Source organism: Mustelus asterias, unplaced genomic scaffold (assembly GCF_964213995.1).
Source record: "Mustelus asterias unplaced genomic scaffold, sMusAst1.hap1.1 HAP1_SCAFFOLD_1544, whole genome shotgun sequence".
Taxonomy (NCBI): Eukaryota; Metazoa; Chordata; class Chondrichthyes; order Carcharhiniformes; family Triakidae; genus Mustelus; species Mustelus asterias.
Genome location: NW_027591489.1, coordinates 17,646 through 87,226, shown reverse-complemented (window position 1 = coordinate 87,226; position 69,581 = coordinate 17,646). Strand labels below are relative to the sequence as shown.

At 46.3% G+C, this 69,581-nt stretch overlaps 3 non-coding genes and 1 gene segment (V, D, J or C); 3 read left to right on the top strand and 1 right to left on the bottom strand.

Annotated features, from left to right (window-relative positions):
* Positions 1-11,853: 11,853 nt before the first annotated feature.
* On the top strand, positions 11,854-11,925 carry trnaq-cug (transfer RNA glutamine (anticodon CUG)). The gene has a single exon. It is a non-coding gene; the product is annotated as a tRNA-Gln (tRNA).
* A 4,623-nt stretch (positions 11,926-16,548) lies between these two features.
* On the top strand, positions 16,549-16,630 carry trnal-aag (transfer RNA leucine (anticodon AAG)). The gene has a single exon. It is a non-coding gene; the product is annotated as a tRNA-Leu (tRNA).
* A 1,527-nt stretch (positions 16,631-18,157) lies between these two features.
* Positions 18,158-18,229, top strand: trnae-uuc (transfer RNA glutamic acid (anticodon UUC)). Its single transcript has one exon. It is a non-coding gene; the product is annotated as a tRNA-Glu (tRNA).
* A 12,348-nt stretch (positions 18,230-30,577) lies between these two features.
* Positions 30,578-39,374, bottom strand: LOC144488412 (Ig heavy chain C region, membrane-bound form-like). The segment is given in 6 exon segments: positions 30,578-31,114; positions 31,257-31,381; positions 35,691-36,020; positions 36,497-36,805; positions 37,698-38,003; positions 38,984-39,374. Coding segments are annotated over 6 exon segments (1,290 nt in total).
* Positions 39,375-69,581: the final 30,207 nt, after the last annotated feature.

The window sequence follows — 69,581 nt, the reverse complement described above, 5'->3', positions numbered from 1 at the left end:
CTCTTGCTCCTCCGACCTCCTCTCTCCCCTCTCTAGCTCCGGGGAGAGAGGCACCTGGACCCCCCACCCCACCTACCCCCACCCTCCCTTATTTTCCCCTTCTCATATACACCTTGCCGTGCATCTGGGCGGTCTCGGTGTAGCACTCCCGTGATCACTATGGCCACCTTGCCAGCATCGCCGGTGGCAGGGCCTTCTCGGCCAACCTATGCGGCTGTGTTGGCAACCAGAGCCTCCGCTGCTCCCAAGGCCCTGCCACCGTTCTCCTTGATTACAAGGCAGCTCGGGTTAAGTGCTACGCCCACCCCGACATGTCTATCGAGGCCTGCGTGAAGGCAATGGCTGGGGTTGTCGGCCCCTCAGCCATTGTCGCGGCCTCAAAGATGTACGGCCGGGCCGTATTCTTTTTGAAGGCCGAGCGGGCGGTCCACCTCGCCCTGGAGAGGGGGCTCACGATGGGCGGGACGTTCCTGGGCGGTGGACCCATTGGAGGCCACCGCCCATAAGATCGTAATATCGAACGTCCCGCCCTTCCTACCGAGTGAGCTCCTCCTCCCCCACCTCCATCTACTGGGGAGGTCAGGTCCGGGGTGGTGCCGATCCCGCTCGGTCTTCGGGACCCCTCCCTCCGCCATATTTACTCCTTCCGGCGCCAGGTTTTTGTCTGCCTGGCCCGGGAAGAGGTCCTGGAGGAAGGGTTTAATATCCCTTTCGAGGGAACCACGTACCGGGTCTTTTGGTCCGCGGACGGTGTGCGGTGCCATGCCTGTAAGGAGGGGGGGGCACCGCAGCCCCCTCTCCCCCCAAACGAGTACCATCTGCCCCCCCGCGAGGGGAGGCCACGCCGGCAGCAGCTGTCACCTCAGCTGCCGGCGGGAGGAGAGCGGAGCCTCCACGTCGCCAGAAGGCCCCGAGCAAACAAGGGCAGAAAAAGAAAAAGGGGGGTACCGGAACCCGGCCCCCACTACCCCAGTCACCCCAGCAGCCAGCTCGGGGATTGATTCCATTTCCACCTGCGCCCCCCCGCCCCCCCAACACCATCTGCCATCTGCTGGGCCCGTGGGCTCTCCAGGGCCTAGTGCTGGGCCCGGCGTCGTGGATGCGTGGGATCCCGGGTCCGGGCATGGGGAGGGTGGGCGACCCCGAGCCAGCACAGCCGGCAAAACTGACACCTCCAAGGGACATGACGGGGAGGCGAAAGGGGCGTTACAAGGCGAAGAGGGGCGGAGTGCGAGGGGCATCTCCTGCCCGTGGGCAGGGCACCAAAAGGAGGCGCGGTGCCTCGGAAGTCATAGGATTTGAGACCTGTGGGCCCCTCTCCCCATTCACACCATCTCCTGCCACGCGCCCAGCCGACTTTACGCCTTGTCCCCAGAGTGGGGGCAAGGAACAGGACAAAATGAAACAAGTGCTGCCTCAGTCCTCCGGGCAGGACTCCCCGGGGCCGGGTGGGAGCGGGGCCCCCGTGGGTTCGTTCCACCCGGTCGATTTCAACCCACAGTTCTTTTACAGCCTGTCGGGGGACTGGAGCAGCAACCCGATGTTCATGTCCCTGAGCGGCGGTGGCGAGGAAGTGATCCCCTCCTCTCCGTCCCAACCTTTGATGCTGGGCATCCCCGACTTGGATCCAGAGGATTCTCCGGACTTGGGGAGTGTTCAGGCGTCTGGGGCGGAGCGGGGGACTGGGCCGCCGCTGCCCTCGGACCCACAAACCAGGGAAGAGGAGCCCAGGGGGGACCCCTCCTCCGCCGATCCTGGGGGTGGGATCGGGGGGGAGTTGGGGCTCGTTGGCAGCTCCGTGCCGCCCGCCGTACGTCCTGCGGCGGGGGACTCGGAGCCGAGGGGCAACCGCCCTGAGGAGGTCAGCGGCTCGGTGGAGGGCACGGGGGCACTTTTAGAGTCTTCCCAGAGCGAGGCGGGGGACTCCCTCGTGCCCCCCACCGAGTCGTCCCTCATCCCCTCTGGGGAACTCAGGGCCTTTCTCCAACAACCTTCTGGTCGCCCTGACAGCGTCCAGCAAGCCCTCGACCGTTGGTCGGAGCTGGCGCTGCTCGTCCGGTCCATGCAGGCCGGCTCACAGGCTGCGTCGGGCCTGGCTGAAACAGAGCAGTGCCGGGTACTGGAGTTCCTCCGCGGGCTCGAGGGGGAATGGACTGGCGCGTCTTGTGCCAGCGCTGCCCCACACGTTTAGATAAGTGGTGATGGTGGCACAAAGCTGCTGACATGAGGTGACCATAGCCAGCCTCAACATCAACGGCAGCAGCGAGCCACACCGCAGGTTCCAGAACTTCTCGGTCCCGCGCGATGGGAAGTATGCGGTGTGTTTCCTGCAGGAAACCTATACCATTCCGGGAGACGAAGCCCAATGGCTCCTGGAATGGCGAGGGCGGGTCTACATGAGCCACCTCACGCTCGCTTCTAGCGGGGTGGCTATCTTGTTGGCCCCGCGTTATCAGCTGGAGATCATGGGGGGTCAAGGAGCTGGTGCCAGGCAGGTTGCTGCACTTGACGGTCCATGAAGGGGGCGTGGTCATTCACTTGCTGAACGTCTGTGCCCCGGGCGGCGGACCGCAGCAAACGCTTTTCTACAAGAAAGTGTCCGCTCATCTCAACACCATCGTGGGGGGCGAATGCATTATCCTCGGGGTCCCTGACAGTGCCCCTTCGCTTTGGGAGAGGAGTACAGTAGGGCTGCCCTTTGTCCGGTCTATATGCGTGGAGCCATTCCTGCGCCTCTTGCGGAGGAGGTTGTCAGGTTTGGCCCTGCGCGGACCGGACGTAGGGGTGGTCCTGTCAGCTTACGCCGACGACGTGCTCCTCATGTTCACGGACCCGGCTGACCTGCGGAGGATGCGAGAATGCCAGGCGGTGTACTCCGCTGCGTCCTCCGCCAGGATCAACTGGGCCAAGTGCTCCGGACTCCTTGTCGGTCCTTGGGAGACGGACCATCTTCCGGAGGAGCTCAGGCCTTTCACCTGGAGCAGGACCAACCTCCTCTACCTGGGGGCCCATCTCTGCCCAGCCGAGGAATCCTGGCCGGTGAACTGGCGGGAGCTGGAGGCCAAAGTCTCCGCCCACCTGAATCGCTGGACAGGACTGCTCCGACTGCTGTCCTACGGGGCGCGAGTTCGCATCATAAACCAGCTGGTCGCCTCCATGCTGTGGTACCGGCTGGTCCCTTTGACCCCTCCCCCTGGCTTTGTCGCCGATATCCAGAGAACCCTCCTGCAGTTCTTCTGGGAAAATCGACTGCACTGGGTCCCTGCTGTGGTTCTGCATCTCCCGCTTGAGGAGGACGGACAAGGTCTGGTGTGCCTCCGCACTCAGATAGCGACCTTCCGCCTCCAGGCCCTGCAGAGGTACCTTTACGTTGAGCCCCCTCCACAGTGGTGTGCCATGGCGACGTATTTCTTCCGCCAGTGGCACGGCCTCAATTATGACGTGCAGCTCCTGCATATCGAACTGGGGCGTGCTTCGACCACCCTGCAGGAGTTGCCCGTCTTTTACCAGGACTTCCTCACTGTCTGGAACGCGGTTGCCTCACGACGCAGCTCTCCCCCGTCAGGAGTAGCGGCTCTTGTGCGAGAGCCGCTGCTCAGGAATCCGCTCCTCCAGCCGTATAACTTCAGGTGGCTGGCGGAGAGGGGGGCTGTGGATGCACGGGTGTGTCCATCCGGTGTGCAGCCAAAGCCATCCAAGACCTTAGGACGGTCGTGCTCGGCCCCGAAACTGCACGCGGTCTCGAGGCGGCGCAGGCGTGCGGTGGGATCCCGCCCGAGCGTTCCCCTGTTCGGACGGAATTCCACATTGGCCCAAAGCCTCAACCCCCCTCCCTGGGTGAGGTGCCCCACTGCATGAGCCGCCTCGCGGAAATGCCCTCCGTGCCTTTTTCTACCGCGCGGAGGCGTTTCCTGTGCGGGCTGCTGCTGCACACCTTCCACTACCGCCTCCTCGCCTGTCGCCCGGATACACCTTGGCGGGCCTTGTTGCCGCCGGGCGGCGGAGGTCCCCGCTGGAGGTCCCTCTACGGAGGGATCTCCCCCAATTACGTCGGGGACCTGGGGTGGAGGGTGATGCATGCAGCACAACCGTAGGATTCACTGGTTCACGGGCTCCGAAGACTGCCCTTTCTGTGGCCTTGTGGAGTCTGTGGTCCATGTCTATGTTGTGTGTCTTAGGCTGCACTCCCTTTTTGTTTTCCTAAAGAACCTTTTAATGATGTTTTGTTTGCACTTCAGCCCCACGCTCCTGATCTACGGACACCCGGTGCGGAGAGGGGAGGGTCGGGATGGCGACCTCCTCATGAACCTGCTCCTGGGCCTGGTGAAACGCGCCATTTACCGATCCAGGCAGCGGGCGATCGAGGGGGCCGTCCATCCGGACTGTCTGCCCCTCTACCACGGCTCTGTTCGTGGCCAGGTGTCCCTGGAGAGGGAGCATGCGGTGTCCACGGGCGCCCGTTGCGCACCGCAGGGGTTGGGGTGCGTTATCTACCCTGATAATCACATTTTAATTTGATGTCTTTAAGTTTCCATTGTACTTTGATTTCTATTCCGGCTGTTCCCCCTCCTTTTGGGGAGCTGCCCCTTTTACTTTGTCCTGACTTAATTTGAGGTTGCTTATTTGGTTTGACCTAAAAAGAGGCCAACATCTGTGAGTAAAACACTTTATTTTCTCTCCCTTTCCATTTCTTTTCTCATTCTGGGGGAAATTGGGGACTTGCAGCTACTGAAGGGAAAAGAAGTGAATCCAGGGAGGCTGCAGACTCTGGAAAGATTGGCCCAGGTCTGTCTGTCTCTCTTTTTTAAAGACATTGACATCCTTTGCTCCCTCAGCTTGACTCATTTATTTGTCTGGATGAAGCATGGTCTCTTTGCTAATGTTCACAATTAAAGGGATGTTTTCTCCAGGAGATGGCTGACATTTAAGGGCACACTGAATTAATATTGTGCACATTCATGACCTAGACACGTCAGACTTGTGATCAATAGAATCATAGAATCCTACAGTGCAGAAGGAGGCCATTCGGCCCATCGAATCTGCACTGACCACAATTTCATGGAGATTTACAGCATGGAAACAGGCCCTTCGGCCCAACTTGTAAATGCCACCCTTTTTTTAAAACCCCAAAGCTAGTCCCAATTGCCTGCATTTGGCCCACATCCCTCTATACCCATCGTATCCATGTTCCAATCTAAGTGTTTTTTAAAAGACAGTATTGTACCCGCCTCTACTACTACATCTGGCAGCTTATTCCAGATACTCATTATCCTCTGTGAAAAAATTGCCCCTCTGGACACTTTTGTACCACTCCCCTCTCACCTTAAACCTACGCCCTCCAGTTTTAGACTTCCCTACCTTTGGGAAAAGATATTGACTATCTAGCTGAGCTATGCCCCTCATTATTTTATACACTTCTATAAGATCACCCCTCAGCCTTCTATGCTCGAGAGAAAAAAGTCCCAGTCTATCCAGCCTTTCCTTATAACTCAAACCATCAAGTCCGGGTAGCATCCCTGTAAATCTTTTCTGCACTATTTCTAGTTTAATAATATATTTTCTATAATAGGATGACCAGAACTGTACACAGTATTCCAAATGTGACCTGACCAATGTCTTGTACAACTTCAACAAGACGTTCCACTTCCTGTATTCAATGTTCTGACCGACGAAACCAAGCATGCCGAATGCCTTCTTCACCACTGTCCATCTTGTGACCTCACTTTCAAGGAGCTATGAACATGTACCTCCAGATCTCTTTGTTCTGTAACTCTCCTCAACGCCCTACCATTAACTGAGTAAGTGCTGTCCTGATTCATAGAACATAGAACATTACAGCGCAGTACAGGCCCTTCGGCCCTCGATGTTGCGCCGACCAGTGAAACCAATCTAAAGCCCATCTAACCTACACTATTCCAATATCATCCACATGTTTATCCAATGACCATTTAAATGCCCTAAATGTTGGCAAGTCCACTCCTGCTGCAGGCAGAGCATTCCACGCCCTTACTACTCTCTGAGTGAAGAATCTACCTCTGACATCTGTCCTATATCTATCACCCCTCAATTTAAAGCTATGTCCCCTCGTGCTAGCTATCACCATCTGAGGAAAAAGGCTCTCACTATCCACCCTATCTTATCCTCTGATCATCTTGTACGCCTCTATTAAGTCACCTCTTAACCTCCTTCTCTCTAACGAAAACATCCTCAAGTCTCTCAGCCTTTCCTCATAAAACCTTCCCACCATACCAGGCAACATCCTGGTAAATCTCCTCTGCACCCTTTCCAATGCTTCCACATCCTTCCTATAATGCAACATAGACGGGGAAACAAAACGATCAATGATTCTCTCTACCCCAGTTCCACAGTGAGTGGGACAGGGACAAGCAGCAGGATCTTACCACGCACTCTCCAATCACCCATCCGCTGCCAGCAGAAAGCGGCAACTGCAGCTTCAATCAACGGCTTACTGCCCATCCCTGGGACACAGGATACTCCAAATGGTGTGAAACATAACAATGCACCGACCAAACGCTCATCAAAAAGTTGATCGATTATAGTGCGCTCACTGAATATTCAAACAGCATTTACACAATACCCGAGTAAGTCACAAACAATATTTTTACCAACTTTCCAAAACTTTTCAGTCATAAATTCGTTCATTTGATTGAAAAGCTGAGTGTTGTGAATCTGGAAATGAGCAGTGTGGGATTTCTGTTACCCAGTGAATTGTTTTCCATTGTTTGTCCGTCAGATTTGCAATTCCATTTGTGTTGTACATTGAAGAGAATCTCATTTCAAAATGATGAGAAAACCAGGAAGATATTAAATACTGGAAGAAATCCTGAGGGAAATGGGTCACAATGTTGGGAAGGCGGTGCAGCTGTGAATGATGTTATTTGTGATTGAGTGGAAAGTATTATATCCTGTGGGATTCTGCGGGATCAACATAACCAAAGAGACTTATATAGAATTATAAACGCTGCGGTCATGCTGTAGTTCTGGAACAGGTTTTGCAGAAATAGAATTTGGGTCATTGGCACCCTGGTTTAGGATACCTTTAGCAGCTGTTTTGTCAGTCTCTGTGGCGCAATTAGTCAGCGCGTTCAGCTGTTAACTGAAAAGTTGGTAGTTTAAGACCACAGCAAGAGTTTTAACAACACCAGGTTAAAGTCCAACAGGTTTATTTGGTAGCTAATACCATTGGCTTTCGGAGCGCTGCTCCTTCGTCAGATGGAGTGGAAATGAGCTCTCAAGCTAATGGTATTTGCTACCAAATAAACCTGTTGGACTTTAACCTGGTGTTGTTAAAACTCTTGCTGTGTTCACCCCAGTCCGACGCCGGCACCTCCACATCAGTTTAAGACCACCCAGAGACGTAGTTTTCACTGTTTTGACCTCATCAGCATTCATAGGCAAACAGTTGCGGGTTGGCAATGGGCCCGGAGGTGTCATTAAATATATAAGAACAAAAGACCAAAGAAAATTACAGCTCAGGAACAGGCCCTTCGGCCCTCCAAGCCTGCATCGACCATGCTGCCCGACTGAACTAAAACCCCTTACCCTTCCGGGGACCACATCCCCCTATTCCCATCCTATTCATGTATTTGTCCAGACGCCCCTTAAAACTCACCATCGTATCTGCTTCCACTACATCTCCCGATGAGTTCCAGGCACCCACCACTGTCTGTGTAAAAAACATGTCTCGTACATCTATATATCCATCAAGTGTTACCGGTTGGAATGTTATCCGGTGTTATCAACATTCTTTAATGCATATTGATTTCAAACAAATTACACGTAATTTAAATTTGCTTCCATTATCACATTAAACTTAACAATTAGAATCAAAACATTATTTAAGTTTATTCATTTATTATTCATTATTAGTTTCACAAATAGCCTTACATTAACACTGCAATGAAGTTACTGCGAAAGTCTTAGATTCCACAGCCAGGGAAAATAATGTCTTCCCCAATCAAATTCATAGAATGGTAGATTCCCTGCAGCACAGAAGGAGGCCATTCGGTACACCGAGCCTGCACCGACAACAATCCCACCTACGTCAAATCCCTGCAACACCACGTATTTAACCTGCTAACCCCTCTGACACTGAGGGGCATTTTAGCATGGCCAATCACTGAATCCACACATCTTTGGACTGTGGGTGGAAAGTGGAACAACTGAAAGGAAAGCCGCGCAGACACGGGGCGAACGTGCAAACTCCACACAGAGAGTCACCTGAGGCCGGAAATGAATCGGGGTCCCTGGCTATCAGGCAGCAGTGCTAAACCCTGAACAACTGTAGCAATACTTCAAAAACTTCAAAACTTAACTCCGTGTTGAAGGCTGGAAGGAGAGTGTGACAGTGGGTAATTGGCAGTGTGCACATTCCTGTAATCAGTTACTGGGAGGATCAGGAAGATGAGATATCTGGATCTCTTTATACTGTCATCTCTAAACTCCATCTCCTCTCAGTACCGTGTGTCTTACATTCCCTGCCCCTGCTTTCCAGGTATAGCTCGGGCTCACTACTTGTCTCTGTCTGCATTAAGCAGCTAATTGACCCTGGGAGCTGGACGGTCAGAGGAAGCTGGTGAACAGAAACGGGAAGAGAAGCGACATGAGAGTGTTTCGTAAATGACTTGAATCACTTGCTCTCCGTGAAGAATGCCTACCGTGTGTTACCTTGTAAGTTTCACAGGAGCCACAGTGATGGAGTTGGTGGGTTTTGGAAATTGAAAGTGTCACATGGCAGCTTGCGGGACTATTTCACCTCACTGTCGATTTCATGTTCCAACTAACAGAATTCGCTGTTTCATTGGATGAAGCAGTCACTTGTGTTCGAACTAAACATTAAACTTTGAAGGAGAAACATGCTCTGGTGAATAAAATGTCCAAAATAACATAAAAGGCAGTGGTCCATGTATAAATTAGTGTTTTAAATAATTTGTATCAACTTCCCTGATGGCCTGGTGGTTAGGATTCGGCGCTCTCACCGCCGCGGCCCGGGTTTGATTCCTGGTCAGGGGATGTCAATTTATTGCTATACCCTGTACAACAATCCCGCGTTACTTCCGGGTCAGCACCAGTTCTGTCGCAATTAGTATCAGGGAGGTTTCCTCCTTTGTGTCTGAATTGGAAATGTCACATGTCAATAATTTTTTAAAAAGCGATGGACTGGAAAGCGCTGACGATAGAGATGGTGATGCGGGGTAAAATTTGGCTGATAATGGGGTGGATTTAACTGTTTCCACTGACACAAATATCTTGCAGATCTGGGTCCAAATCTTGGGCTCAGTGACAAGAAAACCTTTAACTGAATTAAACAGCAAACTTTCTGACCTCCAGTGAAGTGGTGGCAGTTTTCACTCAGAAACCAGTCACGGTGAGATTAACAGCGCGGGATGGAGAAGGACTCAGTTTCAATGGTGAGACTGCGGGCGGAATGACGAGCTGGAGTTCAACCAGAAATGCAGCAAAGTTTAAAAACAATCGCGCTCAACGTGGGGCTGGAACCCACGGTCCATTAACGGTGATAAATTCATGTTGTTCAGCAGAATTACCACAACGTGATTTAATCACAGGTTGATACTAACACTGCCCTTTGAACGCAGCGAGCTGCAGTAAAATTGAATGCAGTAGAAAGGACGACACGGTGGGACAGTTGTTAGAACTGATGCCTCACAGCGCCAGTGACTAAGGTTCAATTTCTCGGGTTACTGTATATGCGGAGTTTTCACGTTCTCCCACTGTCTGCGTGGGTTTCCTCCTGGTGATCCGCTTCCCTTTTCAAAGATGTGTGGGTTAGGTTGATTGTCATGATGTGGAGGTGCCGGCGTTGGACTGGGGTAAACACAGTGGGTTAGGTTGATTGTCATGATGTGGAGGTGCCGGCGTTGGACTGGGGTAAACACAGTAGGAGTTTAACAACACCAGGTTAAAGTCCAACAGGTTTATTTGGCAGCAAAAGCCACAAGATTTCGGAGCCTTAAGCTCCTTCTTCAGGTGAGTGGGAATTCTGTTCACAAACAGGGCAGAGAAAGACACAAACTCAATTTACAGAATAATGGTTGGAATGCGAATACTTACAGCTAATCAAGTCTTAAAGGTACAAACAATGTGAGTGGAGAGAGCATTAAGACAGGTTAAAGAGATGTCCAGACAGGACAGCCAGTGAAATTCTGCAAGTCCAAGCAAGCTGTGGGGATTACAGATAGTGTGACATGAACCCAATATCCCGGTTGAGGCCGTCCTCATGTGTGCGGAACTTGGCTATCAGTAAAGAGATTAAAAGGGCAGGTCGGTGATAGAGAGTATAACAGGATGGATGAACTGACACAAGGAATGATGGACAAGGGCAACATTGGCTGGTTCTCATTATTTTTAAACTTTGCTGCTTTCCTGGATGAACTCCAGCTCTCCATTCCTCTGGCAGCGTCACCAATCAAACTGAGGCTTTCTCTATCCCCACTTTGTTAATGTCACAGTTACTGCTTTCTGAACGAAGACTGCTTGGAATCAGTCTAAGTCAAATAGATTACTGCTAAATTCAGTGAGAAGTTTCTTGTCATTCAGCACGATATTTTTATCCAGAAATGAGTGATATTTCTGTCAGCGCAAATGGTTAAATCTGACCCATTACCACCCAGATTTTACCTTGTATCAACATCTCCATCGTCAGTGCTTTGCAGGCTATCACTGTCTTTCACTATCCGTAGTTGTTCTCGACCTGACCCTGTTGCCCACATGACATTTCCAACTCGGAAGCAAAAATACAAATCTCACTCCACTGTTTCTGGCAGAGCTGCTTTCGAGCAGAAAGTATTGCAGGTTTCTTTATCAAAACATTTAAATCTTAACATATCGAAGCCAGTCTGTGACCCTGAAAGGGCTGAACCCTAACCACTGGATCACCAGGATCTCATCTTCTTGATTCTCCCAAATCCTTACGACAGGAATGTGCACAGTGCCAATTGTCGACATTCATACACTCCTCCCTGTCTCTTAAGACATTAAATTGTTCATATTTTCACACTGGCTTCCAGTGTGACGAAAGCAGAGCTGCGATATGCTGATGTTAGAACATAGAACATAGAACAGTACAGCACAAAACAGGCCCTTCGGCCCACGATTTTGTGCCGAGCTTTGTCTGAAACCCAGATCCAGCTATTTCCTCCCTATCATCCCGAAGTACTCCATGTGCCTATCCAATAGCTTCTTAAATGTTCCTAAAGTTTCTGACTCCACTATCCCTGCAGCCAGTCTATTCCACACCCCAACCACTCTCTGAGTAAAAAATCTACCTCGGACATCCTTCCTATATCTCCCACCATGAACCCTATAGTTATGCCCCCTAGTCACCACTCCATTCACCCGAGGAACTAGTCTTTGAACGTTCACTCTATCTCTCCCCCTCATCATCTTATAAACCTCTATCAAGTCTCCTCTCAACCTCCTCCGCTCCAAAGAGAAAAGCCCAAGTTCCCTCAACCTTTCCTCATAAGACCTACCCTCCAAACCAGGCAGCATCCTGGTAAATCTCCTCTGCACTCTTTCCAGTGTCTCCACATCCTTCTTATAGTGAGGTGACCATGTTGTTCAGCGTTTTTAACACAACAGGTTTATAAAAGTTCGATGCTAACATTGCTCTTTAAACGTGGTGAGCTACAGTGAAATATAATGCAGCTGAAGGTAGCCTACTCATTTTTGCAGGAGGAATCAGCAAGGGCAATGTAAATATGAATTGCTATGGATAATTGACGGAATTGTGCAATGGGACTGATATTTCGCCCTGCTGTTCAAATTGGCACAGGTACTGAGCGACCATTTTCAGATTGCTCCCGTGTGCTGGGTTCCGTGGTGTAATGGTGAGCACTCTGGACTCTGAATCCAGCGATCCGAGTTCAAATCTCGGCGGAACCTTGCTTTAATTTGCAGATGATGGATACGCTGAAGGGCGTTTAATTTTCTCACCAAGTCCAACTGGAGAGGACAATTTGTCAGCCAGTTCAGCTGCTGAACCTCTGGCGCCAGATGCCTGCGACATCAGTGCTTTTCATCTTTTCGCTACTCTTTAGCTTTTCTGTTGAAAGGTAGAAGCAGTTGGTGTCACACAATAACAATTCGATTGGAGTCTGGCAATTATTGAGCAAGTGTGTTTGTGTGTGCGTGCATGAGTGTGTGTGTGCGTGTGAGTGTGTGTGAGAGAGAAAGAGAGCCGGTACGTGTGTGTGTTTTGGGAGAAAAGTCTCCTGTCTTCGGTCAGACTGCTGTCGATTCCATGGTGTAATGGTTCGCACTCTGGCCTCTCGCCTTCGAATTCTTGTTTAAATTGGGACGGATGAGTGAATGAGTGACACATGTCGGTGGACCCCCTGCCCACTGTGGTTTCCCTGCTTCTCAGCCCTTTGTGTTCTTGAGCAATCGTTCTCTGGAGCTGATGCAATGACGCCAGGAGAGTCATTCACTGCATCGTCTGCAATGTGATTGCGGTGGATTTTGCAGAAATTTCCTCAGTGTTTAGTTTTCCACTTTCTGAGAATTAAAAATGAAATGCGCTTCAGCAAACTCATCATCGTCTTTAGCAAATAAAAAACAATCTTTCACCGAGTTCTGAACTCCGCTTACTGCATTCGGAGTCCAGAGTGCCCACCATCACTCCACAGAAACAGGAACAGAGCCACCTGATGCAAATAGTTACTCAAAGCTTGTGACCTTTTTCATTCAATGCGGCAGCAACAGCAAGTGGGTCAAATGCTTTGAGTGACCATTTGCAGCCGGCTGCTATGTTCTAGGTCCTCTGGTCTAATGGTGACCACTCTGAATCCAGCGAACCGTGTTTAAATTTAGGCGGACCCTTGCCCTTCTTTGCCATTGTTGAGGATTGATTTGTCGATGGATCTTTTATTTCAGTTCCTCATAAAGCAGGAATCGGGAGGACAATTTGTCAGCCAGTTCAACTTCCATTACACTGCACAATGCTGAGCCTCTGGCGATAGGTGCCGACATCAGCAATGTTTTTTTTCATCTTTCGCTACTCTTTAAATCATCTGCTGAAAGAAAGAAGCAGTTAGTGTCACACAACAGCAACCATTCGACTGGAGACTGGCAATTATTGAGCAAGTTTGCACGTGTGTGTGTGTGTGTGTTTTGGGAGCAAGGTCTGGTGTCATACGTCAGAATGCTGTCTTTTCCTTGGTGTAATGCTGAGCAATCTGGACTCTCGCCGTCCGACTTCTTGTTTAAATTGGGACAGATGAGTGAGTGAATGGCACCCGGAGGTGGACCCCCTGCAAAAGATATTTTGAATTAGTAACATCTTTTGGAATGATTGACCCTCATTTTATTTCATTTTATGTCAAATAGGGTGACACATTCTTGTTTCTTATTTTTTAAAACCTCAGCCCTTTAACGATTTAAACAGGTAAAATTCAGTCCAAGAAAACTAATCCACATTGAACTAGAAAAAGAAACACTGAAGTTACTGAAAATCCCATCTTAAAACAGAAAATATTGGAAACACTCAGCAGGTCAAACGTCGTCTTTGGAGAGGGAAACAGAGTGAATGTTTCGGGTCGCTGACGTTATATCCAAAATGGAAGAAGTTAGAGATTTAATTGTTTACAAGCAACTACAGAGTGAAGGACAAAATGAGGGCAAGAACTCTTTTTATGACCTTGTGACAGGATGTAAGGTTGGAGTGACTGAATGGCAATGGGGATGATTATTGTTTCCACTGACACAATCTCCCAGATCCTGGTTCCAATCTCGCCCAAAATGAGAAGAAAGCTTCTAACTGAATTAAGCATTAAACTCTTCGACTGCCAGGGAAGCAGCAATCACTTTTAACTCATTAAAGCGGTTATTGTGAAATTCATAGAGCGGCACGGTGGGACAGTGCTCAGCACCGCTGTCTCTCAGCGCCAGGGACCGGGGTTCGATTCTCGGCTTGGGTCACTATCTGTGTGTGGTTTGCACGTTCTCCCCGTGTCTGCGAATGTTTCATCCCACAATAGGAAAGATGTGCTGGTTCGGTGCATTGACCTGAAGAGGCGCTGGAGTCTGGCAACTAGGAGAATTTCACAGTAACCTCACTCATGTAAGCCTTCCTTGTGACTGCTAAATAAACTTTAAAACAAAGCGGGATGGAAAAAGGTTCAGTTTGAACGGCGACACTGCTGGAACTTAACCCAGTAAAAACAGAGCACAACGTGGGACTCAAATGCACGACCCTGAGCGAGACGGACACATATCAGAACATATAATAAAATGCATGGAGACAAATATGGCTTTTCCATCTGGTATCTCAGTTCATTCCAATTAGAAAGTTGACGAGTAATCAACCGGTAGAATCTTTGAGGTTAGAATGCATTCCTCTCTGTGATCAACAACTTCATTCAGATCCTGCACTTCTCAGCTGGATCTCCTTCCAAACATTGCAAACTCCTCTTACATCTTTCGCCTTAATATTTTTGATCTAAATACTCCAACCAGGTGGGGAAACAGCGTCTCAGTGTGTCCGAAGTCAAACTATCGCCCCATTTTCAGACTTTTCCATCTGACCACCTCTCAGCCCAAAATCATCCCACTGAATCTCTCCTCCCCGCACAACCGCCTCATCACAGGATTAAATCCAGTGAACGTTGGTTAAACATAGACAGCGAGAGAATAGAGGGAGCAAAGAGCAAAAGAGGGAACAGTGATCGATGCACAGACAGAGAGACGGAAAAGTGAAAGAGTCAGAGACAGGTCTCCAGCGACAAAAAGAGACAGATAGGGAAAGAGAGTGAAGCAATCACCCGCAACTCAATATACAGAAAACAACTGTCGGAACCCACAAGCATGGGGTCCTCTGAATGGGTGAATAAGGATTAAATGAATGTCTGCAAGCATTGTCTGGATCCTCTGTGAGTGTGTTGTGCGAACAGAATTTGATTTGATTCATTGTCACATGTATTAACATACAGTGAAAAGTATTGTTTCTTGCGCGTTATACAGACAAAACATACAATTCATGCAGCAGGAAACGAGAGAGTGCAGAACGTAGTGTTACAGTCATAGCGAGGGTGTAGATAAAGATCAACTTAATGCAAGGTAAGTCCATTCAAAAGTCTGACAGCAGCAGGGAAGAAGCTGTTCTTGAGTCGGTTGGTACGTGACCTCAGACTTTTTGTGTCTTTTCCGGAAGGAGGCTCTCAAACTATACACGTGAGCTCTTGTTCTTGATTGCCCCACAAGAAGAAACTTTTGGTCTACCTTTTCTTTATCAATCCATTTAGAATTTTATATACCTCTATCAGATCCCCTCCTCATCCTTCTAAACGTTAGCATTTAGTGGGAACATTTCACCTCACTATCAATTCCATGACTCAGCGAATTCAAACCCTGTTGTCATTGGCTTAAGGAGGCAATTATGTTCCATCCAAACAGGACATTTTGCAGGAGAAACGTGTCACAAGTTAAAAAGATCTGAGGGGGAAATAATGAGCAAACGGACATATGTGAAGTCAGTTTGAAAAACACAGTTCACCGGTGCCGTGGTATCCAGTCGCTTGTGTTCAGCACTCCCCTTGTGATGTCTTGTTTCAATTCCCGCTTTGGAAAAGAAGAATATTTGATCTCAGCAAACCATTAATAATGATCTGACTTACTCTCTGATCGAAAGCAGATCTACTAGAATCAGCCGAGTGAGGTTTGCAAGTTTATATCAGAGCTGGAAATTTCACATGTGCAACAGTTCAAGAACAAACACAGAAAGAGGAGGACAGTGATAGGGTGCATCCTACGAACGATTGAGACGTTGTTGCAAGGTAAAATCTGTCTGGTAATTGGTCAGATTTTACCGTTTACGTTGACACTGAATAATGAAACTTTTTCCCGCACTCTGCATTGAAAAGCATTTGGAAATATTTCTGTCCAGTTTCGAACCGTCGGAAGCGAAAGTGATAATTGCACTGGAGTGTTTGTTATATGTTGTCATTGGCTGAACACATCACTGGCGCAGAGACAGAAGGCGCCATTTTGCAGGAGAAAGCTGTTTGTGGCGAAAGTGGCGTGAAAATTAAAGTAACAAAAGCAGCGTGGATAAATTAAATTCTAAAACACGCTGTAAGCTGCTGGCCTGGTGGTCAGAGTTTGACTCTTTCCCTGCTGTTTAGATTACTGGTCTGGAATTGGAGATGTATTGCTCTCATCCAAACTGTGAAAACAAATGTGAGTTCTTGCCTGGATGAAGATGAAAAATATAATTTCGCCTCGTGCCCTGAAGTGCAGACCCTGAGCAAATTCAACAGGAGGTTCTCTTGTCATTTCTGGCAGGAAATTGGGAAGAGACGAACTTAAGGACAGTTTAAATGATGCCGACCCTTCACTGCAGCTCATTGTGTTTCTGACGTGGATAATTTCTGTTTGTTGCGCAGTTTAGGTTTACCTGAATCAGTGAAGGAGCAGGCTCATGCTTCCTGATGGCCTTTCCAAACTCCATTGCTTTTAATGAATTTCAGTAACATTATCATTAAATAACATGATCGCGATGTATTTCGATGTGGTAGCGTGGCCGAGCGGTCTAAGGCGCTGGATTAAGGCTCCAGTCTCTGCGGAGGCGTGGGTTCGAATCCCACCGCTGCCAGAATAGATTTGAGTTTTGGTCTAACAGCTCAGATTGAGTGCAGGAGTGTGTGCGGTGTCGTTTTCGTCATGAACAACGAGCAGGGACATTACCAACTTAAAACGTTGTTGGGGTAAAGCAGCGTGTGTTCAAGTGGCTCCTTTCGCGAGCACACACAGGGTGAATTTCTGACTGCGGAGTCAAACAACCTGATGAAGGAGCAGTGCTCCTGAAAGCTCGCAATTCCAAATAAGCTTGTTGGACTTTAACCTGGTGTTGTGAGAATTCTTACTGTTCCCACTCCAGTCCAACGCCGGCATCTTTGCATCATGATATAAATAACAGGATTACAAACAGCGAGACTGTATTCCCTGCCCAGGAATTAAGGTGATGGACTTGAACTTTCGAAGTGAAGTTCAAATCCTATCATGTACACTTCCCATCATTCCTCGTTCTAACCAGATATTTTCAGAATTAACCTGGCTCTTGTGATAACCACCGAACTACAGAAACACGGTGATGACCTCAGGGCAAGCAGATTCGGTTTACTGGAGAAACAACTAGACTGGCTCCAGAAGCCCATCTTTTGCCCACAGCAATTGATATTACATTGTCTCTGCTGGTTTCTCCTGTCAAAATGAGTAATGATACTTCCTACTGCATTAAAGTTTCGTAATAACATGTTCGAGAAAAAGTATTCATGACGTGTAAAACAAATCAACCGAACACCTGACATTTGCGTCATTTGATCACTTTCCCCCCACAAATGCTGCTGCCTCGAATTCAATGCCTCAGAACACTCATCAACCCTTTTAACAGAGGTGATCCCTATGAGATCTGGTGCTGCAGGGAACGGAATTAATGGAGTAGGATTGGCTCCCATGTCCCATGGAGTCTCCTCCACAATTTAAGGAGATCATGACGAATCCCAGGAATCAACATCAATTTCCAAACGTATCCTGATGGCCCTTCATTCCCTTAGATCCCAAAAATATCTCCCCCTGAAACTTCAATATTCTAATTAACTGAGGATCCACAGACCTCTGGCGAAGGGTCATCCGGACTCGAAACATTGGCTCTGTTCTCTCTCCATAGATGCTGCCAGACCTGCTGAGTTGTTCCAGCATTGTCTGTTTTTGTTTCAGATTCCAGCATCCGCAGTATTTTGCTTTTACCGCCACCATTTACATTCCCTTTGATTTTTTTTCCATCACAACTTTGTCAACTCTTACCCACGGCTCCCACCCCCGCATCTCCCACACTTAAAGTATCAATCTCGTCCTCTTTTCGTCTTCAGCTTTGATGACTGACCATACAGATTTGAAATGTTGGCTCTATTCTCTCTCCAGAGATGCCGTCATGCCTGTTGAGATTTTCGAGCATTTTAAGTTTTTCTTTTAAATTCCAGAATCTGCAGTAATTTGCTGTTGACTGAAGGAGTCATTCGTGTTCGATCTAAACATGAGGTTTTTTTTCCCCCCAAACCTTTCTCGAGTATTTGAAAAACGCTGAAATGTATCGGTCAGATTAAAAAGTTTGCTTGCATCTTCCCTGGTGGTCTAGTGGTTAGGATTTGGCGCTTTCACCGCCGCGGCCCGGGTTCAATTCCCGGTCAGGGAATGTCGATTTTACAGCTGCCGACCAGCACATGATTCAGGAGGGGCTGAAATTACCTCCTGATCGAAAACAGGAGTGATCATTGTGCCAGTTTGAACTACCTGAAGAAACAAAATAAACCCATTTGCACAATCCCGTCAATTGTCCCCGGCAACTTTTCATTACATTCCCCTTGCTGCTTCCTCCTGTCAAAATAAATAATAATGTATTCTGCTCCACTAAATTTCACTGTAGCTCACCGCATTCAGAGATCATTCCTAACCTCTGCCTCTTCTGTAGCTTCTTGTGGGAAATCTGCTGAACAACATTAGAGATTTGTATCTCATTGTCCATCATTACTGTCTCCATTGCTTCATTCCAGGTCACTGTCGCTACAGACATAGTCACACAGTCCTTCTACCTTCTGCAGTAAATGATATTCTCTTCCTTTGCTTTCAGATACTTTCACCTCCAGAAACTGATTACATGCTAAGTAAAATGTTCTGTTTGGTTGACAGTTTATCATCAATCCCGGGCCTTGGAAGGACTGACTCTGAACGACTTGACCATCCGGCCTCCACCATCATCAGATAAATGTTGCCTGATCCTTCACTCCCTGATTCATTGAATCATCCTCCCTTGCTTTCTATCACAGACCATCCCGTTTGTTCTTTTCACAGGCTGATTCATGACGTTGCCATCAGAAAATGTTGGAAATACTCGGCAGTTAATGATTCGTGGCAAATGCGTGATTATTTCTCAAAGCTGAATTACTCTGAAATTGAAAACATTTGGAAATGTTTCTGTAAAGATGAAATACTGCTGATGCTGGTACCTGAAACAAAAAAAAATACTGGAAAATCTCAGCAGGTCTGGCAGCAACTGTGAAGAGAGAACAGAGCCAGTGTGTCGATTCAGGAAATCTGATGAAGGATCATCCAGATTTGAAACGTTGGTTTCCCCACAGATGCCTTCAGTGCTCCTGAGAATTCCAGCATTTTCTATTCCTGTTAAATACGTTTCTGCCCAGGGTTGAACCAGGAAACTTGCGTCTGTACGGCGGACGTAATAAGTACCAGAAACGCTGCGATGCAACGATGTAAGGAAACTGGCTCCACAAACACGTCAATTGCCCACAGCAATGTATATTTGCATTGTGTCTGCTGGTACCTCCTGTTAAGATGTATAACGATACATTCTACTGCATGGAATTCGCATGATAACATGCACGACCGACCTTGTATTAAGTTGATCTTTCTCTACACCCTAGCTATGACTGTAACAGTACATTCTGCACTCTTTCGTTTCCTTCTCAATGAACGATATGCTTTGTGTGTGCAGTGCGCAAGAAAAATGCTTTTCACTGTATGCTAATGCATGTGACAATAATAAATCAAATCAAAGGTACTCCATGAATTTAATTAATTGAACATTTAACAGTGATGGGCTTCGATGATACGGCTCAACCAATGCTACTGCCCTGAATTCAATGCCTGAGACTTCAATGCTGTCAGCAGAAGCCATTGGTACCGGATCTGCTATTGACAGTGAACAGAATCAATGAAGTAGAACTGGTTCACATGTCCCATTGAGCCACCTCCATGACTCAAACAAGGCAGATCCGCAACCTCAACTCCAATTTCCCAGCTTATCCCAATAGGCCCTTATTCCCTTAGATTCCAAAAATTGCTCCAGTTCAACCTTCAATCTCCTCATCGATTGAGGATCCACGCATCTCTGGGCGGCTGCAGAATTCTAAAGATACAGAAGCCTTTGGGAGAAGAAATGTCTCCTTACCTCAGTCATAAATGGCTGACACATGATCCAGAGAATGTAAGCCCAGAGTGCTGACCGAGACACTTTTCGCCATCCTAACCCAATTACCCTCACACATTTACCATGGCTAATCCATCTAAACTACATCAACTGCACCGTGAGTGAGACAGTGAAAACAGAAATGCATCAATATGACAGTGGCAATTTTACTGAGCGCATTTTTTTCCAATAATTGGTGAAGAACAAATTAATGCTTTGGTGGATCCATATTCAGTTCACATTCAACAACGAACTACAATCTGGGAACTTTTAAGCAGTAAATTTCAATCATGTTCGACCCCGTTTCGAATCGGAGAGCCTATCCTGTATGATATGAAAATGATAAACCTTACATGATTGAAACTCTGCTCATGACCAATGTGACCGGACTAGAATATCAAACCCTGCAGTCTGATTGCCATTTAGAACTTTGTTTTAGCGAATTCTAATTCGACTGAAATCTTTAGCCATGTGGCATATTCATTGATCTAACAAAAGATTCAGAAAATAAGATTTGTCCCAATTTTTATCCCTTTCTCTGTGACTGCAGTTGTGCAATAGCATTCAATACATGGCGAAGTGTAAATGTCCTATGGTTGTGAGGTAATGCAATGCTTTAATATTTAACAAAAACAATTTGAAATTACTCAGTTGTTTTGAAAATATTTTGCCACTTTGCAAACGCAATAATCGCTATAATTCAGAAACAGCTAACGCATGGAGGTGGTTAGAATTTTAGTTGTCCATAGATGCTGCCAAACCAGTAGAATATGTCTACCATCTGCTGTTTATATTACAAAAACACGTTTTATCACAATGTAAAATACACAGCAAGTCGGTAATGATCAGTGGAATGAACTTCTGCAGATCAGTGCTTTTAAATCTACAAAATGCTGAGGTGGAAAGCAGATAGTTTGAAGTGATGAATATCTTCTGTGTGTTACCTCTAAGTTTCACAGGATCAGCAATGACGAGATTGGTCGGTTTTGGAAATTGAAAGATACACATGAAAAACCGGTGGAACTATTTCACTTCAGTGTCGATTTATTGTTCCAGGTTACACCGATTAGTGTTTCACTGGCTGAAGGAGTCACTCGTGTTCTTTCTGGATATGATTTTTGTCAACAAACATTTCTTGGGTATTTAAAAAAATGCTGAAGTGGGAAGGTGGGCTGAACATGACACCGTTATCTTCCCTGATGGTGCAATGGTTCGGAATCAGCGCTCACACCACCGCGGCCCGGGTTTGATTCCCGGCCAGGGAATGAAAGTGTATTCATCGAGTGCAGCACATGAATGAAGAGGACCTGGAATTACTTCCTGATTGAAAACAGGAGTGATAGTTGATCCTGTTTGAACAGGAGCGAGAAAAAATCGTTCATTTCCACAATCCCGTCAATTGCCCCCAGCAACTTATTGCATCTGCTGGTTGCTCCTGTCAAATGAATACGATACATTCGGCTGCATTAAATCTGAGCTAGTTCCAAATTTCTGGTCGGAAGTGGAACAAAACTGCATTCCTTGTACAAACACACCCAAATCAGCATCAACACTCAGCAATTTCTCACATTTGAAACCTCATTGGAGTCCCACTACACAAACAATGCATCCAGAGACTCATGCGGTATAGAATTCCACAGGTTCATCGCCCTCAGAGGAAAGATATTTCTCCAATTCGCAGATTTAAGTGGCTCCCTCGTATCCTGCAACCCTGAACATTTGTTCCAGGACTGTCCCTGCAGCCCCCCGGCAGGCACAGCAAACCACACCCCTGTGTCGAGTCTCTAAAGCCCTCTCATAATTGTGTAAGATTCAGTGAGATCCCCTCTCATTCTTTTTTTTAAATGATTTATTAGCCACAAGTAAGGCTTACATTAATATTGTAGTGAAGTTACTGTGCAATTTCCCTAGTCACCACAGTCCGGCGCCTGTTCGGATCAATGCACGTAATCAGCACGTCTATCAGAATGTGGAAGGAAACCGGAGCACCCGGAGGAAATCCACGCAGACACAGGGAGAACATGCAAACTCTACACAGACAGTGACCAGGCCAGGAATCGGACCCGGGTCCCTGGGCGCTCTGAGGTAGCAACGCTAACCACTAACCATATTTCCATTCTCCAGAGTTTCTCGCAGGCGATTTGGAATGAGACTCGCTCCCTCACTGAACACACTTCAGGCTGGTATGGACAGATTTCTGAATTAACCGGGAATGAAGAGGGTGAGCGGGAAAATGAAATTGAAACCCAGGATTAACCATGAGTTAAAGCAGTGGTTCCCAAACCTTTTTCACTGGGCTGCACTTTCGGAATAAAAATTTGCTCAGGCCACACCGAATTTTTTATTGATAAGAAATCCATTCAAAAACGAAGAAAAAACAACTCCGAGCAGTGCTTGATTCAAAACATAGAACAAAACTACTTTATAATATGATCATGGGACATCCAGAAAGTATAAAACAATGCAGCTACGTAAAAACATGATTCATTCCCAAAATATACTTATAGACGAGCCTCTTACATATGTAACGTTACGTAAGTATACAAACTCAATGAGAGGTGTGAGCTTGTTTTTGTCGGGTAATCGCATTTACTAATTTGAGACAAACAAACTCTCATCTCTTAATCAGCGCAAAGGAGCCTTTCTCTTTTCTGGTCTTTGATATTTGTCAGAGCTGAAAATCCCTGTTCACAACAATATGTCATGGAGAACTGTAGAAGAATAGCTAATGCTCTTGAAGAGATGCGTGGATACTGTTTCTGGTTGTATATCCAAAAAGAGTCCAGTGGCATACTCCCGTGTTTCATTTTCAAGGTGCGATCACTCGAAATGCAGGCATCCTTCTCCTCATCCAATGTCAGACCTAAACAGCTGGAATTCGCAAAGGGGTCTCTAACCCAGTCGAATTTTTCTGTAGACAACGGTGGGAAGTAATGATCAATCTTTTATACCAGTGTTGTAAGATGTTCCTGTATGAGGCCGTACAATTCATTGCTCATTTTAAAACTTTTAATCAGTGGGAACATTTCGAGGTTATGTTGCATCGCTCTTCCAAGCCAGAGCTGAAGCTTTTTTTTGAATGCAGTTAGTTTGTCCGTAGTTGTGAGGATATTGTCATCGCTGCCTTGCATACTGGCATTGAGCACATTCAACCGGGAAAAGATATCGGCCAAATATGCCAGCTTTGCACACCAGTCATTGTCAATGTGGTCCAATGGGTTCCCTTCTTGTTCCAAAAATTCTCTTAATTCGTTCTTCAGTTCCAACACCCGATTTAAAACTTTTCCGCGGGGCATCCAGCGAACCTCCGAGTGCAGAATTAGGCACTGATATTTTGATTCCATGTTTTTGCAGAGTTGAGTAAATAACCGCGCCTTTAGTGGTTTTGCCATGATGAAGTTCACAATGCACACAGTCTGATCTCGAACCAACTTCAAATCAGCTACAAAAGTCTTGGTGATTAATGCCTCTCTGTGTAAAAAACAGTGAGTTGATATTACTTCTGGATTTTTCTGTTTGATGAGTGCCACCAAGCCTCTCACATTCCCTATCACACATGGCGCTCCATCCGTACAAATTCCAATGCAAGAATCCCATGAAATCTCAACTTTTTCCAAATACTCAGACAAGGTTTGGAAAATATCTTGTCCTCTGGTATGTTTTCCAAGTTCCTTGCAAAATAGAAACTGTGTGATTATTTCATCATTGTGAATGAATCTGATATAGGCAAGCAACTGTGCTTTTCCACTAATGTCAGTCGATTCATCAACTTGAATGGCAAATTTAGAATTCTTCATACTTTCAGAAAGACGCTTCTCAATATGAGCTGACATATCAACTATTCTTCTGCGAATTGTATTATCAGACAAAGGAATTTCCATAACTTCTCGCTCAGCATCATCACCAAACAAAGTTTTCGCAATCAAGCTGCAGGCAGGCTGAATCAATGTTTCAGCTATTTTATGTGGTTTTGTCTGTTGAGCAATCAATTCAGTCACTTGGTAAGATACAATCTGCATCTTATCTGAGACTGTCATTCGTTTTTCGAAATATGATCGTTGGCATTTCTGCTGTTCCAAAAGCCTTTCAAAATATTGAACATCCTTGTTTGCCAGATTTCCATGTTTTGACAACAGATGTCTTTTCATCGTGCTTGGGACCATGTTGGAATTGGAAAGCTTCTCACCACAGATCAAACACATAGGCCGAGATACGTTTTCATCTCCAGTCCATGTGAAACAGGGACTCAGATAGCTATCCATACATAGTTGACAAACTTTCTTTTTTGGAGGTTTGCTTGGGCCTGCTACTGGTGTAGAATTAAACGACTGTTCTTCAGCACCCTGTTCGAACGGCGATTCTGGATCACAATATGGACCCGGACCGTCCTCAGCATCACTTGATGGTCTTGCTCTCACTTTGGAAAAATATCTATCCATGTTCAAATGTTTCTTTGATTGTCCTTGAATCTTCCCGCCACACTTGCCATCCTCTCTCGCCGCACCAGTGTGGCGCGCCGCACACCCTTTGGGAACCACTTAATGAATCCAATTCTCCTGATTTATGTCTCCCTATATCAGTGTGTAATGGAACCAACTCCTAAAACAGTGAACACACAAACACGGTGAGGGAGCTCCCTCTGGTGGTGATGTAAGGTAAATGGCCTCTGTTTGGGAGGTCAATGAATTTCAGATTACTGAAGGATCTTGTTGCACGATTATACTGCTGTATTTTTACTTGTTCCTATTATTCTTATTATAATGTAATTAAATTCAGAAGGGCCCATGCACGGAACTAATATGAATTTCAGTTTGAATCTTCATCAATTGCTTTATCTGTTTTGAATGTTCCAGGCCTTTCTGATAAACTATATTCGTGTTACACAATTTGAAGCCACAGCAATAGTGATAAGATTCAAACCCTCAGTAAAGTTCGGTCCACACATTGACAGGATGTAAATTTGACTCTTAGCTCACATTTACCTGACACACTGTCGGATTTCAGTGTTTCTCCTTCAATTTTAAACTTTTCTCAGAGTTGCCGTTACTATATTTTGTCTAACATATCAGCTATCCCGGAATGGGGCTTGGGAAACTTATTACGTCTTTCCTGCAACGTGGTGAGGAGAACTGTACAGCAAATTCCAACCGTGACCTACCTCGCGTTTTATACAGCTCTATCATTGATATAATGTTGAATCATCATATAAATCATCATAGAAACCCTACAGTGCAGAAGGAGGCCATTCGGCCCATCGAGTCTGCACCGACCACAATCCCACCCAGGCCCTACCCCCACATATTTACCCGCTAATCCCTCTAACCTACACATCCCAGGACTCTAAGGGGCAATTTTTAACCTGGCCAATCAACCTAACCCGCACATCTTTGGAATATTGTGATTGGGCCCTCTGATTGTTGAGAGTCGGCGGGATATTGAAATGTTCAGAATAATATAATAATTTAACCAGGCAATATTAGGTCAGAGAGGACAGTCAACCCTCATTGACTGTCTCTCTCCTGATGCATGCATTAGCAAATAAATTCATTTTCGTTCTTTAACTATATACTGTTTTTGCAGTCTGTGTATTGAGTGAGGTTCAACAAGTACAGAGCACCTCAGGGGATACCTGAGAAAAATCCTCTTACAATTTGGCGCTGCGACAGCAGGGTACTCACCGGTGACCGCTGGCAGGACGTGTTCCCAAAAGGAGGGTGAGTACTTTGTTTCAATACCACCAGTTAGGGTGCTCTGCGTCTGGCAGCCGTAAGCTGTAAGTTGAGTATCTCGGACTGGGGGAGAGGTGCAAAAGTGGTGTGTATGTAAAGAGCCCACACTTAACGTAGAAGGGCCAGGGACGGACTCTCGGATCTCCTATGGAGTGGAGCGAAAAGCCGCGTAGTAGAAGGGGAGTTTGCAGAGATGCTATGCTTAAACATAGGGTGCCGGGGATGGACTCTCGGACACTCCTATGCAGCGGAGCTGAAATTGCCATGTAACTACAGAAGCATCAAGTGGCTAGACCGTGTGTACAGACGGCGGGTGGCGCGGGCGCAAGGAACTCACAGGGAGGGGTTCCAGAGGAAGGGACAAGGCCGTGTGAGAGAACCAGCAGGGAGAGGTCCCAGGAGCACAGGTCTCCTGTGAGACACTTGTGTGAGAGAGAGAGACGGGTTAAATTGGTTGGTCTCAAGCATCCTGGACCAAAGAGGGGAGTAAAGAGTTAAAAGCAGCACGGACTTTCTGTGTTTGGCACAGAGAGAGAGGATGTAATTGTGCGATTCATGGTCATTTTCGAGAATAGGAATCCGACAGAGATTTGAGCTCTGCCATGTTGGGAAAGGAAAAGCAATTTCAAGATGGGTGTTTTGTTCCGTCTGAAAAGTTGTAAGGAGAGTTAACTATTTTGGCACACGGTTGATTTGATTTTGTATTTGCCTGTGTTGGTTACGGAGGCAAATGCCTTCTGGAAATCCAGATACACCACATCCACAGGTTCCCCATTGTCCACTGTGCACGTAATGTTCTCAAATAATCCTACCAAATTAGTCAAACATGACCTGCCCTTCATGAACCCCTGCTGCATCTTACCAATGGGACAATTTCTATCCAGATATCTCGCTATTTTTTCCTTGATGATAGATTCAAGCATTTTCCCGACTACAGAAGTTAAGCTAACCGGCCTATTGTTACCTGCCTTTTGTTTACCTCCTCTTTTAAACAGTGGCATCACATTTGCTCTTTTCCAACCTGCGGAAACCACCCCAGAATCCACCGAATTTTGGTAAATTACCACTAGTGCATTTGCTCTTCCACCCACCATCTCCTTTAGTCCCCTGGGCTGCATTCCATCAGGGCCAGGAGACTTGTCTACCTTTAGACCCCATTAGCTTGACCAACACTATCTCTTCCGTGATAATGTTAGTTTCTATGTCCTCACCTGCCATAGCCTTCATGTCATCAATTTTTGACATGCTTTTTGTGTCTTCCACTGTGAAGACCGACACTAAACACCTGTTCAAATCCTCAGCCATTTCCTCATTTCCTGGTCTGACCAATTGACATGTAGATTAAAATCGCTCATGATAATTGCTGTACCAGTTTTATATGCATCAGTTGATTATTTCTCGCCCTACCATGATGTTATAATTTGATGGTCTATAGAGTACGCCTATCAGTGACCTTTTTCTCCTTACCTTTTCTAATTTCCACCCAAATGGATTCAACCTTTTTTCCATGGAACCTATATCATCTCTCATTACCGCCCTGATGTCATCCTTGAATATCAGAGCCACACTACCTCTGTTAACTTCCTGTCTGTCCCTCCAAACAGCCTGATACCCCTGGATATTTAATTCTCAGTCATTCCCATCCAGCAATCATGTCTCCTCTCTATTAACTTTTTTCCCCTGATTTCCGATGTAGTTGGAACCTTCTCTCCACATGCTAACCTGCTGCTTTCTTTCTGTTAGCCGTTATATTTCCCGTAGTTTTACTCTTCCCTTCCCCCCTAAATTGTTAGTTTGAAGACCTTGTGACCACCGAATTTATCCATTTCGCTAGAAAACTTGTCCCAGATCAGTTCAGGTGAAGACAGTCCCAACGGTACAGATCCCTCCTGTTCCAATACTGATGCCAATACCTCATGAATTCGAACCTCTCTTTCCCGCACCATTCCTTTAATAACGTGTTAACTTCCGGAATTCTCTCAATCCTATGCCAATTTGCATGTGGCTCGGGTCGGAATCCTGAGATTATTAACCTTGAGGACCTGTTCTTTAATTTAGTTCCAAGTGCTTGATAGTCCCCAAACAGGTCCTATGGTTCTATGACACACTTGTGAAGTGTATATTTTAGATAACTTGTCTCTTAGCCAGCAAAATACTCTGACTAAATAGGCCCATTGATCAAAGTGACCTCGAAATGGAGAGTGAAGATGGAGAATAATTCACACATGCAACGAACTATCAGCAAAGACTAAAGGTGGGTTGTTAACTAAGCATCAATGCATTTTTAATATAGTTGCAAGTTAAAAACCAACTGCGGCTCAGCTGTTCTTGAGTGTTGTGTTTTGTTTTGATTTTTTTATGATTCGGTGACACTCGTTGTTGAGACTGAATTGTTGTTTCTGTTTATCAGTGTGAGCGCGCCCTCTGCTGATCATTAACTGGAACTCCCAGTCTGGGGTCTCTGTGCGGGTTTCGCAAAATCTCTGTGGGCTCCATGACACAGAAATACACGACGGTGTCAGAAAAAAGAGCTCTAGTGACATTTAAAGGAAAAGTGTTGTTCCCTTTGTGTAAATTAGCCGACAATCTATCTGGGAAATGTGGAGTCATATCGGTATTGCCAAGCTACATGTCTTCATCAAAAATCTCAGAGCTTGCCGGGGATACTGGATGTACCTGTACAGAGTTTGAAGAGCAGCAGTCGAGTATTTAAAGTCCAATGTTATGTTCTGTCCTTCCAGAAACCTGAATTCTGATCGATCTTCAAACACTGAATCTTTAGCAATTGTCCCTGTCCTATTCCTGCTTCTAGTTTCTATGTTTCCATGTACTAAACATCCAAAAGCAAGAAGAAAATTCAGAGGTTTTGAGGGAGAGCATTTCAGAGATGAAATACTCAATAGCGAGACATAATCGCTAGACATTAATATCAAAGATGCTCAGTAGAGCAGGATTGTGGATACGCTGAGATCTCAGGTAGTTATAGGAAGTAACAGGGAGGGAAGGGGTGAGACAGTGAAGGTGATTGACAATTCAAAGGATCAGGATATTAAAACGCAGACGTTGCCAGACTGGGAGCCAATGCACATCAGCGAGTAGGGGCTTGATATGGGCTTGCATAAAGGCAGTGGGACCAAATGTTTCGGATAATCTTCCGCTGCACAGTGAGCCCCTTGGATTGATTCAGGAACCAGAGAGCATTGTGTGTGACGGGGACTGATTGGAATGGTGACTATATTGACACGTTTCACCCACCAGTGGGTATAGAACAAACACCAATAGCTTTGGAAGATTTGTAACCTGGAGCTGGCAAAGGGAATTGTCAGCAAGTATTCAGATTAGATGGGGCAGTAGCTGGTGTTTGGAGTTTGCGCGGTGATATCTCTCCATGTTTTTATCGTTCACAGCCAACATGTTGGTGATTATAATCGTATCCCGTGGACGTTACGGAATCTCCCGGTGCATCACCTACTACCTGGTGCCGATAGCGATGAGCAATTTCCCGATCATCATCATTGCCGTCACCCTCAACCATGTCGGCCGCATCTACTTTTCTAACAATGTTCTGTCCACCACTCTGACGAGTGCAGTGGGCATCATACTGGTCTTTGCAACACAGGATGGGTCAGTTTGGCTGACGGTAGCTTTCACTATCGACTGTTCTGTGATCATCTGCTTCCAGAGCCTGAAGACCAGATGCTTCATTATACTCCATTGTGTCAGGCTATGAAGCAGCACAGTCCTGCTCTGTAATGGAAACCCATATGTGAACGTAACGGATTAATAATTGAATAAAGTCAGCAACGTGTTCCCGCTGACTGTTTCGTCAATTGCTTCTGCCACTTAATATGAAAAGGCAGATGTAGAGGTGTCTTTACACAAATGGGATTTATACAGTAAATGGCAGAACCCTTAAGAATATTGATAGGCAGAGGGATCTGGGTGCACAGGTACACAGGTCACTGAAAGTGGCAACGCAGGTGGAGAATGTAGTCAAGAAGGCATAAAGCATGATTGTCTTCATTGTCCGGGCCATTGAGTTTAAAAATTGGCAAGTCATATTGCAGCTTTATAGGACCTTAGTTAGGCCGCACTTGGAATATAGTATTCAATTCTGGTCGCCACGATGCCAGAAGGATATGGGGGCTTTGAAGAGGGTGCAGAAAAGATTTACCAGGAAGTTGCCTGATATGAAGGGCATTAGCTATGAGGACAAGTTGGAAAAACTTGGTTTAATCTCACTAGAACGACGGATGTTGAGGAGCGAACTGGTAGAAGTCGACAAGATTATGAGGAGCATGGACAGAGTGGATAGTCAGAAGCTTTCTCCCAGGGTGGAAGAGTCAATGAGTAGCGGGCATCGGTTTAAAGCGCGAGGGGCAAAGTGTAAAGGAGATGTACGAGGCAAGTTTTTTACACAGAGGGTTGTGGGTGCCTGGAACTTGCTACCGGGAGGTAGTGGAAGCAGATACGATCGTGACTTTTTAGGGGCTTATCAAATACATGAATAGGATGGGAATAGAGGGATATAGTCCCCGGAAGGGTAGGGGGTTTTAGTTCATTCGGGCAGCATGGTCGGTGCAGGCTTGGATGGCCGAAGGGCCTGTTCCTGTGCTGTAATTTTCTTTGTTCTTTGTTTTTTGGGACACTGGATAGCGCAGCGGCACCTTCACTGAAGTGTCGTCGGGTTGATCAAAATCCAAACACGATTGATTACAAAGCCCTATCGGTTGAAAGGGGCGTCGTGAGTGAGGGAGCGTTCGGATTGGAAAATCGAGTGATAAGGTTATGCCGTGGAGCTCAGCATGTAGCAACTTCTAAGTCATTTAATTTGTCATTCAAGATTTATTTAAAATTTCACAGAGAACATTTTACAATAAGATACAGTTTAAAGTTGACCCCAGGTGAATACACAAACTGAGCGTCACAGTGAGAACATAACATTGTCGCCTAAACTGACAATTGTCTATAACTGTAATTAACTAAAGAAAGAAACAACACTTTGCACTGTATGCTAATACTTGTGACAACAATAAATCAAATCAAATCAAGAAATCAGGGCCTCCACATAAAAGGCGGTGAATAATTCTCAATAAGAAATAACCACTAACTTACACATTAATTTGAACAATGGTGAAACTCCAAAATACAATTATATTGTCGACACGATTATCTCATTCATTTTAAACAGAAACAAAAACGAAATCCAGCTTATATTCTATCTCAGTTATGGATTCGAATCTGTTCACTGAAGGCACATTAACTTTGAGGATCACAATGATAACGTATTTTTATTCCACAGCACCACACTGTGAGCGGACAGATGGGCGAAAACCACAAGATTTCCTAAATTCAATCACCCGACCTGCAAAAGAGAAATAAAATAATTCAACAACCATTTTATGTGTTTGAGACATTTATCTAAAGGCTCTTCTAAATTGAGACTTCTGGATATTTTTCAAACCTCTCCTATCTGATTCAGATGTGGGTGGATTGAATCATCTCACCTTCACCAGAGTGACGGCAGCGCTGTAGGACATGCTCAGGAAGAACAGGACTATGAATGTCGAAGCAGTTGTCCAGATATTGCTGTTATCATCCTGGTCTTCAATCCAGGTGGATTCTGCGGAATCTACGGGGAGAGGGAATACTTTCAGATTTTTTTTCTCGTCATGGATATTATTTTGGTTATTCATTTTCCCTTCTTAAGGTATTATTTTGTTCTCTGATATACTTTTCAAAGCCTATGTGTTATTAACTTAAACGCTTAATAAAATTGTCAATGCATATATTATTAAATTAATCTCTCTCAGTAATATAATCTACAATTATATAGGACGTTGGTGGGTCCGCACCTGGAGTATTGTGTGCAGCTTTGGTGTTCTTATCTGACGAACAATGTCCTTGCTATAGAGAGAGTAAAGCGAAATTTTACAAGGCTGATTGCTGGGATGCAGTTCTGTCATATGAGGAGAAATTAAGTCGGTTAAGATTATATTCACCGGAGTTTAGAAGAATGAGAGGGGATCTCATAGCAACTTATCAAATTCTAACAGAGTTAGACAGGGTAGATTCAGAAAGGATTGGTGGATAAGTCCAGAACCAGCGGTCATGGCTTGAGGATAAGAGGTAAACCTTTTTGAACTGAGGTGCGGAGAAATTTCTTCACCCAGAAGATGGTGAATGTATGGAATTCACTACCACAGAAAATAGTTGAGGACAAAACAATGTATGAATTCAAGCCCTTAGGGCTAAATGGATCAAGGTATATGGGGTGGGGCGAGAATCAGGATATTGAATTGGTTGATCAGCCATTTTCAAAATGAATGGCGGAGCAGCTCGAAGGCGTACTCCCGTTTCTAGTTTCTGTGTTACAAATTCCGCACCCGTCCTTCCAATATGTTCCTCATACTGGATTTGAACATATGTATTTGAACATATATTTTATTATTTAATCTTAGGCGATCGTTTAGTCTTGTTTAATTTTGTACCAACTATCAGTAACTAATATTATGAAGACCAAACGACTGAAGATAACTGACGCGGACTGAGCAACTTGGGTCTACATTCTCTTTAGTTTAGAAGAATGAGAGGCGATAACATTGAGACAAAATAATCCGAATGGGTTTCACAAGTTGGACACTGAGCTGCTGTTACCTCTGGATGGGGAATTTAAAATAACGGGCGTTTGAATAGGTGTGCTCTCGTTTAGGGCTGAGATGAGGAGACATTCCTTCACTTAGGGATATGACTCTTCTGAGTGGCCTGCCCGAGAGGACTGTGGATGCCCCATCATTGAATATTTTTAAGGCTGGGGCAGATATAGTTTTGGTTTATCGGGTAATAAAGGATATGAGAAGTAAGTGGGAACTGGAGTAAGAGGCAATATCAGACATCAGCTATTTGAATATTGAAGTAACGCACATTGGACCTCTGGTCAAGTCGTAGAATTATGGAATTACTGCAGTCCTGAAGAGGCCATTCGGCCCATCGAGTCTTCACCGACATTGGACCTAGCCACCCCATCTCCATAACTGCACAACAGTCCCATGGCTATTCCACATACCCTACACATCTTGGGACACCAAGGGGCAATTTGTCATGGCCAATCTAATTAACCTGTACATTTTTGGACTGTGGGATTAAACGGGAGCTCCTGGAGGAAACCCATGCAGGCACGCAAACTCCGCACAGGCAGCCACCCAAGAATGGAATTTAACTTGGGTCCCTGGAGCTGTGAGGCAGCAATGCTAACGATTGAGCCACCAAGCTGCCCTGATACTATTTATTTTGCTCTTCGAATCGTCCTGGATGATTTTAGAGATAACTTCAGACAGTTATTCATTGAGGTACTGTAAATGATGATCGATAACAGATGGAAAGGATTATACTCTTTGTTTGTTTGGATTTGGCAGTTAATTTATTCACGTCAGTTTCGAAAGGAGAACATGGTTTTAGGCTTTGATACAGCAGCACGGACCCCTTAGTAAAAACAACTGAATTTTAATTTTCCTGAAAGCCTTCCATTTTTGTTTGTGCTTTAGCCTCTGTATATGTGCACATGGGGATGTACTGATCTGTTTTAATCTTTGTTTGTGTGCCCCTGTGTGTGAGAATGTGTTACGTTACCGTGGTGTCGATATAAATATATTTGAAAGAGATATGTTGAAGTTTTTTGTCTTGTAGTCAGAGGACAATGGCACAAACATCAAACGCAAATGGAGCAATAATTGATACTTCACGAGAAAACAGTACATGTTGGTTGACAAGTGGACTGTGATTAGTGGAGACATTCCATGATGAATGTAACAGTTAAACGTTGACTGAGAGTGAACTGCCAAGCTTTGTTTAAGTTCAGAGCAGACACATTCACAGTAATTGGTCAAGTTATTGCCCTGAGAAAGGAATCAGATCTTGGCTGTCTCCTATTTTGTTCAGATGATACAAACACAATGTCTGTATGTGTTATTTATCTCTGCAAAGAATAGGGTGCTGTGCTTTAATGCATGCAGCTTCTCGCACAGTTAGATGCATTGCATTCGCCACTCTCTCCCTAAGAATTATAAATTGCTGTTCCCGTGATAGTTATTATTCCTGTGAAGAGCCTGGGGAATGCAAGATGAAAAGCTTAAACATCTTTCTTTTTTCAGCGATATTCAATTTCTGTTCTGCCATATAGATATCTAAATTAAAGTATGTTTTATTTGGAAATTAAGTCTATCATGTGGATATATTGACCATGTGTGTATTTTAGTGTTTATCCATCTCTATGAATTAATGTGTGTGTTAATGTGCCTGCTTCTGTGTGTACCCCTTTTCACTGTGAGGGAGTGAATATTTATTGGTGTGTTTATGTGATGGGTCAGAGAATCCGTTGACCTGTGTTTATGGAAGGATGTTAGAGTTTGTTAATGCATGTGTATGAGTGGTCACCCGTGTCAATGTTTATGATAGTCTTAATTGGAATGCTTTAGTTTTAATTTGCGAGGGGGCATGGGTTGTTAATGTTTATGTTTGTATTTTCTTCTGGTTTGTGCTGTGTTTGTGGAGATGTATATGTGCGTGTTTATCTCTGTTTCTGTGTGTCTGACAGTACGTGAACATCATTATTATTGCTCCAAGTTTTACTAAATAAACCGAACCGGAACTGTCCCTGTCAGACGATATTAATGGAATATTCGCCTCTTTCTGGGAATTCATGTGGTGTAATGTGAGCTGCAATGTGACAACAAGCTGAATGAAAGAAGCATTTCAATCAGCAGTCCTCAGAACATCAGGGATAGAACGGGAAAAAGCCAGAAGAATTCAAACACCAGTGAAGTTTTGGGCTGTTAGTATTTAATACATCATACCATTAGAAACTTTGAACCAATATAAACTGAGTCCACAGAAATAGGGAGCGGTGCCTTTCCACTCTGTCTCCTTGGCGAGGCGGAGTATAATGGGTTAACCATCGCCCTTTCCCCTCTCTCTGTTGGCACAGTGAGTTTAATGGGTAAACAATTGCTCTTTTCCCCCTCTGTCGGGTAGGTGAGTGGGGACAGTGAGTTAAAAAATCAATTTTCTCGCCTCTCTATCAGGCGAGTTGATGGAGGATTGATTGAACAGCCTAGTGCCCTATCTGCGACTGGGGATGAGAGTTTCCGTTGTTATTCTTGTGTCGCTCTGACTCCAGTCCCCACTGGGTGCGATTCTGCAACGAAGAAATGATCAAAACTTTGATGGGATTGACGAGTCGTCTATATTTAAAAGTGAATCATTTGTTGCTCGGAATTAGAACGTTTTCGCATCAACCAGTAACTGGATGAAATTTGCTGAACTTACTCAGGGTAATCACTGAATTAATTAGCGCCAATCCACCTTAATTCTGCACTCTATCTCAATTTGGAGCGCTGGGTCTCCAAGATTGAGGTTTATTTTTTATGGCTTTTTTTATTAGTGTCACAGTAGGCTTACGGTAACACTGTGATAAATTTACTGTGTAAATTCCCTAGTCGCTACATACCGTTGCCTGTTCGGGTACACTGGGGAAGAACCTAGCGTGGCCAATGCATCTAAAAAGCACGTCTTTCAAACTATGGGAGGAAACCGAAACAGTCAGAGGAAACCCACGAAGACACGGGGAGAATGTGTAAACTCCACACAGATAGTCACCCAAGCCAGGAATCCAACCCAGGTCCTTGGTGTTGTGAAGTAGTAATGCTAACCACTGTGCCACAGGGAGGCAAGACACTGGTAAGTATCTGCTGTCGGAGGAGCATTTATGCCCATAGCTAACAGAGGAATCAAAATGAATTAGCAGGTTGGATGGTTAACTCATAAGCAGATGAAAAAAGCTTTATTATTTTTCTTGCAGCTCGAAATATAACCAATAAATTCTCATTAACATGAACTAACGGGGTCCACCAGTACAGGAGAAATGTTCACAAAACTGGGTTTACCGCTGGATTTGTCAACTGTTTTGTTGATGATCTTCAAGGGGAGTGCTTCATGTCCCACCACGCAGGAGTAAGAAGTGCCGCTGGCCCACTCCTTCGCTGCAATGGATAACAGGCTGTACATGAAGAAGGAGCCATTCCCGTTCTCCGCCACCACCTCAGTGTTCCTGTAGTTCCCGGGATTCACGGGCTTGTCATTGACGGTCCACTTGACGAAGACCTCTCGCGGGGAGAAATCTCTCACTAAGCAGCTGAGGGAGACGAATTTCTGAGCGGATATTTGTTCTGCCGAGGGCAGGAGGACAGAGACGGACGGTTCCCGCGGATTTGGATCTGCAGAAAATTGCAATAAATGTCAATAAACTGGAGAACTCTGCAAACAATGAAACCACTGGTTCGATATCAGAAAATTATGCTTTGCTTTCGAATTTAAATGTTTCCATTTTTGACTTCCAGCTTCGAGGAGAGGGGAACACAATCGCTTTCTCAAATAACTCGGGGCTAGACTGGAAAGTTTCAGAAAGATTACAACGCAGAAACAGGCTATTCGGCCCAACTGTTCTGCGTTGGGTTTTGTGTACCACACCAGACTACTCCCTACTTATTCGATCATAAACCAATACCATTCTCTTCAGATCACTTTTCATTCATCAACGTCCCACGCAAAAATATCTACAGGCCCAGAGCGTTTAGTTAGCAGAGTTACCACTCAGAGGAGTGGTAATGCACTGAATACTAAGTATTGAACATTACACTTACACTGGAAATGGACACAGTGACGCATTTATTGCTTCAATCTCTCAGCTCACCTCTTTCCTTGTGGATGGATTTTCTTAAAGGAGTCGGCAGATCCTGATGGCTCACCACGCAGTCAAACACAGCCCCACTCAGCCAGGCTTGTGTCGAGATGTTTAAGTTGCTGACCATGCTGTCAGGATCCTCTTCATGCTTTTCTGCAATCTCTGATTTCAAATAATTCCTGTCTCGGATCCAGGACACGTTGACTCCGGAAGGAGAATTGAAAATGATACAGGTTAAGGTCACAGTCGCCTCGAGTAAGACCTGTTCTATTGGTGGTGGTTGTATTGTCACTGTGGAATCCGGGCAGTGGGAAGGACCTGTGAATGAAAAATGAAAACCAACTCAAGTTCTCCTTCAGAAGCAGGACAGCAGTATTCAGCCTAAAGGAGACGAAGTCGCCTTCGAGTTATCAAACTCTAACTATCGCCTTTCAACTTCTATGGTGAATGGAAAACCAGGTTGCTCTGTGAAATTATTCTCTTTATTAAAGTATTGTAGCAGCGGGATCATTCTGATGAATCAGCATTGCAGCATTCCCACACAAATAGACCATCCTGAACTCAGGAAAAATTAATGGCCGTTGGTTTATAAATAGGGTGGATGCACTTTCCAACATTTTACCCCTACGCTGTGACCTGTGAAACAGTCCGACACCTACTGTTTCTCCAAATTTTACCAGCTGTGTCAGGAGAAGCTGACATCAAGTCCGCCTCGGTCACTATATTACTTCAAATTAGAAGGGCGCATTGTTTCAAGGAGAGGCAGTGGCATGGTGGTGTTATCAATGGGTTTGTAACCTAGGGCAAAAGTCTGGGGTCATAGATTCGAATCTCACCACCACAAATGGTCAACTTTGATTTGATTACAAAACGATATTTAAAAGTCTAACGATCATTATGAAGCCATTGCTGTAAATGGTTCACGAATGCCCTTTTAAAATGTAAATCTGCTGTCTTTATCTTGCTCTGGCATGCATGTGACTCCAGATCCACAGCAACGTCGTCGACTCTTAAGTGCTCTCAGGGATGGGCCATGGAGAACATCTCATGACAGAATAAAAATAATTGCTGATGTGATGAAATTCTGAATGAGGCGCTATCCGACTGCAGCAAACTACATGACAGCTCTGTGCTTCGCACGAACTTCAATAAATCTCTAATTCCGATTAACAGCGGAATGATTTGTTTTCCCTCGGTTTGCATCCCTTACCCAGAGATCCGGTGATGTTCTGACTCTGAGTGAGTCCTTGATGAGTGACCTGGCAGGTATAGACCGTTTTGCTGGACCATTCCCCAGCGGAGACTGTCAGCCGACTGCTCGCCGAGAAGTTTCCGTTCACTTCACAGGCAGGAGAGGTGGCAATTCCTGAATCCATGGGCTGCCCATTCTTCAGCCACTCCACCGTCATTGACTTTGGCTGGAAATCGATGATTGAACAGACGATGGTTGCAAATTTCCTGCTTGTGATTTCTTCACTGGAACTCACGGTGAGGATAACGGTTGGGGGGATGTCGCCTTCAACAAACACACGTTCAGACGTTACTTGAAGGTTCAACTGACAACAAATAAAATTATAGCTTTTATTTTAGCACCGGAGCTGCCAATTTGAGAATTATATCCATGGTTTGGTTGAATTGGTAGGGAAATAGCGAATGGAATTCAACCGTCAAAAGTGCCACGCAATGAATTTGGGAGGGCAAACAAAGCAAGGGAATAGTCGATAAAATGGAAGATTTTGAGGGATTGAGGAAATGCAAGACCTTAGAGTGCATGTCCACAGGTCCTTGTAGATGGGAGGGCAACTGGAAAAGTTGATCAAGAAAGCATATCGGATTAGTTCCTCTATTATGTGAGATATTGAATGCAAAAACAGTGATGCAATGATGGAGCTGTATAAAACGCTAGTTAGGCTACGTTTGGAGTTTGCTGTTCAGTTCTGGTCACCACGTTGCAGGAATGACGTTATGGCTCTAGAGAGAGATGACGCTGACAAGAATGTTGCCAGGGACTGAAAATTCCCGCCATGAGGCGAGATTGGATAGGCAGGGGTTTTTCTCCTTAGAAAAAGAGGAGGCTGAGGCGTGACATAATTGTGGTTCACAAAATTAGAAGGGACGTAGGCAGAAATAATTCATTCCCCAAGTCGAGGGCTCAATTACCAGGAAGCATGGTCATTTAAAAGGTCATTACGTCTGCATCTCAGGTGCTTTAACCTGCACGGCTACGGCGCAAGGGCTGGAAAATGGGCTCCAAATGTCTGGCTAGTTTATTTGTTCTCCCTTTTGGCCAGCACAGACATGATGGGCTCAATGGCCTCATTCTGCACAGTAATAGTCCTGTTGTTCTTTGGTTCTGAACAACTTTTCAGTCAGTAGACACTTACTTGGATTTTGAATAATTCAATTTTTTTCAGAATGCTACAGATCAGTTATAACTAAAGCCTTAGACAGTTCAATCACAGCGTTCCTGTCTTGCCCAAGTTCCACAACACTTACATTGCATTCCAATGCTCTTGACGGAGTCGCTGTGTCGAACCTCACAGTCGATTTTGCTGCACTCTCCCTCTGACTGGGTGATGGTTAACTGGCTGCTCAGGGTGTAGGTTCCATTCGCGTTTCTCACTGATGGATAAGTCTTAAATCCAGTGGCGATCAGCTGCCCATTTTTCTTCCAGGTCAGTTTGGAGACATCTGGAGAGTAGTCCATCGCCAAACAGCCGTAGGTGATGGAGCCGCCGGGGTTGTGTTGCTGACAGGAAGAGACGAGGCTGTAGAGAGTGGGCGGAGACGGTGTCGCTGGGAAAGAATAGTCGATTCAACAAGTTAGACTCTTACTTGCGTTTATTAATTAGTCAAACATATTTATACAAGTAAGTTTCTATATTAGGTATAGCTCTTGGGGCTAAAGGGATCAATGGATATGGGTAGTAGACGGGGTCAGGATATTGATGAGCTGTGATCAAAGTGAATGGTAGAGCAGGGTCAAAGGGCCGAATGGCCTACTCCTGCTTCTATTTTCTATGTTTCTACATCACGATTTGTCTAGAATTATGAACTTAACTTAATATTTCCCGATTAAGACCTACATACACCTTTCAGATTCTGTTACTCCTATCATTTGAGAATCACCATCTTTGTAGAAACTCACATCACTGTCTCGACCTCTATCAGATTGGAAAGACAAAAACATTTTGATGTCATTGTAATGACATACCATTCATTGGATTAACAGAGAAGTGTAAAGAGTTTCTCCATTACTTCAGGCACGAGCTATTTCTCAAACAACAGCACTTTGTGATGAAGACGGTGTCTCTTCATTCATATCAGCCACTCGCCTGATGCAAGAGCTCCAAAAGCTCACGATTCCAAATAAGCCTGTTGTACTTTAACCTGGTGTTGTGAGACTCCTTACTGTGCCCACCCCAACCTAGTGTCGGCATATCCACATTGTAGTTTTGGATATTGCCTGTGTACAAACTAACTGATGTCCCTTCCTCTCTCCAACTCACTGCCTCTCACTCCACAAAACGAAGATTAGTGACTTTGCTTCAAAACTACCTTCGGAATGAATACTTACTGAATGACCAGGAAAATCTAAATGTGATTACAAATTCAAATAATTGCAACATTGACTAATTGAAGGGTCATACATTAATAGCAAGAGTTGGCCATTCGGGCCCTGACGTCTCCTCCATTATTCACTGAGATTACAGATGATCTGGTTGTGGTGCTAGCTCTATTTTGCACATCCTCACTCCGCCCGTCGATCACCCACTCTCTGCCCATTTTCCCCGACTCTCTGCGCTTTCCCCTGGCTCTCTGCTATTCCCTGTGGCTCTTTTCCCCTTTCACCTGGCTCTCTACACTTCCCTCCAGCTCTGTCCCCTCTCCCCCGGCTCCCTGCCCTTTCCCTCAGCTCCCTACCCTTTCCCCCGGCTCTCTGCCCGGTGTCCCTGCTCCATATCCACTTTGCCCTTTCCCCTGGCTCTCTGCCCTTTCCCCCTGACTCTCTGCCTTTCCCCCTGACTCTCTGCCCTTTCCTCTGGGCTCTCTTGTACTTTTCCTCGGCTCTCTGTCCTTTCCCCGGCCTCCCTGCCCTTTATCCTGGCTCTCTCCTCTTTCCCTGGTCTCTCTGCCCTTTCTCCTGGTTCTCTGCCCTTTCACCTGGCTCCCTGCCCTTTCTATTAGCTCTCTGCCCTTTCTTCTGGCTCTCTGCGCTTTCTCCTGACTCTCTGCCCTTTCCCGGCTCTCAGCCCTGTTGCCCGGCTGTGGGCCCATTCCCCGGGCTCTCTGCCCTTCCCCCCCGGCTCTCTGCCCTTTAGCACGCCTCCTGTTCTCCCCGGCTCGTTGCCATTGTCCTTGGCCCTGAGCCCCCAGGGTTTCCCCCCAGCTCTCCACATTTGCAGGGCAGCTCCCACATTTGAACACCAAACTGCCGCTTGAGATCTTTCTTCTCTCTCATTGCAGACCTCCACACACAGGTTTAGCGAGTGTGAGTGAGAGAATGTGAGTGCGTGAGGGTGAGTGATTGAAGGAGTGAGAGTGGATGAGTGATGGTGTGTGAGTGACGGGAGGTGGGTAAGTGAGGGTGAGTGAGTGAAGTTCTTTCAGTGAGGATGAGTGATTGAGGGTGAGTGAGTGAGTGTGGGTGAGGGTGAGAGAGCGTGAGTAAATGAGGGTGTGTGAGAGAGGGTGGGTGAGTGAAGGTGGCTGAATGTGTGAGTGAAGGTGGGTGAGTGAGTGTCGGTAAGAGAGAATGAATGAGGGTGAGTGAGTGAGGATGCGTGAAGGTTAGTGAAGGTGGGTGAGTGAGAGCGAGTGAATGAGGGTGAGGAGTGAATGTGACTTAGTAAGTGAGGGTGAGAGAGTGAGTGAGTCAGGGTGTGTTATTGAGGGTGGTGTGTGAGAGTGTGTGAGGGAGAATGAATGTGGATGGGTGGATGAGTGAAGGTGAGTGAGTAAAGGTGTTTGACCGAGGATGAGTGATTGAGGATCTGTGAGTTAGGGTGGGTGAACGTGAGTGATGGTGAATATGTGAGGGTGTGTGAGTGAATGTAGTTGCGTGAGTCTCAGTGAGTTTGAATGGGTCAGGTGGCGTACGTGAGAGAGAGAGGGTAATTGAGCTTGAGTGTGTGGGGGTGCGTCTGGGTGAGTGAGGGAGGGTAAGTGTGGTGAGTGAGTGAGGGTGAGTGTGAGAGATTGAGACTGGATGAGTGAGGGAGGGTAAGTGCGGTGAATGAGTGAGAGTGATTGAGACTGGATGAGTGAAGGTGGGTAAGTGGGGTGAGTGAGGGTGAGTGAGAGTGATTGAGACTGGATAAGTGAGGGTGGGTAAGTGGACTGAGTGAGTGAGAGTGAGTGAGACTGGGTGAGTGAGGGTGGGTTAGTGGGATGAGTGAACGAAGGTGACTATGAGTGTTGGTGAGTGACTGAGGCTCTGAGTGAGTGACTGAGGGTTAGTGAGTGAGGTTGAGTGAGTGATAGCGTGTGAGTGTGGGTGACTGAGTGACAGTGAGTGAATGAGGGTGTGTGAGGGCGAGTGAGTGTGAGTGAGTGAGTGCTGGTGAGGGAATGAGGGTGTGAATGTGAGTGAATGAGGGTGAGTGAGTGAGGATGGGTGAGAGTGAGAGAGCGAATGTGTGTGAGTGATTTTGAGTGAGTGAGGGTGTGAGGGTGAGTGACTCAGGGTGAATGAGGATCAGTGAGTTTCTGAGGTTGAGTGCGTGAAATTGAGTGTGTGAAGTTGAGTGTGTGAGGTTGAGTGTGTGAGGTTGAGTGTGTGAAATTGAGTGTGTGAGGGTGGATGAGTGAGCAAGGGTGAGTGAGTTGGGATGAGTGAGTTGGGATGAATGAGTGAGAGTGTGTCAGCGAGGGAAGGTGGGTAAGTGAGGGTGAGTGAGTCAAGTTCTTTGAGTGAGGATGAGAGATTGAGGGTGAGTGAGGAAGTGTGGGTGAGGGTGAGAGAGTCAGTGGGCCACCTCCACCTCTTCCTCTCCATCGATCTTTTCCCGATTCTCCACATTGATCAGCTTTCAGTAACAGGGATGTGTAAATCACCAGGCAGCTGCTTTAATGTCGGTGTCTTTCTTTAAGAAACACGTACCAGTGAACAAATAGTCAGGCTGAGGGAGCTGTAGGGAAGCTGACAGCAAAACTAGGATGGGTCGCACAGGAATCAAACAGTATTGGGAGCCAGGCGGCCTTGGTCTCAGCCAATTCCCTTCTTATTTTTTGGGTTTTTGTGTCCGGTTTAACACATGGAAATTCCTACTTCTGACCTCATGTTGGATGGAATGTCACTGTTGAAGCAGTAGAAGATTGTTGGTCCCAGAACACTCCCCTGCCGAAATCCTGCAGTGAAATCTGAACCTAGATGTTTGACCTCCAACCACCAATACCATGTTGCTTTGTGCTAAGTATGACTCCAAACAGAGAAGAATTTCCCGCCCATTCTTATTGACTTGAGTTTTACTCGGGCCCCTTGATCCCACCCTCATTCAAATGCTACCGGGGTGGGGGGGGGGGGTGGTCGGGGGTGGGGGGGGGGGGGGCGGGGTGGCGTGTGGCACAGTGATTAGCGCTGCTGCCTCAGAGTTGGATTCCCGACTTGGGTCACTGTCTGTGTGGAGTTTGCAAGTTCCCCCCGTGTTTGTTTGGGTTTCCTTACGGTGCTCCTGTTTCCTCCCACAGTCCAACGATGTGGGTTCGGTGGATTGGCCGTGCTAAAATTGCCCCTTAGTGTCAGGGGGACTAGTTAGGGTAAATACATGTGGTTATGGGGATAGGGCTTTGCTGGGATTGCTGTTGGTGCAGACTCGATGGGCTGAATGGCTTCCTTCTGCACTGTAGCATCCTATGATTCTACTCTATGGTGTCAAGGACAGACACTCTGACGTATGTGAGACCGAAAGTGTGTGTGTGAGAGAGAGCGAGAGAGAGAGAGCGATAGAGGGAGAGAGAGATAGAGGGAGAGATAGATAGAGAGAGAGAGAGATAGAGAGAGAGAGAGAATGTGTGTGTGAGGATGCCTGTGAATGATAGAATGCATTTGCACGTGGGTGAGACAGTGGGCTGTGCGTGCAAGAGGAGAGAGTGTGTGAGAGAAGGGGTGTGTCAGATAATGTGTGTGTGTGAGACAGAATGTGTGTTTGAAAAATTATTCTTTGTGTGTGAGAGTGTGTCTCTTCTTGAAAATGTATATGTGTGGAGGGGCGGGGAGAGTGTGTGTGGGGAGTCTGTGTGAAAGAGTACTTCTGTGTGTGATTGTGTGTATGTTGATGTGAAAGGGAGTGTGTCTATTTGAGATACACGATGTCTGTGAAAGAGAGTGTGTGTGCCTGAGAGGGAGGTTATGTGTGTGGGAGAGTGTTGTGTTCATGTGAAAGACAGTGTGTGTGAGAGGGAGTGCCTATTGGAAAGCAAAATAATATGTTCATCAGTGTGTGAAACTGTGCATGGGATGGCGTGTGAGTGCGAAAGATGTGTACAATGTGTGTGGGAGATAGAAGCAATGTGGGGTGTTTGAGTGTGTGTGTGTGTGTGTGTGTGTGTGTGTGTGGAGGGGCGGGGAGAGTGTGTGTGAGCGAGAAAAAGTGTGAAACTTAGACAGAGTGGATGCGTGAGTGTGTGTGAGTGAATTGACTGTTGAGAGAACATGTGTCTGTGATAGGTGGAGTGTTTAAAGAGAGATACATTGTATATACATGTGTGTTCGTGTATTAGAGGAGGAGAGACTGTGTGCGAGATTGTGTGCGTGTGAAAGAGAGGGTGTTTGTGAGAGACAGTGTTTGAGAGCAAGATTGTGCGTGTGTGAGACAATGTGTAAGGGAGTGAGCGGGTGAAAGAGAGAGAAATATGTACCTGTGTGAGAGAATGCGTGTGCAAGTGTCCGTATGAGTGAGAGAGAGCATGGGAATGTGTGTGAGACAAAGTGAGAGTGTACGGAAGAGGGAATGTGAGAGGCATAGTGCATGTGTGTGTGTGAGAGAGAGAATGTGTGCGCGAGACTGTGCTTATGTGAGAGACCGTGTCTCTGTGTAAGAGTGTGTGTTAGAGTGTGTGCATGTTCTATGTTTGTGAGAGTGTTTGTGAGAGATCCAGTGTGTGAGAGGAAGAATGTAGAGGTGTGAGATAGTGTGCGCAAGAGAAATATAAATATGTGCGTGTGTGTGTGAGAGAGAGAGAGATGCGTGTGCAAGAGGAATTGTGAGAGAGCGTGTGAAGAAATGTGAGACAGCTTGAGCGTGTGTGACAGAGAGTGGAAGAGAGAGAGAGTGCATGTGAGAGTGCGTGCGCGAGAGTGTGAGACTGTGCTTATGTGAGAGTGTGTGTCTGTGTATAAGAGAGAATGGGTGGGTGTGTGGGGATGTGAGCGCTTTTGTGTATGGGGATGTGAGAGATTGATGGAGAGAGTGAGACGATGTATGTATTTGTATTGAGAGAGTGTATGTGTAACGTGAGAGAGAGAATGTGTATGGGTGTGTAAGAGAGACCGTATGAGAGAGAAAGTAAGTGTGAGTATGTATGTGTGTGTGTGTGTGCATGTGTGAGGGAATATGAGAGTATTTATGTGTGTGAGAGTGTGTGATGTGTATAAGTCTCTATTTGGCTGATTCAGTCTGGAAAAGCACAGTCACTCCACACATACTCACCCATTCACACAGTAAGTGGGAGTGACAAGTGAGCACAATACGGAGCGCGGGCCAAGGGTTGGAAAAACATTTAAATCTTTCGCAATCAGTCGCAATTGAATAATTTCCCCTTTCTTCAATGAGGGAAACCTGTAAAAACTCAAGAAATTTGACACAATCCAGGGCAAAGCCACCCACAAGATTATCCGCCCCCTCATTCACCCTATTCGCTCTCTCCATCACTAACAAGCAGTGACAGCAGTGTGTATTATATACAAGATGCACTGCAGCAACTCACCAAGGCTCCATAGTAAACATTGTCCAAACCCGTTGCCTTTATATCCTAACAGGATAAGGGCAGCAGCCACATATGAAGACTACCACCTGCAAGCTCCCCTCCAAGACACACACCATCCTGACTTGAAACAATACCTCAGTTCCTTCTGGGTCAAAATCCTGGAATTTCCGCCTAACAGCACGGCGGATGCCTGCAGCAGATGGATTGCAGTTATTCAAGGATGCTTCATATCAACACTTTCTCAAGGAACAATTATTGATGATTAAAAATTCTGGCCGAGCAAATGACTCTAAAATGGCTTTAGGAGATTAAAAATAAGATGCAAATGAATTTGACCCTTCAACTGTCATACCAAACAGGTCATGGACTGCTTTACTCCGGAGCATAATATAGTAAATCTCACTTTGCATTTGCTCATTGAACATTCCCAAGGCCGGTTCATCACTGGTTAAAAATCATCCAAATCTCCCTCTGCAGTCTGACGTTTCTGCTCTCTCTGATGGTCACAGTGTGCTTTAGGGATCTAATTTCTGAGACGCCGAGCCAAACATCAAGCCAAACTGTCACATTTCTCACAGATACAAGTTTATTGAAGAAATAAATCAAATTTCACTCCCTGAAATACAGCAGAAGGAACCAGAAGATTTGCAACCAGTCAGGCAGATTCCTGGTCCCAACACGGTGACCACGCGCGCAGAAACAGAACAGACACAAACGGTGCAACAATCGATTTCCCAGCAGGTCGGTATGTTCAATCTGTCAATTTAATTCAAACTGTTTGATTCTAATTGATCAATGATCAATTTACAACAGAAAATCAATGACCTCTTTTAAATAAAACTGATATTCATTTCAAAACTCCTGTCGATTTTTAATTAAGTCTCTCTGTCTGTCTCACTTCTCGAAAACTATGTAAAAATGTAATTTCGCTGAAAATTAGGAATCAAAAATAACAGATTCAGGACAGTTCAATGTCCCTGACAGAGATACAGTGACACAGTAAGGATTAAATAAACCAAGAAACATTTACATTGAAAATCATTACCTGATTCGATCGAATTTCTTAATTAAATGTAATCAACAAAATAGTCGAGGTAAAACACCTTATCGAGCTAAGCATAGCTGATGAAAGAAAGGTTTTGTTTCTGAATTCATTTTCGATACAATTAAACATTCTCTAAAACGGATGATATTTTGCACGCCCGTGCATTATTCAAGGTATTTTGTTTTAAATTAATTAGCACGAATATTATATTTTGTTTTGTTAATTGCCGGTTACTTTTCCTGTCAGCTGATTTGTACTCCCTAATAAAATCAGTTTTCAATCATTCAAAACTTTCCCTGCCTCGAACATTGTGAAGTAATTAGGTTCCAATTAAATCTCAAACAATAAACTTCAAATTCCTGAATGGAAAGATTCAGACATCTGTAATTCATTTGCTTCAATCGAATAACATTGTCATGTTTTTTCATTTCCACTTTTACTCCAAATGCCTTATTGTAACCTGCAAACGTGTTAAGAATGCATGTTTCTGAATTTGTATACACTGTAACGGCCTGGCAGTTTGAGGTCAACGAAGCTGCTTCCTAGATTTAATAATTTGGACCATCCATATAATTTAATTACTGAACATATTGTTTAAATTAAGAAGTTCTGAATTAAACAATGAAAAACACAATGAGGACAATTGATTCAAATCCTCTGCAACACTGAAACATGATGCACAAAATAAGTCGAGACTTTTTCTTCAGTATAATATTTAATACTAATTAAACATAATGCTCAAATAGAATCAATTCTTCTATTCTGTCATTTATTCATCCAATAATTCTATTCTATGTTCAGCAGTAATGGGAGACAGGATGTTATTATTAAATGCAGAGCAAATATTACTAATATAAAAATATTATAATATTATAAAAAATTAATTATTTGAATTTCAAGTATTAAATTGTAAATCTCTAGCCAGTTTCTGTTGACACCTTACGACAATTCAAACACCATGATATGAACAATTGTTTAGTGTTAGCGAATTCCACCTGTCAGAAAACTGTGTTCACTCAGTCAAATTTATTTAAACTGTGGGATTCTAACTGATCAATTTTCAAAGTACAACAACAAAAATCAATAACTTCTTTTAAATTAAACTGATATTCATTTCAAAATTCCCTTCGACTTTTAACTATTTCTCCCTGTCTATCTCAAATCTCGAAAACTAGGCAAAAAATATCTTTTTTTCTGAAAATGAGCACATCAGATATAACAGATCCAGGGTAGTGTAATGTCCCTAACAGAGATACAGTGACGCAGTAAGAATTGTAATTCATGATTTACTTTAATCTGCAAGCATCGGTTAACATGAATAAAATGCTCAAATACATATTTGTTTTATTTTTTCCGATACCAGTTTGTTTTGTCCTGACAAGGATGTTTAAACGCAGTTTGTTTTTTTCATTTAGCTGGAAAAAGTGCAACCGCTCAGGATCACCGAGTTGAAACAATACAGAAACAATTGAGAAACACCAAACCATTTCACAAATTTTGAGATGAGATTAGTGATTAATTACCTCTGCACCAACTACAAATTACTTGGAAGGAATGCTGCGCCTGCACAGAAACAATGTAATAATCGGGCACAAAAATTTCCAAACAGCGTTTTATTGCCAATTATTCTCCAAAACTCATATTTAAGTGAATGCGAACTTCATCGGGGATATAACAATTAATGCAAAGTATCTTGTTGAACTGAGCGCTGCTGTGGAAACAGCGTGTTATCATTGAAATTGTTTCTGGAATTATCACAAAATATTTCCAGCCGAGAAACCTTTTTGGTCATGTTAATTGTATGCAAAGCACAGCAGAACTATTAAAGCCGATTAATGCGAAATGATATTAATAGAAAATAATATTTTGTGAATATGTAGGCCACACTTGGAATACTGTGTACAGTTCTGGTCACCCTATTATAGAAAGGATATTATTAAATTAGAAAGAGTGCAGAAAAGATTTACTAGGATGCGACCGGGACTTGATGGATTGAGTTATAAGGAGAGGCTGGATAGACTGGGACTTTTTTCTCTGGAGCGTAGGAGGCTGAGGAGTGATGTTATAGAGGTCTATAAAATAATGAGGGGCACAGATCAGCTCGATAGTCAATATATTTTCCCAAAGGTAGGGGAGTCTAAAACTAGAGGGCATAGGTTTAAGGTGAGAGGGGACAGATACAAAAGTTCCAGAGGGGCAGTTTATAATTACTGGAGGATCTTGTTGCAGGATTACACTGAATACAGCGTATTACTGAATTACAGCGTATTACGTATTATGTTACAGAGCAGTAATCCAGGGGAACTGGAGTAATTGTTGGATTACACAGTGATATGTTACAGAGCGTATTTTTCTTATTCCTAAGCAGCGTAATCCTGCAACAAGAAAGATCCTCCAGTTGTCTGAGAATTCACTGATCTCCCAAGCAGAGGCCATTTACCTCAGATCACCACCAGAGGGAGCTCCCTCACCGTGTTTGTGTGATCACGGTATCAGGAGTGGGTTCCATTACACATTGATACAGGGAAACATAAATCAGGAGAACTGGATTAATTGTTAGATTACACAGTGAAGTGATACAGAGCATTAATGTAGGAAAACGTGCCTCCAGGTCGAGCACCTCCTTCTCCTCCTGCACCAACACTATTCTGTGAAATCTTAGAAAACAGGGAAATGCTGGAATTAAACTCAGCAGGTTCGGCAGCATCTGTGCAGAGAGAGAGAGAGAAACAGAGTTAACATTTCAGCTCTGTGACCTTTCCTGTGAACTGGGGAAAGTTAGAAATGTAACAGGTTTGGAGAAAGGGGCGGGTGGGACAGGGACGAAAGGAAGGTCTGTGAGAGGGTGGAAGACAGGAGAGATTGAATGAGAGAAAAGTGAACCCCCCCGCCCCCCCCCCAGAGCCAAACTCCCTCAGAGGCTCCCACACTGCATTCCAACAAACTGAACTGGATTGGACTGAATGGGAAGTCATGGGAATGTAACCCTCACTGACTTCATGGATCAAGTACATTTCTGGATGGAAATTAGCTGCATAGACTCCAGCCTGGTTGTTGGTGTGAAACAGGAGCTGATGTCTATCTGTGAGTCCCTGCCTGCAGCTCCCAGAGAGTTTAAAATCCTGCATCTGTCTCTCTGCAGAGCTGCTGGTTAAAGACACATTTACAGCATTTATCAGACAGAAACTTCACTCTCATTCTCTCCCTCCCCTCCCCCAGCCAGTGCTTCTGTTAAAAAAAGTTTAAACGCTTTATTTTGCAGCTCTGATCAGTGGTGAATCATTAACCACTAAGCACAGGGCACACACACACATTCACACACCCGGACAGACAACAGACAGATTGTAAATCAGAAATGGGATTTGTAAACGCAGCAACAAAGAACTTTGCAAGATATTGTTTCAGTTCAGGCAACTTAAGGAAAAGTGAATTTTGCAAGAATCAGCAAAGGGTGCAAACCTGTAGCGGATGGAGTCCTGGATGAACAAGTTGTACAATCCACATTCAGACCTGGCCTCTCTCTCTCTCTCTCTGGCAGTGCAGGGCTGCGAGTTAATTGAAACCCATCTTCTCTCAGCTCCCAGTGCTGGTGATGTGAAGCTGGGAGTGGGGGTGAGGGAGAGCCTTGGGATAAACCATTTGCCTGGTGCTCACTAACCCCCACACACCCCCACACATTCAGAGACAGGTTGGTGTTGGACTGGGCCAGGTAGGAGGAGGTGTGTTCAGGTGAGGTGTAGGAGCTGTGGTTGGATGAGGATTGATTGGGGAGGTGTGGGACTCAGTGAGGTTATAAAAAGGCTGGCGATGCATTGTCCTGTCTCTCTCTCCACGTGGGTTGGTAAGTATCAGGTAAGCTGTGTCTTTGTGAGTGAGTGAGTCAGTGTGTGCTTGCATGGAGTTCCAGCTCTGATATTGTAACCCCCCCTTTCCCAGCACAAAGCCCCTGTTCCTGGATCTCTCTCCCCACCATGGGAGAGGGGATGGAAGGAGTTGGAGAGATCACCGAGGGAAAACATGTGCGATGGTGAGTATGAACCTCTTCACTTTCTGTCTACACCTTTCCCGCCTCAGCCCTGCTTTTCTCTCTGTTTGCAGCCTCCTCTCAATCTCCCTCTCCATCTTTCTCTCTCTCAACCTTTCTCTCTCTCAATCTCTCTGTCTTTCTATCTCAATCTTTCTCTCTCTAAATCTTTCTCTCAATCTCTCTCTCTCTCTCAATCTCTCTCTCAATCTCTCTCTCTCTCTCTCAATCTCTCTCTCTCTCTCAATCTCTCTTAATCTCTCTCAATCTTTCTCTCTCAATCTCTCTCTGTCTTTCTGTCTCTCAATCTTTCTCTCTCTCAATCTTTCTCTCTCAATCTTTCTATCTCTCAATCTTTCTATCTCTCAATCTTTCTCTCTCTCAATCTCCCTCTCAATCTTTCGCTCTGTCTTTCTCAATCTTTCTCTCTCTCTCTCTCTCTGTCTTTCTCTCTCTCTGTTTCTCTCTATCTCTCTCTCTGTCTTTCTCTCCCTTTCTCTCTCTGTCTGTGTGTCTTTCTCTCTCTCTCTGTCTGTGTGTCTTTCTCTCTCTCTCTGTCTTTCTCTGTCTCAATCTTCCCCCCCCTGGGCTTTGCCCCCCCCCCTGGGCTTTGCCCCCCCCCCTGGGCTTTGCCCCCCCCCCTGGGCTTTGCCCCCCCCCCTGGGCTTTGCCCCCCCCTGGGCTTTGCCCCCCCCCTGGGCTTTGCCCCCCCCCCCCCCCGGCATTGCCCCCCCCCCCCGGCATTGCCCCCCCCCCCCCCGGCATTGCCCCCCCCCCCGGCATTGCCCCCCCCCCGGCATTGCCCCCCCCGGCATTGCCCCCCCCCCCGGCATTGCCCCCCCCCCCGGCATTGCCCCCCCCGGCATTGCCCCCCCCGGCATTGCCCCCCCCCGGCATTGCCCCCCCCCCCGGCATTGCCCCCCTAGGCATTGGCTGATTCTTTTCACTTCCTTGAGTCTGTGTCTGAAGCTCAATCTTCATTCAGAGAGAGAGAGCGGCAGCAGCTTCGCTGGGCAGGAATGAGCAGCTGAACAAGCTCGAAATCAACCATGATTGAATGGTGGAGTGGACTCGATGGGCCGAATGGCCTTACTTCCGCTCCTATGTCTTATGGTCTTATTGTCCACTTCCGCATTCAGGCAATGGGGAGCTCTGATTGGCTGGAGGACCAGAGAACCTCTGGTCCTCCGGAGTTTCCATTGGTCAAACCCCGTTGACAGACAATGAGGGGCGGAGCCCCACGTGGGGGTGGGCGGGACTTTGTCCTCCAGCCGCGCTGAGCTGTTGTCCAATGGGAAAGGCTGGAAGAGCCGGACAGACAATGGTCAGTGCGCCGACTTTGTCCCGGGCCCCGCCCCACACCCGCACATGCGCATTCCCCCCAAACTCGCACATGCGCACCTTTGATTCACGGCCCCTTACCAGCTCTGGCCAATAGGAAGATTTGGAGGACCGGAAGGACTCTGGTCCTCCAGCCATTGAGAGCGCGGGCCTTGTGTGATTGAAGATGGAGATTCAGAGAGAGTCAAACTTTCTCCTGTCGTTCACATCTGTGAGTTTGACCTAAAGGAGGCCAACATCTGTGAGTTTCTCTTCTCATTCTGCGGGAAATTGGGGACTTGCAGCAACTGAAGGGAAAGGAAGTGAATCCAGGGAGGTTGCAGACTCTGGGAAGGTTGGCCCAGGTCTCTCTCTCTCTTAAAGACATTGATATAGAAACATAGAAGATAGGAGCAGGAGGAGGCCATTTGGCCCTTCGAGCCTGCTCCGCCATTCATTACAATCATGGCTGATCACCCAACTCAATAGCCTAATCCTGCTTTTTCCCCTAACCTGTGATCCCATTCGCCCCAAGTGCTATATCCAGCCACCTCTTGAATACATTCAATGTTTTGGCACCAACTACTTCCTGTGGTAATAAATTCGACAGGCTCACCACTCTTTGGGTGAAGAAATGTCTACTCACCTCCGTCCTAAATGGTCTGCCCTGAATCCTCAGACTGTGACCCCCAGTTCTGGACTCCATCAGGAACATCCTCCCTGCATCTATCCTGTCTCGACCTGTTAGAATTTTATCAGTCTCTTTGAGATTCCCCCCTCATTCATTTGAACTCCAACGAAAACAATCCTAACCGAGTCAGTCTCTCCTCATACATCAGTCCCGCGATTCCCTGAATCAGCCTGGTAAACATCCTTTGCTCCCTCAGCTTGACACATTTATTTGTCTGTCGAAAAGGATGGTCTTTTTCCTCATGTTCACATTAAAGGGCAGCTTTCCCCAGGAGATGGCTGACATTCAGGCGTACAGTAAATTAATATAGGACAGAGATATGTCTAGTGTTATTATATGGTACTCAGATTAGATACATTCTTTATGCTTCTGTAATAAAATACATTTATTATTATTTCATGCATTGTAATATAATGCTGCAGCGATGTTATACACTTCCAGTCATAAAGTCATTACAGCACAGAAGGAATCCATTTGGTAACTCGAGTCCAGGCTGACTCTCTGTATAACATTCCAGTCCCATTCCCACTCGATATCCCCATTCTCCTGCAAGTTTATTTCCTTCAAGTGCTCATCCACTTTCATTTGTAAATAGAATCCATAGATATGGATGGAGATTTACAACTTTTTGGGAATGAAATAGGAAAGAATGTTCCAGAGAAACTAGAATTGTCTGCTCTGAATTTCTATCCTATACTGACTGTGATGACTTTTGCAAACTCATTTCACAGGATTTTGAACGAGGAATCACAGGCAAAAATCTCAACCGCCACATCTAGAAAGAGTCATATTCCTTGGGATCTGAATATCTTGTAATATGGAACTGTAGCTACGTTATATATTTCCAGACGTCTCTTCCCTCAGAGGGTTGTTAGTCTTTTGGATTTCTCTTCCACAGGGACCAGTGGAGGCTGAGGATCATTGAATATATCCCAGTTAGACAGATCTTTGACTGACAAGGGTTATGGGGAACAGACAAGAAGATGGAGCAGAAGCTAATACGTGGGGGGATTTCTTCACCCAAGGATGTGGTAAAGATTTGGAATTCTCAACCCCTGAGGACAGTGAAGCCTCAGTCATCAACTATTTTCAAGAGAGAGATTGATTGGTTTCTAGATATTGAAGAGATCAAGGGATATGGGTTTAGTGTGGGGAGAATGATGCCGAGGTAGATGAACGAATTATCTCATTGAATAGTTTAAAAGGCTCGATGGACCAAATGGCCGACTGCAGCTCCTATTTGTTATGGTCTCTGTGTCCAGGACAGGAAGCAGTGAGCATGGATCTGTCAATCAGCCTCAATCAGCACCTTCAGGAGAATTGGGAGGGTGAATATTAGATACAGCAGAGTGAGAATGGAGGGAGAGTGTGTGGGATGGAGATTCACAATGTTTTGGGACTGAAATAGGAAAGAATGTTCCATAGAAACTAGAATTGTCTGTTCTGAATTTCCATCCTGTACTGACACTGATGACTTTTGTAAACTTGTTTCACAGGATACTGAAAGAGGAATCACAGGCCGAAATCTCAAACGTCACGTCTAGATCTGACAGAGTCATATTCCTTGGGAGCTGAATATCATCGGCCTTTGAATCTAGAAGGAGAAATTATTGTCCAGTCTGTTGATTTGAAAAGATTCCAAACATCAGTGTGACTGGAAAAGCACCAACACGCTGCCACACTCAAGTGAGAGTGTTCCAGTGCATGGACTAAAGAGCTTTAACCAGTTACACAGCCTGAATAAATATCACACCATTCACAGCGGGGAGAGACTGTACTCGTGTTCTGTGTGTGGACGAGGCTTCAACTGATTGTCCACCCAAGAGAGAGGCAAGGACACCTGCACCATGGAGAAACCATGGAAATGTGGGGACTGTGGGAAGGGATACAGAGCCCCATCTCTGCTGGAAGCTCATCGGCGCAGCCACACTGGGGAGAGGCCATTCACCTGCTCTCAGTGTGGGAAGGGATTCACTGAGTCATCCACCCTGCAGAGACATCAGCGAGTTCACACTGGGGAGAGACCATTCACCTGCTCTCAGTGTGGGAAGGGATTCACTCGATCATCCAACCTGCAGACACACCAGCGAGTTCACACTGGGGAGAGACCGTTCACCTGCTCTCAGTGCGGGGAGGGATTCACTCTGTCATCCAGCCTGCAGAGACATCAGCGAGTTCACACTGGGGAGAGACCATTCACCTGCTCTCAGTGTGGGAAGGGATTCACTCAATCATCCTACCTGCAGTCACACCAGCGAGTTCACACTGGGGAGAGACCATTCAGCTGCTCTCAATGTGGGAAGGGATTCACTTGTTCATCCCACCTGCGGATGCATCAACGAGTTCACACTGGGGAGAGGCCATTCACCTGCTCTCAGTGTGGGGAGGGATTCATTCAGTCATCCAGCCTGCAGACACACCAGCGAATTCACACTGGGGAGAGGCCATTCACCTGTTCTCAGTGTGGGAAGGGATTCATTTGTTCATCCCACCTGCGGAGGCACCAGCGAGTTCACACGGGGGAGAGACCATTCACCTGTTCTCAGTGTGGGAAGGGATTCACTTGTTCATCCAACCTGCGGGTACACCAGCGAGTTCACACTGGGGAGAGACCGTTCACCTGCTCTCAGTGTGGGAAGGGATTCACTTGTTCATCCAACCTGCGGGTACACCAGCGAGTTCACACTGGGGAGAGACCGTTCACCTGCTCTCAGTGTGGGAAGGGATTCACTTGGGTATCCAACCTGCGGGCACACCAGCGAGTTCACACTGGGGAGAGACCGTTCACCTGCTCTCAGTGTGGGAAGGGATTCACTTGGGTATCCAACCTGCAGACACACCAGCGAGTTCACACTGGGGAGAGGCCATTCACCTGCTCTCATTGTGGGAAGGGATTCACTTGTTCATCCCACCTGCACCCAGTGTGAGAAGAGATTCGCTGACTCATCCAACCCAGCAATACACTGGCGAACTCACAAAGAGGAGAGGCCATTCACCTGCTCCCAGAGTGGAAAGGGATTTAATCGTCATCCAAACTAGTTGTACACCAGCGAGTTCACACTGGAGAGAGGCCTTTTACCTACTGTGTGTGTGGCAAGAGATTCATTGACTCATCCAGCCTAGCAATACACCAGCGAATTCACAAAGGGGAGAGGCCATTCACTTGCTCCCGGTGTGGGAAGGGATATGTTACCTCATCCACTCTTTTGAGACACCAGCGAATTCACAAGGAACTATTGTGATTGTATTTTCCTGTTGAGCATATTCAAACTAAACCATGTTCCTTTGGGTCTGTTTCTGCTGAATTGAAAAATAACTTCAGCTCTGTTTCAGTGTTAATATAGTTGGTTTGAGAAGAGGAGGATTTGGGGTCAGGAAACTTGCACAAAGCATCAGATTATCTGAACAGCAGAGAATTTTGTACATGGAAGGAAACAACTCCGTTCTCAATCACATTAGGGAGAAGCCATGCAACTGTGGAGACTGAAGTGATTGGTGGACCATTTTTTATGGTTTTCTAATTCAACACATTTCTATTTTTATTAGTTTACTATCATATTATGGTGAGCACTGCTGCCTCACAGCGCCAAGGACTCGGGTTTGATTCCTGGCTTGGGTCACTGTCTGTGTGGAGTTTGCACATTCTCCCCGTGTCTGCATGGGTTTCCTCCGGTGCTCCAGTTTCCTCCCAGTCGGAAAGACATGCTGGTTCGGTGCATCGGCCATGCTAAATTCTCCCTCTGTGTATCTGAATAGGCACCGGAGTGTGGCAACTCGGGGATTTTCAGTAACTTCATTGCTGTGTTAATGTAAGCCTACTTGTGACACTAATCAATAAACTTAAACTATATTACATGTAGCTACGCTGTATCTTTCCAGTCAGAGTCATTACAGCTCAGAAGGAATGCATTGGGTTTCTCAAACCTATTTGACTCTTTGTAGACGAGTTACACGGCCTGAAAAAAACATCACAACATGCAGCGTGGGGAGAAACTGTAGACACGTTCTGTATGTGGCCGAAGCTTCAACCTGGAGAGACACAAGGACTCTGGCACCATGGAGAAACAGTGGAAATGGGAGGATTGTGGGAAGGGATTCAATTACCCATCTGCACTGAAAACTCATCAATGCAGTCACACTGGGGTAGAGGCTGTTCAGTTGTGCTGACTGTGGGAAGGGATTCACTCAGTCATCTGCTCTGCAGAAACAGCAAGTTCACACTGGAGAGAGACCATTCACCTGCTCTGAGTTTGGGAAAGGATTCACTGAGTCATCATCTGTGGAGAAACCAGAGAGTTCATCTCGGTGAGAGGCCATTTACTGGCACTCAGTGTGGGAGCAAAAGAATGATTCAACCCCTGTTGAGACATTATGGCAATCACTCAGATTAGACACATTATCTGCTCCAACTCTGGGTGTTAACTAAATTATTTGAGATTAAATATATACAAATGGAGGGCATTGATTGGACGAGTGCAAATAAAGAGACACTGTCACAGAGTGGAGTTGGGAGGTATGTACTTGTAATGTTTTACTCTGCAAATAAATCTATTCCAAATAAAGGTTAGCTTCAGTTTCTTCCTTCACCATAATGCTGTCATAATTGCCCCCCCCCGAATTGCCCCCCCCCGAATTGCCCTCCCCCGAATTGCCCCCCCCCGAATGGCCCCCCCCCCGAATGGCCCCCCCCCCGAATGGCCCCCCCCCCCCCGAATGGCCCCCCCCCCCCGAATGGCCCCCCCCCCCGAATTGCCCGCCCCCGAATTGCCCGCCCCCGAATTGCCCCCCCCGAATTGCCCCCCCCGAATTGCCCCCCCCCGAATTGCCCGCCCCCGAATTGCCCCCCCCCGAATTGCCCCCCCCCCCGAATGGCCCCCCCCCCGAATGGCCCCCCCCCCGAATGGCCCCCCCCCCCCGAATGGCCCCCCCCCCGAATTGCCCGCCCCCGAATTGCCCGCCCCCGAATTGCCCCCCCCCCGAATTGCCCCCCCCCGAATTGCCCCCCCCGAATTGCCCGCCCCCGAATTGCCCGCCCCCGAATTGCCCGCCCCCGAATTGCCCGCCCCCGAATTGCCCGCCCCCCGAATTGCCCCCCCAATCCCACTCTAATCACCCCCCCACTCACTCTCTCTCAGGAACTCACCGCCAAAGCCCTCTGAGCCACTCCCAATCCTTCTCAACCCGCTGCCCTCAATCTCCACTAATTCCCCCCCAAACCTCCTCTTTCCCCCACCTGATTCCCTGTCCCTCTGCACGATCTGCTTTAATCCGACTCTGTAAGCACCCCCTCCCCCCGCTCAATCTCTCTGACACCCACTGCCAATCTGACTCTCAGCCCCCTGAATCCTCCAAGTTCCTGTCCCAAATCCTCAGCCCCCCCCCCAAAGGCTCCCTTTGCCCCCCCTGCCAAAATCAAGCCACCCAATCCTTCCGCAGTCCTCCCCACCCCTGAATCCCTCTGAGTCACCCCCCCACTCCGAATCGCTCGACACCCCCCCAATTCTAACCCTGATGCAAGGCCCCACCCTAAATCCCTCTCTGAATTTCCCCCCTCCCAAATCCCTATAAATCCACCCCGCCCTCAATCCCTTTCCCTCCACCCCGACTCGCCCCCCCGCTAACTCCCTCTGACTCCCTACCCCATCCAGACCCTCCCCAGATTCTAAGCCCCTGAGATTCCTCTGGAATCCCCCCTGAATGTCTCCTGAGATCGCACCCACCCTCGCCACATTCCTCTGCCCCCGAATCCTGCTCCCTCTCCAATCCCACCCCTTCAATCTGTCTGAGCACCAAACCATGTCTTTTAATCCCCGTAAACCCCCCAATCCCTCCTGTATCCCTCAGAACCCCAGAAATCCCCCTCTGAGCCCCCTCTTCCCAAATCCCCCTCAATTCCCCCCCGATTCCCTCCCTCTCAGCCCCGCTAAATCCCAAAGTCCCCATGAGACCCTTAAATCCCCCTGAATCCCTCTAATTCCCGACCACAATCCCTGAGTCTACCCCTACATCCCTCTCCACTCTCCCCCTTTAATCCCCCTCAATCCCCCCCCACTCCAGCCAAATCTGTCGTCCCTCCTCACAATCCCTCTAAATCTCCCGATCCTTCCCTCTGAGCCCCGTATCCCTCTAAGTTCCCCTCTTTCCCCCCCCGCCCCTCTCAACCTGGCAAATTCCCACTCCCTCCCTGTGAACAGCCTCTGGACTGACAGATACCCCCCTTTCTAATTAGTACCCCCCCCCCCCCCCTCCGCGCGTCCATCCCCGTCCACCACCCCCCTGTAAACAGCTCCTGGTGGAGTTGGATGTGGAAACTCTGCCCATTTTAAACATTAACGTTCAAATGACTAATTCCCTTGACACTGAGCAGCCTGTGTTATAACATCCCCCACCCCCATCCTGTACAACAGACCCCCTGTCTGATTCCCCCTCCCCCCTCCTCCATTGCCCCCTTTCTCTGATAACCCCTGACTCTGGTCAGCCTGTGTTATAATATTCCCCCCTCTTGTACAACAGCCTCCCCCACCGGCCCCTTCCCTCTCTGTCTAATAGCCCCTGGCTCTGAACAAACCCCTGTATTACACACTCCCCCCTTTCAGCAGTGCTGAATCCCTCTGAATTGCCCCCGATTCCCTCCCTCTGCGTTCCTGGGCCTTTGCTGCTTGTGAACAGCAAACCTGTGATCTGGCCCGTCCCCCACGAGAGAGCAGAGAGAGAGAGAGATATAAGAGACAGAGAAGCAGAGATAGAGAGATGGAGATAGAGAGAATGCTGCTGTAATTCAGACAGAATGATTCACAGAGAGGGGGAAGCAGAGATCAGAGAGATGGAGATGGGGAGGATGCGACTGTAATTCAGACTGATTCACAGAGAAGGAAGCAGAGATCAGAGAGAGGGGGAAGCAGATAGAGAGAGGGAAGCGATAGAGAGAGAGATAAGAGACAAATAAAAGCAGAGTTAAAGTTAAAATTTTATTTGTTAATCACAAGTAGGCTTACATTAACACTGCAATGAAGTTATTGTGAAAAGATATAGAGATGGGGAGAGAGAGAGAATGCTGCTGTACTTCAGACAGAATGAGTCACAGAGAGGGAGCAGAGATAGACAGAGGGGGGAGCAGAGATAGACAGAGGGGGGAGCAGAGATAGACAGAGGGGGGAGCAGAGATAGAGAGAGAGACGGAGAGGAGGCTGCTGTGATTGAGATAAAATGATCCAGAGAGAGAGAGAGATGTCCAGAGAGGCTGAGATACAAAGTGAGATGTGGAGATAAGTAGAAAGTGGGGCTTTGGCAAGACAGAGTGACAATGTTTCAGAGAGAGTGAAAGACAGAGAGGAGAGAAAAAGGGAAAGATGCTGCCATTGTGAGAGGCTGAGGTATAAAGGATGGGGAGAGACAGGGATTGGAAAGATGTGGAGAAACAGTTCTGAGGATGGGGGAGTTGCACAGACAGAGCTTCAGGGAGAGGGATTGAAATCTGTGGGATTACATTGGAGCAGGGATCACTGGGAATACCCCCTCCCCCTGACACACAGACCACTAACCCTCCGTGTAAAAGCCCCACCAGTCGATCTGTGAATAAAAATGAACGACAAAGACACGGGGACTTTTATTAATATTTTTCTCTCTGGTTATAGCTCTTGTCCGAGGATTCCTCACGGCAAAACTATTCGCTCTCTGCATCGCCAAAGTTTCCAAAGGAATTCTCCTTGGAAGAGAGAAAGAGAAAATAAAGTGAAATTTGATTAAACACAAAACAAAAGCTGATTAAAAACAATAAAAGGCACAGCAAGATCCCAGGACTTGCTGAAATTCACAATCTCACTGGGGGGGGGCGGTGGGGGAAACATTCATTTTCACCTCCTCATTATTAAACCCTGACAAAATGGGAACACGTTTCAAATGCAATGAACTGCCTCCTGACTGTCCCGATATTGAATTTATTAAACACGTCAAAGCATTCTGGGGGCTTTACATAGAACATAGAACATAGAACATAGAACATTACAGCGCAGAACAGGCCCTTCGGCCCACGATGTTGCACCGACCAGTTACTAAAAAAAAAACACTGTGACCCTCCAACCTAAACCAATTTCTTTTCGTCCATGAATCTATCTACGGCTCTCTTAAACGCCCCCAAACTAGGCGCATTTACAACTGATGCTGGCAGGGCATTCCAATCCCTCACCACTCTCTGGGTAAAGAACCTACCCCTGATATCGGTCCTATAACTACCCCCCCTCAATTTAAAGCCATGCCCCCTCGTGCTGGATTTCTCCATCAGAGGAAAAAGGCTATCACTATCCACCCTATCTAAACCTCTAATCATCTTATATGTTTCAATAAGATCCCCTCTTAGCCGCCGCCTTTCCAGCGAAAACAATCCCAAATCCCTCAGCCTCTCCTCATAGGATCTCCCCTCCATACCAGGCAACATCCTGGTAAACCTCCTCTGCACCCTCTCCAAAGCCTCCATATCCTTCCTGTAATGTGGGGACCAGAACTGCACACAGTACTCCAAGTGCGGCCGCACCAGAGTTGTGTACAGTTGCAACATAACGCTACGATTCCTAAATTCAATCCCCCTACCAATAAACGCCAAGACACCATATGCCTTCTTAACAACCTTATCTACTTGATTCCCAACTTTCAGGGACTTTCCCAACTTTACTCCAGAGACAGGCCAGTGAATAAACACAGGAGGCCCCAATGAAGTTCCCACTTCTATCAGTCACCTCTCCCCCCCCCCGCCCTCTGTTTCTCCCTCTCCGTCTCCTACACACTTCCCCCAGATATCTATCTGTCCAATACCCCGTCTCTGGATAACCTGTCCTGATCTCTGCTCTGTTTCTCTACCTCGAGGTGAATCTGGATTGAAATGCTCTCTCTAAGTTTCTGTCTGACCGTTTAAAATAAAACTCAATCAAAAGGGAAATGAGAGGGGGGTGGGGGCAGGAAAATCCACAATCCCACCCTGAAGCGGCTGCTTCACATTTTATTGAACCATTGAATTCAGCCACTTAAAGGGGAATTAAGCGAATGCAAAAGTGCTGCTGAGATTTAGGCCATGAAGTGCGGTCTAGTCACAGAGGCTGCATTATTCCTCAGGTAGAAAGAACAAACCCCCCTCTCTCCCACCCCCCAGTTAAACAGAACAATCTTCTCCATCCACACCCACAAATCCCAGCGCCCTGTCTAAAAACACAAGCAGGACTCTGGGATTGAGAACAAGCCTTTCCCCCAGGCTCAGAAATTTGAATTTCAGCTCCCTCTCCCTCCCGAGTGCTTCACAGTGAGAGGGAGAGAGAGAGACTGGGAATGCTGCAATCAGGATCCACAGGGAGTCCCACACTGCAGGAGGACACCTCTCCACCCCCAGAGCCTCTGTCTCTATCCCCCTACCCCCCTCCACTGAGCCCCCGACACTCCCCACCCATTCTCTGTTCCTCTCTCTCTACCCCACCCTCCTTCCTCTCCATCTTTTCATGTTTAAAGTGTGGGGTGCTGTCACAGTGCAGGGAATATGGGGTGGGGAGGAGGGCACAGCAAGATCCCACACACAGTCTGAGCAGGGCCAGATACAAAGTGATATTTTAAGTGAGGATTGGGCTAAAGTGAGTGGGCAATGATGGAACCACACTTCTCCCTCTCTCTCCCCCCCCCCCCCCCCCCATCTCTCCCCCACCCCAAATAAAAATAATGACGAGTCACTCCAGGATTGGGGCTGTTTGTACATTCGATATGAACAGGGAACCTTCCACTCCGAGCACAGTCACACCTCTCTCTCCCATTCCCTCTGTCTCTCGCTGTTTCTTTCTCTCTGCCCGTTTCTCTGCCTCTATCTCTGAACCTGTCCAGCCCCCTCTGTGTCTCTTTTTCTTTCCCCCCAGATCTATATATATATCCAATACCCCATCTCTGCCCCGGTCTCTCCTACTCTGGATAATCTGTCCTGATCTCTGCTCTGTTTCTCCATCTGGGGATGAATGGGGATTAAAATGCTCTCTCTGATAAGTTTCTGTCTGACCGTTTCAAATAATGACGTGTTGTGGGCCACGTTTGCTATTTCTCAGTGATTTCCATGGGGAAATGGGGAGGGAAGCTCCTTCTGCAAAGCTACATCTCTCTCTCACTGCAATGTGGTAGCAGCCACATTCCAATATCTTTACAACACATCAAATATGAGGAAAATATATTTTCAAACACAACAGCACAGATTCAGCCTCAGTTACACAGTCGCTGTTTATAAATCCCACCTTCTGGGAGGCTGTGAGTGAGGGTCTTTATCTCAGAGTAAAGTATAAAGTAAAGTTTATTTCTTAGTCACAAGTAAGGCTTACATTAACACTGCAATGAAGTTACTGTGAAATTCTCCTAGTCGCCACACTCTGGCGCCTGTTAATGCGCCAGAGTGGGTTAATGCACCTAACCAGAGACTGGGGAGCTGGCTGGGCTGTGAGTGCACAGCGGAGGCTCCCCCATCCCCACCCGCTAACCCACTCCCCTCCAATCTCTCTCCTCTCCCTGCCCCTCTGCCTTTGCTCTCTCTCTCTCTCTGTTACCATCCCTTTCTCTCTCTCTCTGTTACCATCCCTTTCTCTCTCTCTCCCTCCCTGATAACTCTCAATCACGGGAGAAAGATTGAAGAGAAAGAGATATAGCAGGAAAACCCACAATCACATCCCAAATCCAATGAAAGGGTTGACCAGGATGTTGCCTGCTATGGAGGGTATTGGCTGTGAGGATTGATTGAATAAACTGGGATTGTTCTCCCTGGAAAGACGGAGGCTGAGGGACGACCAGCTGGAAGTTTATAAAATTATGAGGGGTGTGGCGAGGATGAACAGTTGGGAGCTTTTTCCCAGGACAGAAATGATAATTACAAGGGGAACAAGTTCAAGATAAGGGGGGAAGGTTGAGTGGAGATGTGCGGGGAAGGTTTTTACACAGAGGGTGGTGGGGACCTGGAATGCGCTGCCAAGTGAGGTGGTTGAGGCAGATACATTAGTGACATTTAAGATTTATCTGGATAGACACATGAACAAACGGGGTATAGAGGGTTACAGGCCATTGGTCTCGATAGGGAAACATGATCGGCGCAGGCTTGGAGGGCCAAAGGACCTGTTCCTGTGCTGTGCTGTTCTTTGTATTAAAGTGGCTGCTGCAGGTTTTATTCGACCGTCGAGTCCCATCGATTTAAACACAGGCACTGTTTGGAAAAGGAGCAAAATGCAAAAGCCTTCCTGAGGTTAGGCCTGGGATTGAGGCCTGGTCACAGAGGCTGCATTATACATTCTGGACAAAGAACAGGTTCCCCAGGCCCCGGCCAGTTCACCAGAACAATCCCCTCCAGCCCCGAAACCTCCCGGACAGGGCCTGGGAGGAGGGAGGGGGGGAAAAGGGAACCAGTGCTGCCCCCACCCCCTGTCCCCTTCCACCCTCCCCTCACACCGCACGTAGCCCCCATTACAGAATCATAGAATCCGACAGTACAGAAGGAGGCCATTCGGCCCATCAGGTCTACACCAACCACATTCACATCCAGGCCCCATCCTCATTACTCCATGTGACTTTCTCTCTCTCTCTGTCTCTCCCGATCTCTCTCTCCCTGTCCAATATTGTTATGAAGTTGCATATATAAGGTTAAAAATGTGGTGTTTGACAAATGTAAATATTGAAAAGAAATGCTGAGAAAACCAAAACAAACCATCCAGCGTTGTGTCTTTAGAAAGCCTGTGTCTTTGTGCTGGGGATTTTAAACTGCAGAAAGCAGGCTGCAGAAGACAACTTTACAACATTTGTGTCCAAAGCAGCAGCCAGAGTCCCAGCAGAGCAAAACAGGCTTTGAATTGGGTCAATGATTTTAAAACAAGCTCTCAAACACACACAACCAATTGCATTCAAATTTGGGCGTTGGTGACAGCCTCAAGCCACTCAAATTGCAGGAATACTGTGAGGAAATTCTGGGTATTTAAACCCGGGACAGGGGGAAATAACGGGGAGGGAGCGACCTTACTGCCTCTTTAGATTGAAGGAGGGAGAGTCTGATACTGAATCCTGCAGTAATATATACAGCTTCATCACATCACCATCTAAATAGAAGCAGAAACCAACTCAGAAAGTATTCCAGACCCAAGCAGCAGAAGAAAGTTCACACTTCCAACAGACGCCTGGTATTATATTATTTGAGAGTGACTCTATTCTGTAATGATTTATTTCATTATTCCTGAGTGAGTCTTGTCATTGGAACAGCATTCTACTGGGGAGTTTATTCAGTTTGTTCATTGTTTTAATAAGGTTGTCACCCAGTCTAAATTAAAGACCTGTTAGTTGTTCCTGATACAGAGAGTGTCAGATCTTGCTTTAATTTACCAATTCCTCCCGCAGCACAAAGCTGTGCAGGTTGGGTGGATTGGCCGTGTTAAATTGACCCCAGTGTCAGAGGGATTAAAGTGTGGGGTCATGGGAATAGGGCCTGGGTGGGATTGTGGTCGGTACAGACTAGATGGGCCGAATGACCTCCTTCTGCACATCTGTCTAAAACCAATAGCTTCCTCCTGTCTCACACACACTTACTTAAGATTACGAGGCGAGGTGTATCCCTTTGGGGGGGTTACAAAATAGCGCAGAGGGAAACATCACCTCAGAGTGGTAACAATATTTATAATCCCACAATCACACACCCACCCTCCCTTAGTCAATGAATGAATGATTCAAATGACAATGAAGGTAATTCTGCACAGCAAGATTCCACTGCCAGTCCCACGATGGAGGAGGGCAGCCCCAGACTCTGTGTCTCTTTCCCCCTGCCCTTCCTGAGACCCTCTCACACCCCCCCCCCCACACCCTCTCTGTTTAGCTCTCCCTCCATTTCTCTATCTCTCTCTCTGCCTCCTCCGCCTCCCCAACCCTTCTCCTTCCCCTCAATCTTTCCTGTTTAATCTCCCCATCCACAGTGCAAGGAATAGGGAGCCAGACCCACCTGTGTGCACAGCAAGATCCCACACACACAACCTGGTGAGGGCCAGATTAAATAAATGTGGGTGAGGACTGCAGGAGAGTGTGTGGGAAATGGGATCCACTCCTCTCTCTTTCCCCAAATTAAATTAACAACAATTCACATTAGTGTTTTCTTAAACATTTTATTGAAAGATGAAATATAGACAGGAATGTCTGGGGGGAGAGAGAGAGGGGAGGGGTGCTGGGATTGGTAAGAACGCTGGAGAGACAGAGACAGGGAAATTCTATACCCACCCCCACCCCCCATCCAAATAGAAATTCCTGGGAAAAGAGAGAGAGAAAAGAATCTGGAGTCACACAGCACAGAAACAGGCCCTTCGGCCCACCAGCTCCATGTTGGCCATCAAATCCCAATCTATCCTCCTCCCATTCCCCAGCACTTGCTCCAGAGCCTACGGTGCCTCGGCGATTAAAGTGCTTGAATTTACCCGACCCCTTTTCAAGCTTTTTCCTTGAACCCACTTTGCGGTCTCTGGGCCAGATTTTGTTTGAAAATAAAAAGTGCGGTCGCTGTTGCAGTGCAGGCAAAGGCCACAGGCCCAGTGTGTGCACAGCAAGATCCCACAGCAGCAGCAGCAATGTGAACCTGAATCAGATGGGACACAGTCCTCCCCCCACTCCTCCCCCACTCTCTCGCCTGCTGTGACCCCCCCTTCCCCACTCACTACCCTGTGTGTGTGTGTGTGTGCGTGTCTGCATCATCCCAAATCTCCAGAAAGGCTGGAACTCCCTCTTAAAAGTAACCCTTTTTAAAACTAAAATCCCTGTGGTGCACAGCAAGATCCCACAAAGTGCAGTCAGCTGTGTCGAGCGTTTTTTAAATTTGGGAATTGTTTATACAGAGTGAGGGAGCCAGAGAGGGGCTGAGACAGTGAAATCCCTCTCTCAGGACCCTCAGAATTAAACTGGAGACCCTGTCCCTCACTGAAACCCCCCCTCCCTCTAACAGCCTGTGTCTCTCCCCCTGCATCTAACCCACAACTCCAGCTGTTTCCATCCCTCCCTCTTCCTCTCTCTCCCTGCCTCTCTGTCTCCACCTGTTTCTGCTCGAGAAGAGACAGGGAGAGAGAGAACAGGGAGAGAGAGAGACGGGGAGAGACAGAGATAAAGTGAGAGAGACAGATATTTGATAATTAATTGTGTATGGTCGCATTATTGAGTGTGGTTTAATTTGGTGATTTTTTTATACAGAGAGGCAGAGAGAGAGGTGAAGACAGTGACATTCTCTCCCTGGCACCCTCGCAAGTTCAAAGACACAAAAGCTGCAGACACTCTCACACACAAACTGGGTTTGGTAAGTTTCCCAATCTCTGCAGCTTCCCATGTGGCCTAGGGTTTGAATTGAAATTTAAAAGCAGCTTGGAGAGACTGCAGGATTTTTGAGTTGAATTTCTCCCCCCCTCACCTTGTAAATATAAAATAGAAATTCCTGGATTAAAATATTCCCTTGGACAGAGCAGAGGGAATGTGTGAGTGGTGTGTGTGTGTGTCTGAGACCTAGGCTGGATTTGGGAATATCTGCCTGCTGAAGAGGGTCAGTGAAACCATCCTGGCTGAATATCTCATCGCTAAAGAGTCACAGAGAGAGATATCTGATCAATAAATGTGTTACTGAACCCACTCTGGATGCTCCCTCTATCTCTGTCTTTCTCACTAACTTCATTGCAGTGTTAATGTAAGCCTTGTGACACTAATAAATAAACTTTAAATCTTTCAACTTTAAAAACTCTCTCTTTCTGTCTCTCTCAGTAACTGCAGCGTTAATGTGAGCCTTACTTGTGACAGGAATAAACAAACTTTAAACATCCTCTCTGTCTCTTTATCTCTCTGTCTCTTTCTGTCTCTTTATCTATGTCTCTGTCTGTGTGTCTCTGCCTCTCTCTGTCTCTCTCAGTAACTTCATTGCAGTGTTAATGTAAGCTTTACTTGTGACACTAATATATAAACTTCAAAACTTTCAACTTTAAAAACTCTGTCTGTGTGTCTCTGTCTCAATTCAGACACTAGTTCAGTGCCAGGTTGAGAGGGGGTCAGTATTGAGCAGAATGGGAGGCAGTTTGATACAAAGTTTGCAGAAACTGCAGCCAGTGTTTGTAAACATGTTGGGGTTGTGGAAAGGTCAGTGTGTAACAAGCTGAGGGAAGGTGTTTCCAGTTCACATGTGGCTACTTTTTGGCAATGGGAGTTACCTTTGCATCTACAGGGAGCTCTGAAGCCTCATGGCTTTCTGCCTGCCTCTGTTTGAACAGTTTAATATGTTTCAGCACTGAGACCTCTGGCCCTTGTTGGGAATATCAGTCCCCCAGAATACCAGTATACCTGACTGCCCACCTCCCCCCCCAGCCCCCAACCCTGTGTGTGTGTTGTCCCAAGTCTGGAGACTTCCCCACAGTCCCCTGAAAGGTTTAAACTGCCTCTGAGAAAACACCCCTTTTTAAAACAAAATCCCCAGCAAGATCCCACAAGGTGCAGTCAGCTGTGTTGAGTGTTTTGTAATTTGGGAAAAGTTTATACAGAGAGAGAGAGAGAGAGTGAGGCAGAGAGGGGCTGAGACAGTGAAATCAAACCCCCCGGGACACCCAGAATGAAAATTACACAGCACAAAATCCCAGGATTGCCCCTTTCCAGGTTTTACTGAGAGATTGTCCAACTAAATATTAATTCCTGGGAAAAAGAGGGAGAGAGAGAGAATAAAGAGAGGCAGATAGAGGAAGGAAATGGAGAGAAAAGCAGAGAGAAATAGACAGAATGGGGGAAAAGCTGTGGAGAGGATGAAATGAAAATCTGAACATCTGTAAACTGAATTGTAAAGGCCTCTGTGAATTTTATTCATCAATTAGGTTCATTGCTCTGTCTCCGACCCCTGTTATTTTAGATTTAAAGCAAACTTATAGACAGTTTCATACATAATTTACTCTGCCACCCACCAAAGGGTTAACCTGTTTGTGACTAATTGCAAAGCCGGGATATTTTAACCCCAGCATTTTAAACTCCAGCCCCCCACACATCCCACAATCGAACCAGAACTGGTTCATCCGAGGAAGCGAGATTAAATTTAAACCTGGATCAGGGTAATAAAGAGACGACAACTTACTTGCAGCCAACAGAACAGGCCTCAGTCCATCCATCCTCCTCTGGAGAAAAGCCCCTTGTCCAAGGATTCCGAGTCCCGTTGCAGTCTTCAAAATTCAAATTCCTGGGGAAAAGAGAGAGAGAAAATAATTAATTAAAATGCAAGAAAATATTTAAATTAAATAGCACAAGAGCCCAGGATTCCCCTTCTCAGATTTTACTGAGAGATTGTCAAACTAGATATGAATTCTTGGGGAAAAGAGAGAGAAAATTAATTAAATACAAGAAACTATTTAAATTAAATCTCACCAAAACGCAGGATTCCCCCTTCTCAGTTACACAATCTCTCAGAAACATCAGAATGGCATGAACAGAGAGAGAGAAATCTACAAACAGAATCTCCTGAAACTGAATTCAAATATCCCCAACCCCCCAGTCCATCCCTATCTCCCTCTCAGACTCCAGGAGCTGCTCATCTCCCTCTTTCAGTTTGGGAAGGGGCTGCTGATTCCTTCGGGACACTTTTTAAAATCGCCCTCCCGGGATTGATTTCTACAACTCCCTCCATCTCCCTTTCACTATCTCCCTCTCTTTTCTCCCTCTGCTCCTGTCTCTCTTACTCAGTGTAAAGATGGATGTTCCTGTCTAGATCCTTGTCCCTGTCCCCTCTCTTTCTCACTCGTTGTCTCTGTCCATAGCTGTTTCTTTCCCTCTCTCTCATGTACTCTGCATTGAAATGAGCGATGCCATATTCCTGTCTCCCTGTTTACAATAACACAGTTTTTGTTGATTAAAGGTTTAAAGAGACACAAAGGAAGATGGAGCCAGAGAGAGAGAGAGACATTCTGGAGAGTGATGGACAGATATGGAAGAACGCTCGAGAGAGAGAGACATTCTGGAGAGTGATGGACAGATATGGAAGAACGCTCGAGAGAGAGAGACATTCTGGTGAGTGATGGACAGATATGGAAGAATGCTCGAGAGGGAGAGATGATTG